The 72,089-nt window shown below is 33.8% G+C and overlaps 2 protein-coding genes across 2 annotated transcripts in view; both read left to right on the forward strand.

Moving 5' to 3' along the window:
- The first annotated feature begins 22,126 nt into the window (after positions 1–22,126).
- Positions 22,127–40,161, forward strand: LOC134844132 (uncharacterized). The gene is made up of 7 exons (XM_063860648.1): positions 22,127–22,276; positions 22,659–22,950; positions 29,867–30,128; positions 30,338–30,495; positions 30,867–30,997; positions 35,849–36,007; positions 39,583–40,161. Exons 1-7 carry the CDS (start codon positions 22,239–22,241, stop codon positions 39,890–39,892), a joined length of 1,350 nt encoding a protein of 449 aa, XP_063716718.1. The 5' UTR covers positions 22,127–22,238; the 3' UTR covers positions 39,893–40,161.
- A 31,312-nt stretch (positions 40,162–71,473) lies between these two features.
- The window catches only part of LOC134844423 (uncharacterized), a 4,927-nt gene continuing 4,311 nt past the window's right edge, over positions 71,474–72,089 (forward strand). The window contains exon 1 of the mRNA XM_063861093.1: positions 71,474–71,808. Coding sequence (XP_063717163.1) covers positions 71,637–71,808 — 172 coding nt within the window. The 5' untranslated portion in view covers positions 71,474–71,636. The remainder of the gene's footprint in view (positions 71,809–72,089) is intronic.

A 72,089-nucleotide genomic window follows, 5' to 3' on the forward strand; every position in this document is an offset into this window, starting at 1 on the left:
AGTGCTGAGATTACTTGTAATTTCAGCACCAGAGAGATTTGAATTTAACTTAGAAATTAGTTGCCTCTCCAAGAGAACTTCAGCAGCCGCAATAAACCAGTATACCCTAGATCTATTGAGCCTAGCAGAGACTAGTTAAACAACCTGAGACTAGATAGTATAAGAGTAAGATTAGGATCGGTATTAGACTAAGAAGTTGCACGAATCTATCCGGCCGAAAATAAGATAGCGTGACGAGCAGACGGTGTACCCTATCCGAAATTACTCTATGAGTTAACCACATCGGTTATAACTCATCTGGTGCGACCATAAGTCTCGAACAAGACCTTAATAGCTTAGAATTAACCAAAAATAGATTAGAATTTAGACAAAACATTTTAAAAATGTTATACGACGATAATTTAATCGAAATGTCTCTACGACTCAATAGATCAGAGCCAATATTCCGAACGATAATAGAACTACCCGGAATTGGAAGAAGACCTCGAACCAGAGACGACATACGACAAAGTAGAAACTTACCAAATAGTTATATGATAGTACGGCAAAAGCCAACACAAACTTTTATATTTAGAATTTTATTAGCAATCAATTTAGATTTTCATTTACAAACATAAAATCTTGAAGTCAATCTTCATAATCATTTCAGGCGCTAAACAGAACTATTAATAAACAATAACGATTGATAAAAAGATCTCAGATCGTTTTCCTAAAATTCTGCAGTATTATATAAAACATGTTTGAAAAATATTTATTGAAAATCAAAACAAAAATTAGTAGCATGACAATAAACTGTTAGTAATCATAAAATCATCAGTTGTCCCAGCTTCATCACCTAAAACATAACAGCAATCATAAGCTCACTAATATCATTAAAACACTAAATCTTTTTCTTAAACAAATTTAAACCATTTTAAACTTAAATTCACTTAATTTTAAAATCAGATCATCAAGGTTTATCCTTGGATCTTAATTAATTTTCTATTCAATTAAATTTAAAACTTGATCATCAAGGCCTATCCTTGGATCAAAAAGAACAATTTTGTTCTCCCCCACCCACTTAGCTAGTGTCTAACGACCTCAAACGTCGATTCACTATCCAACCCTTTCAAAAAACCCAAGACTAATAGAAATTTTTGAACAAAACTAATCATTCAAATTAGGATAAACAGTGAAGAACTTCGGTTATTCATCCTTCACTTGAACCCTCCTCTTATCAGACCCAGGATAAATCTTAGACTTAGTAAGTTTAAAATAGTATCTAACGAACTACTCGCGTTCTAATTATACCTGAACCTTGTGGATCGATTTACTATTCTCCAACCCTTGAACACAATCACTACCCCTAAGTAAGATTAAGTAAGTTAACACCTTAGCTTATACTAGCCACGAGAAAGTAAAAAATCATTCTTCGGAATCGATATACTTTTCTCTCCAACCCTGAACAAATAGACCCAGGTTAAGCTAACCAAAAAATCGTAAGGACTAACAGTTTAAGAAAATAGAAATCATCTAACAACTTTTTGCATCCGTCATCCTAAACCTTATGTCATTTAAAAATCTAGGAAACAAACAAACAATCGTTTTACACAACTGTGAAATAGATAACAAAAATACGACCTTGTAATCACACCTCATACACAAACAGTTGGATATATTAGAACAAAACGACAAACACTAAAAAAGAAAATAATAACCAAACAAAGACAAATAACACGAAAAAGATTTTCCAAAAATAGAAACGCATTTTCAGAATCAGAAGCCAGCAATTTAGACGAACTTTATAAATTAAAAGAATCCATTGATAAAAATTGCCCCATTCATGATCAATTATATTTTTCCGACTCAGAAACAACTTCAAATTCATCAAAAAGAGGAAAAAGAAGAATAAAAAAGCAATATAAACACAAACCAGTACACTTGTATAATTGGAATCAACCAATTAGACACATCGATAATTACCTATTAACAGTCATTAAACAAAAAAATGAGCCAAACACACACTCCAAGTGAAGATAGTCCAGATGATGACGATATCTACCCCTTCCTCGTAGATGCACCCGATAATAGAGGACAACACGATCTTTGCAAGAATTTCCTCCTAAATTTGTTTGAACCCGGAATCAGCCCATGTAAAGCAGAGTTCCCAGATGTAAAAATCAAAAGACAAATTATTGATCACTATCTGAAATATATATGTAATTTAACACAACAATACGGAATTTACACCATAGAATTCAGTACACCAAACCCGAATCACCGCAGATATGTAATTCAAACAGACGATCTTGACTTAGAATTTTCAAAAAAATTCTTAGAATATATAAAAAGCATACAATATCATAACTCACAAAGAGCAAACTCCATATTCACTAATGAAGTTTTTGCAATAATATATAGTTATATTTCAATATTAGAAAACGAAACCCCAATCTCAAATGTCTCACCGACAGAGACATCCAAACATATAAAGGTACGACATGAAATCACACTATTTTCAACTTTCCTACATATAATTAAAGAAAATTTCACTAAAGATGAAGTTTCACAACATACAAAACATGACTTACAAAAAATTTTGGCATGGTTTATGATAGATTATTTCACACATAATATAGATTTAATTTCACAAGCAAGAAAAAATTTTAGACCTCAAAATTCATACGATGATACCGCCATCACAGAACAATCAGACTACATTTGGGACCCCGAATGGTCTCATTATGCATTCATAAATATCCCACAATCAATCTCAAGTCAAGCAATAAGTACAATATCTTATGCAAGAGATTATGTAAGAATAGTACCATTAACCATTGATGCAACACCATTAAGTTACAATACATTTTTACCTGATACGCGAAATAACAGTTTAAATTCGACCGTCATACACAATGAAAACCTTAATGGAACTAGGAATCTCACTCAACAAGATATTCAGACACCATCACACTTCATAAATGAAGAAATCGTCCAAACAACAACAACTACACAACAAAGTAATTCACCGATACGTCCAAATTTAACAACACCAAGAAATACAAACACTTCACTAGCACAGGTAACCTTACAATCAACCGTTAAACCTTCTGTTGCTCCAAAATATTCACAAATGGATTATCAAACATATAGACCCATGACAATACCGTCAAAAACACGCAGAACATTCACAAGAAACACTTTTGCGGAACACAATTATAATTACACACATTCATCAAAAACAAACTATCCCCCACGAAAAAATAATAATAATCAGATAAGATCTCAATATTGGGATAATCCAATGGCAACAACCAACTCAGTAAATTATCAAACTAATTCACATCCTCCACAGGATCGTAGTGAAAATTACCCATTCTTTCAACAGAATAAAAATAAAAAACAAGCACCTCATCAAACGGATTATCTATCCTCTGATGATGATTATTTACAACCAGATATATTTGCACCATACACTCAAGAATATCGTGGACAAAGAGTGCAAAAACCACATACATATCATAGAATTTTTTCTCCACACCCAATAGATACACAAAATCAACAACCAATACAAATGCAAAACCCAATTAATACACAATCTTTTCAACCAATTCAGCCACAAAACCCAATGATTACACACTCGTATCAACCAACACAAATGCAAAATGAAATACCACTCCCATATTACCTTCAACAACACGAAATAACAAAAAATCAACTTTCAAATTTTTCACAAATGCCAAATGCCGCAGAATCATTACAAATGACAATGAATCCATACCTTATGGGTGGATCATCAATAACATCAAACAAACCATTAATGGTTTTCACAGGAACAGACCCTGAATATTCTGTAGAAGATTATTTAAATGCAGTAACAGCAAATTTAATTTTAAATATAGGACCTGAACCAATTAATACGCCACTACATCAAAATTGGATACATCGACGCACAGCGTTGATACAGACAACCTTAGACGGCGCAGCCCAAAAATGGTTTTCAGTATTGCTTATAGAAATAAAATCAAATTGGAAAAGATTTACACAAGAATTTTCAAAAATGTTTGACTCCGAAAGAAACAAACAACAACAAAGAGTTTTATGTAATGAAATTCGCAGATTACCAAATGAAACCATCAAACAATTAGCAGTACGTATCGAAACACTAGTTCGAAAAGCATATTCATTGAATACACACGACTATAAAAACACAAAAATGACAGAAATCTTGATGATGACCTTAACACCTCAATTAAGAAAAATAGCAATAAAAAAGAGAGCATCCCATCCCTCCTCAATTCGAGAGCCAGATTTAGATTTTCGAAAACTAGTAGACAAACTAGAGCAAGCGGAAATCACAATGAAACTTGAAGAAACAGAAAATCTGAAATTACAATATGTTAACCGAATTGAAACAAATACCACAAATATCAACAATATACAGGAATCAGATACAGACCTCGTTGAAAAAATCACTGAAATACTCAATATTTATGAAAAACACCCAAATTTTAAAGGCAAACCATCTTTCAAAAAATGGTGTAATTATTGCCGACGATACGGACATAGTATTTCTGAATGTAGACAAAAACAACAGGACAATCAAAACAAACCTCAAAAATATAAAGAACCAAATAAATCATTCTTTCAATACATGAAGAAAGATAAAAATCTACCAAACAAAAACGTATACAGCAACAACAGTTCAGGAAAACCACTTCCGAACAATACCAATTACATGAGAAATCAATCACCATATAACTCAAGTTATAGAGGAAGATCACCAGAACGAAGAAATACACAAAATTCGTCACAAAATCATTACAATAGACCAAATAGTCGAAATAACTACTCCAGATCAAATTCAAATACAACACAATTTGTTTCTAGATATAATTCCCAATCAAGGAATAAATACTATCCAAACAATCAGTCACGAAACTCATCATATAATAGAAATAGAAACTACTCCAATAATCGAAATAGAAGTTATTCAAACAACCGAAATCAGAATTACCCGAACAATCGATCAAGGAATAACTCATATAACAGATCAAACTATAACAGACCAAACGATAATTATCAAAACAGATCACAAAACAATTCACAAAATCGACATTCAAGTTATAATAATCGTTATAGAAATTATTCCCAATCACCACACAGAAATAATAACCATTATAATAATTCTAACAATCGCCACAGAAGTAGTACACCTAAACATCAAAGACATATTAATCACGTACAATCAAATCCAGAAACAACATCAGACCCCCCAGGTATTGATGACACAGTAAATGACAAACTACAACTAAATCAAATATACTGTGGATCATCAGATTCAGAAAGTGATACAGAAAACACTATCTCCATCAATATGATAGCAGTCGAAAATGACTACGAACCTATTATATATGAACAACCTTTTTCATCACATATATATGAAAATCAATTAGAACTCCTTCACAATTATTATATTGAACCCATCCATTCCACACAAACGGCACAAGAAACTAACGAAATCAACACTACAAATCAATCCAATGAAAATGACAAAACAAAATGCTTGAATACAAATCACATTTATCAAAATATACAAAAAGAACAACCCAAAGAAAAAATTTGGACAATACCATTTCTTTTAGAAAGTCCAAGAAACAAAGAATTTCAACCACCAGATCTTGAAATTTATTTTTTAATTGATTCAGGAGCAGAATCAAACATAATAAACATTCCCACATGGAATGAGATAAAAACATTACACCCAAAACTAACACCTCTTGAAACCTCCAGTAAACTAGCAACAGCACAAGGATCAACATTGGTAAACTATGGAAAAATTCAATTATTTCTTCTCCCCACAAGAACAATAGAGCAAAATAAAATTTTAAATAAACCATTTAAACAAATATTTCATATCACTGATATTAAACACAATATCATTGGAATACCATTTATCTCTAAATATATACCAACAATCAACATCTTGAATAGTAAAATACTAATCAAAGATAAATACACAAAAACAAAAGACACATCCCTAACATTTTTTCAAAGATTAAATAAACAACCACCATTCTTTTCAAAATTTTATCCAATATATAACCAACAAAGAAAACACCTGAAACCACTATCAGGAAACATATATAATTTTTTAATAAAACAAGTTCACCAATATGATAAAAAACAAAATAAACAACAACTCTATATGTCAGACTTTGAATTCAAACCTATCCATAAGTTTTTCAAAATCACAATTTCATCCATAAAATATTTGAAAAACTCGAATTCAGATATTATTTCGTTACATGTATACAACAATACACCCTATCATGTAACATTACCTTTAGGACTCTTAGGATATTGCGAAACCAACGCTACGATATCACCAATACACGAAAAAGCAAATCGCGTAAATAATATACTCCAATTATTAGATATTTGTCAATCCACAATTCTTAATGAAGAATTATCCATAAATAATACAATAAGTAATGAAAAAAGAAATACAGATTATTTCACAAAAACCCCATATTTCAAACCTACATTCAACATAAATAACTATACAGAAAATCAACAGAAATTTTTAACAATGTTTAACTTCCAACATTCACAAATAACACAAGACGAATTTGATAAGTTAGCCAAACAGCTAATAAAATATTCATCAGTCTATGCAACATCCAATATTGATGTTGGCAAAATCAGTTCATCACTACATCTCCCATTAAAACCTGACGCAGTTTTCAAAAAACAAAGAGCAAGTAAAGTACCAATTCATTTACACGATAAAGTGAACAGATTACTCGATATTTTAGAACAATACAAAATTATATCACCGGTAAACAAAGAAGAACAACCAAAAGGTAACACATTTATCAACACTGTTATCATCCTAGCAAAAGGAGAATCATTAAAAATAGTTCTAGACGCTAGATATCTTAATTCACTAATAGACGAATCAAAATGCAATTGGCCTATTGAACCAATACAAGTTATTTTAACAAAAATAAACGGAAAATACTTTACAACCGCAGATATGAATAGTGCATATAATCAAATGCCACTAGATGAACAATCGCGATGCTTAACACAATTTGTTATTGGAAATCAGCAATATGAATTCAACCGCCTATTCTATGGAATATCCATAGGACCAGCAGCATTTTCAGCTTTTATGAGCAAAATTTTTAGACCACTAATACTCAAGAAAAACGCAATCACCTATTTAGACGATGTTTTTATGCAATCACAGACAAAAGAAGAAATGTTCAATGTTTTAGAACACTATCACAAAATACTTCAGAACGAAAATCTGAAGGCCGCCCCCGATAAATCACACTTCTTTTTAACACGAGTTAAATTCTTAGGACACAATATAGAAAGAAAAACAATCACTCCATTAAAATCACGCATTGATGGTATTCAGAAGCTCCAACCACCAACAAACAAAAAGAAAATCCAAGAATTCCTTGGAATGTTAAATTTTTTAAGCAAATATGTCTATAAAATGCAATTATACCTAAAACCATTCTATAATATAATTAGACAACAAAATAAATTTGAATGGAACACAGAACATCAAGCACGATTTGAAGAATTAAAAAACTCTTAACTGAACAAATTTCGAATACAATTCCAGATCCAAATCAACCATTCTATGCAATGTGCGATGCTTCGAATTTTGGCATCGGCGCAGCATTATTACAATCACACAATGGTACAAACAAAATGAATCTTATATCAGCAAAATCTCGATTATTCACTCAAGCAGAGCTACGACTCTCAACTCTAATAAGAGAATGTACAGCCATAATATATACACTAACAGAATATGAATTTCTGATACTTGGATCAAAACATCCAACAGTTCTATTCACAGATCACAAACCAATCATTTTTCTCATTACACAAAAATCCAATCCAAATCACCGAGTTTATAGATTTCAATTAATTCTAATGAAATTCCCAAACTTACATATAGTTTGGACAGCAGGAAAGAATCTTGCATTACCAGACACTTTAAGTCGAAATACACCACCTGAATTACTTACACGTAAAACTACAGTTGAAATACCCAAAAATATAAAATTTTACCTTGCAGAAAACGAAACATCACCCCGACTAGAATGCAAATATGCAGTAAAAACTGACGTTGAACAATCACAGATAAATAATCTACAACACTTCCCACTTTATTTAGATTGCCAAAATAACCACTACGAAGTTGATCTACTTGGAACATCAACTTTTAAACCAATTCCATATTCACAATGGATAAAAAATAACACCCAACGAAAAAGAGTAAAACAGCACCCGCATAAAAAAGACCTTTTTCCGTTAATTGAAAAAGAAAATCTAACTGATAAAATAAATTTATCAGGACCACAAACAAACGATTCAAAATACACAATAAATCAAGTTTTTGACCTCCATGACCCACTTGATACAATTCCTTTATCTAAATTAGAAATTGAAAACATTTTTCTCCCCCCAACAGATAAAATTACAATTAATACTTTGAAACAATATCAAAATCTTGACCCAATAATTATAATTAGACAACTAAAATCATGTCACAAATATAAAACTAAACCCGTAAAGGCAGATACAACAATTTTAGGAAATAAAACACTCCTCCGATATTTTCGAAAATTTAATAATACAACAATTAATGAAAACACAGACCTTCTAGAATACCAATTAAATGAATCTACAGTTCCCTGTCTCCCTTTAAGTATGATTCTCATAGCTTTTAATATTTCACATACACAAAACATTAAAGGACACTCTGGATCAGAGAAAACATATTCAAATTTCATACAAAACTTTTATTTTCCAAATGCACCAATTTGGATAAAAGTACTATGCAATGATTGTATAGTATGTCAGCTAAATAAACCTTATCCGAATCAAAAACAAATAGCACAAAAACAAGATTTTAAAGGACAAAGTTTGTACTTTAACCACCGTATTTCATTTGATACAAAAGGACCAATTTCACCATCATCCGAAGGAAACTCCTACATTATGGTAATTGTTGACGCATTTAAACATTATGTAGCACTTAACCCAGTACCACATTGTAACGCTTATTACGCTTACACAACACTTTATGAACACTGGATAGCCAAATTCGGACTACCAGAAATTTTAGTTACAGACAACGGTACGGAATTCATAAATAATGAAATCATCACACTATGTCATTTATATAACATCAAACACAAACCACGTACATTTCACGCACCTTGGACAAACGGCTTAGTCGAAGGTATGAACCGTTCACTACAAGAATATCTTAGATGTATCATCAATGGAAATGATACAAGATACACCGAATGGTCAGCAGATGTAAAACTATTTCCCTTAGCATATAATTCACAAATCACGACAACTCTAGGAATGTCACCATTTGAAATGGTTTTTAATCAAAAGCCACGCAAACCAATTATGTTTACAGCAAACTCTCATAAAAATGCACAAAGTCATTGTCAACCGAATAAAGACTCAATTTGTTATAACCTACCTTTACACACACACACGATGAAGATCATTTTCATCACCCACAAATTCTTAAAATAGCCTCCGGTACACACACCGAATGGATTTTAAACAGAGATAAAAAACACAATGAAATTTACCAAAAAGTAACAAAAAAGTTGTTACAAAGGCAAAACATTAATGAACAAATAAATTCACGCTTTACACCAGCCACCGATTTAAAAATTGGAACATTTGTTTTAATACCCAATTTTAACACTCAAAAAGGAATTTCTAAAAAATTACAACCCCTTCGTAAAGGACCATACCAAATAATTGCCAAACCCACTGATGTCACATATAAAATCACCGACTCAGACCAAAAAGAAATTGTCCAACATCGAAACAACCTATTACCTTATTACCCAAAAGAATACGCACTACGCGAACTAACTCAATTATATTCTTTCACAGGTTTAAAAGTTATTCAAAATAACCCACATACGGAAAATAAAACAAAGGAACAACATGACATTCACCTCGAAAACCAAAATAAAAAATCAACTAAAACGAAAAACAATACAAAAAAGCTAGATCAAAATATACCTCAAAAAGAAAGAAAAAATAGAAAAATGACAGAAAAAATAATACCCCAAGAACAAATCGACAAATCAGAACATAGAGAGTCATCACGACTTAGAAATCAACCACGTAAAGGTTATAAAACATTCATCCCACAATCTAAAATATTAAAGAAAGTCGAATTTCAAAAACAGCTTTAATTTTATATTTCATAATCTTTGCACTTCTAAAATATTTTGAACTTTCATTTTTCAAAATAACATGCTGACAAACACACAGCGACTCTAGTTCATAATTAGCCAATAGGATTCATCCAATCCGTCACCTTCTCTAACTCTAGCACAAATCAACTAGACGAACGATATTAAACTCCAGGCATATCTATAACTATAACTTTGCGACCTCCAGGTCAAAAATAAGCAAACCACTCCAACTTGACAACTAAAATAAATATCACCATAATATCATAACCCTTCCTTATCTAATAACCCAAAGATCAACAATATTTCCCCAACTCAGACCTCAAATACCCCCCAAAACAAATATGTTAAATTAGCCTAAAGAAAAAGAACGACCATTTTAATTAGCCTAAAGTATAAAAATCTCAAAAATACCCCAGATCATTTGACAAATAAAAATAAAGAAAAAGAAGACCTCCCGATCACCATAAAATTTGCCCCCAACAATTTTTCACAAAACTCAACCCACTTGTCAAAAAACCAATAAATAATTCGACCACACTTGAAAATTGCCTCAAACAACAAAAAATATTCGATCGAGAAGCCATTTCTTAAATGCTCTTCTCTCGACCAGTCAACATAATTCTTAACATTCTCATAAACTTTTTAACGATATTTAAACTTTTAATCATATTTCTTTTTGATACCTTTGAATCTTTTGTAATAATCTTAATCATTTTTTGCAATATTTTTTTAATTTTCTATTCCATATTTGAACTATACCTCCAACTTTCAAAAGCTATTGACTATATCCACAGGTACGATTCACAAAACTTATCTAAATGATACGAACCATTTTTAGTAGAACAGATATTTTTTTACTATTTGTAATTTTTATAACATTTCTATCATCCCTCATCTTGACAATATGCAAGTGTATAAAGAAAGCAATCATCACATTCGCCCTAGCAACAATCCTCCTAATTCTTTTTCTAGAAGATTACTATAATAAACATAAATTTTTTCACTAAAAGAATAAATAAAAAACCATCAAAAATTGCTAACCAACAATCACACAGTCAGTCTTCACCGACATCATCCCAAGATAACCCAACACCACCTTCAACTACCCAAAACCCCCAAACATCTACACGAATTTCCTTTCAAGATAACCCATATACCTTTGAAGAACGACACGCTCGATTATCTGAACCACTAGAACCAGTTCAACGACAAGCACCTCTATGTGAACCAACATATAACTTATACCCAACACTACCACAAGAATTAAGTAGAATACGAAATCCTAGTCAAAACCAAAATACAGTCGAAATAAATAGACAAATTATACATCCTCGACAAAACAGAAATTTTCAAACTCCCCGAGTTCATTTTGATATACCTCAATCCCCATCACAAAGTACTCCAGAAAACCCCATTGGTATATTACCAGAAACCCCTACGCTTCTTTCACAACGTAGCACCTCAAGCCTACCCTCAGATTACTTAGGTTCAACACCAACATCTGAACAAATACGTGAAAATCCCTTTAACCCCACAAACCAAACATCACGACTACCATATTGGACAACACATTCATTCACACAAGGTGAACCAAATTTAATCAATGATCCAATAGATATTTCTACGGATACACAACATCCTCATCACTACCAGAAACGTTATCACTACCATCAACACCATCAATAAGCCAGATTTCACCAACGCCTTTTAACTTAAATTTCCCAAATAACCTCGACGCTAGATATCGAGAACAATCATCAACAAATATTCCTTTAAGACTAGACTGGAATACATTCACAGCACCTCCACCATTATTTGGACAACACCCAGAAAGTAACCGACTCCACAACTGGGCACTCAATAGACTACAATATAGACAAGACATCCACGAAGACATTCGTGATCATAACATCCAAATACTCCAACAAAATAGTCTACAATTAAATTTTGAAATCACGGTTAAACTAAACAACATTACTCAACATCCCTACCCATTAAACCCACCAAATATAACAGCTCAATCACTACCACCACCATTTATAACAACTGAAGTAATATACAAATACGACAGATATACCAAAAAGACAATTGGTTACATCACATTTTATAACCCATACTCAGGATTATCATACACATGTATATTCTAAAAATATTAATTTTTCTCAAACTCTTTTTTCTAGTAATCTCCAATCAGAACATAAACCCTTCCCCCCGCACAGGACCCCAAGATTTATTAGTAACACATTACGATTGTGAAGAAAATGAACAAAAAACGCTACACAAATATGCAATAAATCAGGTATCACAATGCGAAACAGAACCACAAGCTATAGAAACTATAAATGTAATAGCGACACTTTATTCAAAAGCCCGAGCAACAACAGTTATAGGATATAAATTCACAGCAACATTTTCTGAAAAGAAAGTACATTGTTCACAAGTCTCAAATGGAAATAAAAACCGACTTGACCACGAATCATTCTACCAGAGTAATATCGAACGACTTTTACATCTCAATCCCGAAGATTGTAAAAACGTGTTACTCCGACTAAATATCACAAGAAATAAAAACGCAGATAGAAAGTTAGTATATTTCCAAGTTTTTTCAGATTCTGTACATCAAGCAGAACTTGAAAGATATCAAGGACATATAAAATTAGATGAAAAATACCCATACAACTGCGCACACGGAAGATTATCTTATGACATACACGATAAACACTGGATACCACATATTGGTATAAATAACCCATCAAACTGCAAAGCAGACACAAAAAATAAAGGATATCAAGAAATAATGTTTTTCGATTGGAAAATACAACTCGAAAAAATACAACTCACACGCGATTTATCTGACAACACAATGATCTATCAAGGAATTAGATTACCTTGTAAAAACGATCAAGGCTATTGTGACCCTACAACACGAACACAAGCAACAATTGTTTGGTTCCCCGAAGACACATGTACAACATTTCAAGTAGCAAAAATACACGCTCGTATGATAAAATTTCACGAAAAATATTTTATACAATCAATTCCATATGAACAAGTAAATCCATCACGAAAACAAAGTTCTAATTTTAGAAACATACACAATATAGAAAATAAATTGACACGTTTTCAAATATATCAAGAAACAGAACTTGCATGTAAATACAGAAATCCACTTCACAAAACACAATACTCCGAAATATTAGTTGAATACGAAAAAGGATTCGACATGACCACTGGAAAAGTAAAAATCGACCCATACGCCACAAGTCATCCTATAAACGAAGGAACATCATATATACCAGTTAATTTTCAAAAAAGTAAAGGTCAACCTGGTGGACATCTAAAGCCCCATGACACTAAAAGCACACGTTTACAAGAACTATCACTAATGAATAGTACATATTTCGGTAATATCCACTATGATATTCACTTAGATATGAAATTAGACTACACAATTAGCCGAATTTTTCAAGAAATGTCACTCGCTGAATTAGAAACACTTCACCAACTATGCGAATTAGAAAGGACACAAATCCTACAATCACTTGCACTAGCAGTATTAAAAATACCCTACGCAGGATATTTACTATCAGGAAATAGATCAAATTTTTTAGACTATGAAGGAAACATTTTATGGTTTTATACCTGTACCAAAAAAGTATCACCACTATATGTTTTTGAAGATAAACGATGCTATAAAAGAATCCCTATCTTTTATAAGAATAAAGTACATTTCGTTGACACACTTTCAAGACGAACCTATTTCTGGGATACCGCAGTCCCATGTGGATCAGAAAATAGCCACAATGTAGTACAACTGAACCCTGATGAACATAAATATTACCTTCTTACCCCATATCCCACATTAATGCAATCACTCAAAAAATTTTCACCTGAAAGCATTAGAGCTATTGCTCGAAACCCAAATATTGACCTACAATCAATTGGAATATATTCAAAATCCGATATCCAACATCACATTAGAACACAACAATTCCAAGAATTATTAACACAAATGGACACTATACAAAGACAATCAATTGACCAAAACTTACGCAAACTTGCCGAAACCGCAGGATTTGCAGATATTTATACACAAGACTATAGCGGATATTTTAAAGACATTAAAGACTATATATATCTAAACGGTGAAAAATACCGACCACAAGATATCTCACCTATAAATTTTTTTAGCTTTGTTACACTCAAAAATGAAATTCTTGATTTTCTAGGATGGCCCTATTACATCTTAGAAAAATTAACTATTTTATACGCAATTTTTAACTTTATAGGATTTCTTTTTTCACTTTTAAAAGGAATCTATAATACATGCGCTATACACACACAAGTAAATAGACAAGCAAGATTTTTTGGAATTTTTTCATCATCAATAATTAAAATTCTTTTAGACGCACAAATAAAAGAATACAACACAAAAATAGCAACAAGACAGAACACATATGACGAAGAACATAACAATGTAGAAATAACGCCTACAGCACCACAGTTACCACCCCTACCACATAACCATCCATTATCCCTAGTCCCACGAAATTTTCGAAATTTAGCAATAACACATAATCCAAATTTTAGACCAACCATATCACAAAGTCCCATTCAACATATAATGACACATCATTCACTAGATGAAAATACATATGAACAAAATATTGAACAACCCCATACCACCGCTTTTCAGTCTCAAAATAATAATTTTTTTAGCCCACGATGAGCCGACAACTTGGATCCCTACACCGCTCAAATTCCCATCCAACCAACCTCAATACTCCAATTACAATAATTCCACTTTTTGCTTTCCCGCCACCCGATTTCCCAACCAATAATATAACATCAGGCATGAATTCAGACACTAATTCACATATCTCAGTTTTATACTCTATTTCACAACTCAATAACCCAAATATTGAAACCCCTGATGATTTTGCAGACTCTGAACCATCTCCATCCAATAATTTTCAAACCAACTCCTCAGTTTTTTCAAAACCCCCTTTTCAACCAATCCCACCAAATAACCCACTCCCACCCATTTCTACACCCTCTTATGCTTCACAAGTCACCCCAACCTACTCTTCATTTCATTCAGACCGATCGTCCAATTCTCCAGACACTCCCCAAATCTCCCAAGAACTAGATACTTTTATCACCCTACAACAACAACCCTTCCACCTTGACACCCCCACTATAAATCAGATTTCATCCACAATAGAATCATCAAACCCACCTACCCCTACACCCTCTTCAGCTTATACCGCATCATTAGCACCATCATCCACATCCACCGAATCATCAAATAGCACTAATAGAGCTTATCGCACTTTCAAAAGAAAATTCCCAAACCATCCATTTCCAACAAAACCAGGAACAGCCCGTGAATATATTAATCATCCAAATCACACTAACACGAAATATTTTTTAGCAATCACCTTACCTTCATTTCCACAGTATACTTTGAACACCCCTAACGACACTAACGACACACGTAGTTTTGTAGATGAACAAGTTTTAATGCCTACACTTCATTGGACATCATATTATCATTTTACTAACCCCCTTTGCCTCACATCGATATAGAAAGAAATCAAAATATGCTATATCGACTCACCACACCACTAACACATAGACAATTTACTTATATAGGATATAAAAAGTCACTAAAAACATACACTGCACCCCGAGCTAACGAATATACGCTAGAATATTACGATCACAAAATCATCCGAGCTAACCAAGACCAATTTTTAGATGATGATTGTTTCGCTAACCCACAAATCACAGAAAAATTCTTCATCAAAACACCATATGTATTTACACTCAATATATTTGATCGCAAATTCGACCACGTCATTTCTGAAGCACTAACCGACATGCAAGCTTACGAAAGTTTTAAAGAAAGATTTCAATTATTTTCACTAACCTTCAATTTCCTTGCACCACAAGAACGCGATTTGCACTGCTCACACGATATTATGTTACGCACTAAACAAACCCACACATATACATATTATCGCTTCATACAAAATCATTTTGATCTACACACTCCATCAAGACAACCACACCACCGTTTTCAATTTATTAACTCTAAATACACTTCACCATTTTTTCTTAACTTCACATATTGCATCAAAGATACTAACCTTCACGGTATTCTTCGCAATTATGATCCCATAACCCAAATGTATATTTTTTGTCCCATCACGAAGACCTTCAACGCAGAAGAATCCAGACCCTTCCTTATCCCACATGAATTTATTCAACCTATAGAAATCCCGATATTAGAATTCACCCACAACACTAAATACAATCACAAATTATATAATCTCATCCAAAACACACCTTATGAGTTTGCAGTTGGCACTGAAGAACTAAAAACTATTAAAGCACTTCAATTGCTTTGGCCACTGCTTCAAACTAAAAACATCATTCGCATACTAGCAAAATTACTAACAAATTCCGACATAATACACGACATCTTCCCCCACGGTTTTTCCCCGACGACTAACAGGTAAGTATAATTTATACATATTCTTCACTAATAAATTTGAAATAAATACTAACCTTTCTTTATCCATGTCTTATTTAGATTTTTAGTCTTCATCCCACGATCATCTGCAAATTACACAAAAGAAAAATAAAAAATAGAAAACTTCTTCAAATTCTTCAAAACTCTATTAATATTTTGCACTAGATAAATTCAATAAAAATCATACCAATGTAGTAAATTAATTTATAATTTATTTCCCCTAAAGCAGTAATTCTAATAATGATGAAAATTTGTAACTTAATTTTTCCCCAAAAAACTAGCAGTAAAATTGAAATTCTATGTAGTAAATTGATAAAACGAAAATGCAGTACTAACCTTTTGATATTTCCATTCAGTCGCACAAAAATTCTATCCAAACTCGCACAGCTCGCCCACGAAGAATTGTTTAAATAATGAATTTCAGTTTCAAGCTTTCACACTCAACAACTCTAACACACGATAACACGTTTCAAACTTTCCTTTAACCCGGTTGGAAAGGAATTATATACTAAACAAAACTAACCAATGCAGCTTACTAAACACCACAAATCATAGAATAACAGCATGACTAAGGAAAGGAAACCAACGGTACCCAAACCGGATTAACCCAGTTTAAAACTGGATAATTTATTCTTTTGAAGACTATTATAAAGTCTAAGAAAGAAATAATAAAACACAAAAAAGTCGAAAGACAAACCCATACCAAAAACAATTTGATTTTTGAAAAAAGGACACCACCAACGAAACATAAGAAAAACCACAATAAACCCAACATAAAACGTTATCACATAACAGGACCTCTCACAGAAACCGCACGAAATCGTACTCCCACTCCTGGCCTAACCCACCAGAGAGGACGTCCTGAGCATGCTCTATAGCCGGCCTAACCCACCGCGCTACATCCACGCTTTGTGACCACACTTCTATTTTTAATAAGAGGTACTCAAGGGTGAGTAACTCTTCAAAATAACCGAACTAAAACAAAAAGCTTTTGTGAAAACAACTAACCAAAATCATAATTAAAACACCGAAATAATAAAAATTTTATAAAATGTAAATTATACCTTGCAGTATATAGATCAGCATACAACACCAAAGACGAACATCCAAAGACAAAAATGACCCCACTACACTCGAAAAAGAATGGCCAACCACAACCGATATGCCGTCCACAATCACAACTCAAAGGATTTAGAGTACGACTTGACTTCGCAGAAAAGGACTTCATTGAACTAGACCAATGACCACCTCGATGTTCAAGTATACGTACAGATCCGAGTAACCAGGCATCCCCTCCACGCACAATCTCCACGCCATTCCCAGACGAGGTTGAACACAAAAGAAGTTCTCTACATGAAACAGAAAAACCTGTCATAGCAAACCATTCTGAAATCAGATTTGAGTTTGTTGAGAAAACCCAGTCGTTGTCATAAGAAGACACAACGATTGATCCTGGAACTTCTCTAACAGGAGAACCCAGAAGAAATATGATGTTCGCCAAATACCAACGTCCATCATCCATCCTTTGAATTGCAGAAAAACTATTCTAAAAAACTCTGTAAAACCCGGATGGGTGGAACCTGATCTAAACTACATTTTATGATTGGATAAATTAGATATTTTACCACTGTAAAGTATTTAATATTAACCAATCATGATCCATCTAACTAACAACCCACTTATTTGTAAGTGCTGAGATTACTTGTAATTTCAGCACCAGAGAGATTTGAATTTAACTTAGAAATTAGTTGCCTCTCCAAGAGAACTTCAGCAGCCGCAATAAACCAGTATACCCTAGATCTATTGAGCCTAGCAGAGACTAGTTAAACAACCTGAGACTAGATAGTATAAGAGTAAGATTAGGATCGGTATTAGACTAAGAAGTTGCACGAATCTATCCGGCCGAAAATAAGATAGCGTGACGAGCAGACGGTGTACCCTATCCGAAATTACTCTATGAGTTAACCACATCGGTTATAACTCATGATTTTCATAAAAAATTTCACATTTTAGAATTTTTTTTTTCATTTCATTGAGTTTTTTAATATTATTACTGCTCCATAAACCTCAAAAGGCAGTCGGAACATTCAGCGCTTCGCCCTGATGCGAGCAGTTTTGTTGTCTTAAGGTTGATTTCCACTTGTTGTGTTTTTTCCGGGTCTGGCTGAGAAATCTGTTTGAATTGTCACAGTGTTGCAACCTCTCTCGTAGGCTAGGTTTACCCAAACGTCTGCTCTCAACTCTAACGTTTTTTGCTTCTTTTACTCTTGTCAGTTTTTGTCCGGGTAGAAATAGAGTCTGGTTGTTTGATATAGTTTTTTTAAAGAAAATTCTGGGCAGACAAGCAATTTGTGCGTGCTATCAGTTCCTCGTTTTTGCTCCAACTTGACCACATCAATTTTCCGAAATCAACAACAGTATGGTTTTAGCCACAGTTTCAACGTTGCTCAATAATTAATGGGCTAAATGTTATTGGTTCAGGTACATTCCATTAACAGGTACAACCAATGACTCCAGGTCAAAATGTATTGCATCTCGTACAACTCAACGGGAATCATTATTTCGTAAAACTTGGCGAACGTTGTTAGGACATCGAAAAAGGAGGCAATAAGTTTACATCGGACAAAAGCACACAAAAAGTGAAGATTCGACAGAGAGTTGGATTTGCGAGTAGCCTTTTGAGAAAGCTAAAAAGAAACTTTGTCGAAAAGCAATTAAAAATTAGGAAGGACAAACAACAGATGTATCAACCATGCCATCCATGCTAAGTGACTTTGTTAGAAAAACAACTTGCTGTTGTTTTTTTAACAACCGAAGATTTAAAAATCAATTTTATAAGGAACAAAATTGTGAGGGCACTTAGCAAGGTGACTATAATTGGGAAAAATGTATTTCAGTTCCTCTACAAAGTAGCTGGGAAAGCAAAATAGTGTAGTAGTGCTGTCTGGAGTATACCTGATTAAAGCTTAAAACAACGTATCTAACTGATTCTCAAGCTTGTTTTCAGTTCAAGAATCATCACAGGAAAAAACTGAAAAGCAACATTATAAAATTTTGTCAATTTAATTTGTCTTTTGATAGCCAAGAAAGTCTAAAAAGTCGAAACATGTCCACTTTCTGTCGAGAAATTCGAAGAAAACGTACCAAAATTTGATCGAGATGGTCAAAACACATCGACTTGTCGTCGAAAAACCGAAACATAAACCAAGAACCTCGACAGTAGTCATCGTTTGAGGCTAACATTTGTGCCAAAAAAAAACTGATAAGCTTTTTTCCCCGGGTCGAGGTGCTCCATTAGGATTTCCGCCTTAAATTCCCACAAGTGCAGTTTTCCGACTGAAATTTCGCCATCTCGAATCAATTTTAGGTCAAGCACAATTTCAAAAAAACACCGGTTTTGGTCAAAAAAATTCAGAACATAGATCAGTGAAACCGAAACAAACCTGATTTTGGCCAGGAAAGTATAGAAAATACGTCAAGCATAAACTAATTTTCACAAACTTTGTTTTGTTTTCTTTAATGATTTTTAATAAATTTGAATTGTAATGTGAGCGAAAAAAATCTGCTCAGAAAAATCCGCGGTCAAAAAGTTGGAGTGCTCAAAAATCAATTGAGAAGATTTGCTTGCCACAAAACTAAAAGTTTTAGGGGGAACCCTTTAAATTTTGAAAATCTGAGCATACCTGCGACAAGAAAAAGTAAACCCAACTTGAAGTCCTCAAGCATCAGTTTTTACATCAACAACTTAGATTTGCGAAGAAAAAAAGCAAAGCTGAAAGATTCAATTTGGAAAGAATAAGTTTTTGATGCAGGAATTTCGATGTATAGAGTTTCTTATAGTTTCTTTTCATATCGCAAAAATCAATTGAGAAAAATCATCACAAAAAAATAATCGAGGAGCATACATTAAAACTTTTTGTTAAATTACTTATGATATTTGATAGTCCAGAAAGTCGAAAAAGTCAAAACATATGTCGAGCGTAGTCGAAACTTTTCCATTTTAGGCCTAGAAAGCCGATCCATACGTCTAGTACAGTCAAAACATAAGTCAAGCACAGTGGAGCTCAGTCGAAGCGTAGGTCGAGTACAATCGGAACATAGTTCGAGCACAGCCGAAAAATAGGTCGAGCATAGTCGAAACCTTTGTCGAGCACAATCTAAACAGCAGTTTCTCGACATCTGATTCGGGACCAGTCGATTCATAGTTCGAGCACAGTCAAGGCATAGGTCGAGTATAGGCAAAACAAAAGTGCAGCAGAATTTTTTGACAATTTTGGTACCGTTTCCACAAAACGTCTGTACCAATGAAACATTTACAAAAAAGGGAAAAACTTTATAAAGGCGTAAAACTTTCTCACTATCTGAAATATTTGATTGATATGTAAAACTACAAAATTTGAAATGAAAGGTTAAAGTAGATGTGAGAGACCAAAAAATCCTGTCAAACAGTTTTTTGGAGCAACTACAGTCGACATTAAAACGAGAATATTTTTTTGTTTGTCAAGAAAATTGAGACAATCGAAACATACCCAATTATGGTCGAGAAAGTCAAATCATATCTATCCAGAGTCTCAAAATAAACTTTTTCAAAATGTCGTGTAAAAGAAATTTGGTCGAAAAAGTAGAAACACATCTGAAGTGGGTCGAGCAAAAACACTTTTTTAAGTCGAGAAAGTCGAAACAAATCAAAATTTGGTCGAAAAAGTCGAAACATAGTGAAATTTGGTCGAGAAAGTTGAAACTACCAAAATTTGTTCGTGGCGGTCGATACATACCAATTTTTGATTAAAAAAGTCAAATTATAAACCGAGCACCTCGACCCGGGTTGTTTCAGATTTTTTTTATCGGTTAAAATGTTGTTACAGTTGAGACGAGGCAAATTTGAGTCCAGCTGGTCGAAACTTTTCTCAGCTGAAATGAACATGGTCGTGCTTGTTTTTTCTTTAGTCAAGGAAGTCAAACTAACTCAGTTTTAGTCGAGATGGTTCAAACATGGCTATGTTTGGCTGTAATGGTCAGAGTGTAAGCAATTCTCTTCGACAAAGTCGAAACTTATGACGAGCACTGCGACCCTGGTTTGTTATGCTTTCGTAGAACACTATTAGCAAAAAATGTTGAACAAAATATCCGAATCTGGATTGGCAGCTTTTACATGTTCGATTTGTATATACAAATTTACAAAGAATTTCTTACCCGAGACAATTGATATTTGATATCATTTATAGTATCTCATCTGAGATGGAAGAAAAACATTTGAATAACTTTATAAAACTTATAGCTACGTCTTGAATATGTGCTTGCTGCTTTTTGCACAGTCAAAACTGTGTGTTTATTCATGAGATTATACCATATTTTTTGTATCAATATTTTTTCTGTGTCTAATTATATCTCTGGCCAAATAATACAGCTAATCTTTTTTTTTACAAAGGTGCCATTTATTCACGCATTTACTCATGCAGGTGACTTCAGATGAAATCATCTTTCCTATCAGGTAGTGTTCATCAACCCACTGTTGCCGAAATATAGATTATCAGGAGAATGGCTGGGATTCCATCTGGCATCTGGATCCCATTGTTATATCTTCGGTGTGCTCATTCTTGGTCATCCAAAAAGTAGAAGCTATTCAATCGTTAAATTAGCGATGAGTAAATTAAAAGAGCAACGCACCAACACCCCTGGTATATAACGCACCACCATTTCAAATAACTTCCGAGCCAATTCAGTGCTAATTAATCGCAGCTTCTTTTTTTCCGTGGTTTTCAATATAGCGAAACAGGTTGATTGGCTTCGACACTCGCTCTATAACATCATATTAAATATATATCATAACACATATTGATCTAACGTCATCATTACAATGATAAACCTTGCAGGACTCAATCTACAATGATGGCAGGGCTTCGAGGGGGGAAGGAAGACTTTGCAAGCGCCAGTCCCCTCCCCTTCTCCTCCTCCTCCCTCCCGGACCCTGGCAGGTACAGGCGCTCTTCTCTGGCTCCCTCTGCAGCCACTGAGGGTGTGAGCAGCAGAGGCAACCAGACCTTCAATGGCGCCCTGCGCAGGTCATCAATGAATATGTCATTCAACAACCCTTATCGCAAATCATCGCTGGTCAAAGCAAGCTTCATGGGAAACAGGAGCAACCTTAACGTGTCCTTCCAATTGGTAAGGAAGGCCATTTCATTATGAACATATGCGAACCCACATTGGTGCGAATTAATGATCTCAGCGCGGGGGGGGGGGGTGTTTCAGTTCCGGTGATTGACTCATGTACATCGATTGTTGTACTGAGCTTAATTTCGAAACGATATTTCACTTGTGATCATTTTTCTCAAAGTTATGAGGGTTCAAAGATTGCTATTTTGGTCATTTTAGCCAATTTGGGACAATTAACGGGCGATATAATTCGCGCTATTAACGCGTAAGCGAGATTTAATCCGTCTTAGAAATTGTTCCAAATTGGTACAAGGAAGATTATATGCCATAATTGATTTGTTAATAGGAGCAAACTCTATCACTTTGTACTTAATATGGCGTGTGGGGGGATGTTTTCACAAAAAAAACCTCAAACTTTTTGAAAAAAGTTTAATTTTGTTTTATTACATTTAAGTCTTCCATGTTATTACTGCTCCCAAGACCTTAAAAGGCAGTCGGCCTCATACATTCAAGGCTTCGCCCTCATACGAGCAGTCTTGTTTTATTTCATTTTTTTTTCATGTTAATACTGCTCCATAGGCCTTAAAATGCACTCTTTCTATTCTTTTATCGTACCAGCACTCAGTAAAAAGAAAAAATAATTGATTATACTATAATTAAAATCGTACTTTTAACAAAATTATAATTAATCATAAGCGCCAATTTTAGATGTTTAAGCGATTTAAAATACATTATAATGATAACATATTTGGTGACACTTTGATAAATTATAATCAATTATAATTTATTATGATTTTTCCGAAAATCTCTTATAATGTCTTATAATCTCTTATCATCTATATGAATCTATTATGAAAGATTATAATCCTTTTTTCTATCACAATATTATTTTACAAGAAAAATGAAACATTACGAATTATAATTTAGCTATTTTACATGAAAACTCGGTAAATACCAGTAAGAAGTAAGAAACAAGACTGCTCGTATCAAGGCGAAATCCTGAATGTTCCGACTGCCTTTTAAGGTCTATGAAGCAGTAATAATATGAAAAAATTAAACCTAATCAAATAAAATTAAAACAATTTTAAATAGATTTTGCTCCTATTAACAAATCAAATATGGCATATAAGCTTCCTTGAACCAATTTAAAACGATTTCTAAGACGGATTAAATCTCGCCTACGCGTTTATAGCAAAATGGAAATCTTTAAACCCCCATAAGTTTACAAAAATGATCACAGTTAAAATATCTTTTCAAACTGAAGCTCAGGTTAAAACAATAGCTTTCGAATGATATTTAAAAAAGTTCCGTCAAAATGGCAAATTAAAACGTCGAACTTTGTCTGAAGAAAATAAACCCACCCCGAGCACAAATATTTCGTTACTTTCGTTACGAAAGTCGGAACAATAATTAAACCAGGGGTGAATATGAGACTTTCTCGAAGGGTGGAGGCTGATTTTCAAAAAACTTCCAAAAATTTATCGACGTTTTTTAGGTCGACCGAATTGATTTTCCGAGCTCTCCCAGAGCATTTAAAAGACCCTGTTTTGGCCAAGTTTTGTGCACCGCAGGCAAACTTTTGAAGAAACAAGCCAAAAACGGTTTTTCTAAGCATTTTTTGGATTTTTTTTTCAAAAACCGCGTTTTTTGGCGCATGCTTACCTCAAAATTAGTTTTTACTGGCGCCAAAGGCCACAAATTTTGTCACCAAACATGAATATCTCAAAGCAGTACAAAAGGAGAACCGTTTGGGCAGGCAGGAGGTCGAATTCCTGAAAAAAGCCCCCCCCCCCCTCCCCCCTAAATCCGTCCTTCTTGCAGTAAACAGTAAGAAAGTAAACAGTAAACAGCAAACAGTAAGAAGAGAAACCAACTGAACAGCACAAAAAACAAAACAAAAAAAAACGAAATGAAGCGATGACGTTTTTTTTTTTCGAATAAAAATGAATTATAATCGATTAAAATGGATTATAATTCAATAAAACTTCAGATATCATTTTTTCAAAAAATAATCGATTATAATCGATTATATTCGATTATAATGGGCTTCTTTGTTTCAAAAAATAGTAACATTATAATCCATTTTCAGTCGATTATAATCTCTTCTTTTGAAATTCATGGAAACTGACAATAAAAATCCATTATAATCTATTATTTTCTCTTTTTACTGAGTGCGGGTAACCATAGAGTTTATTAACCACGATAAAAATCCACATCATCCTTGATAAAAGTCGGGGTGAGATAAATTGGTTGGAAGTGTTGACTTTTTTTAAAAAAAAAACAGTGCTCGTTTCAAGGCAAAGCCCTGAAATTTTCGAATGTCCCTGAACTTCTACGGAAATGTATTCGCCAATAAAAATCGATAAAAAATCTAACAAAGTTGATAAATTCTATAAAAGTATCTGGTTTGTTTTTGAGTTATCAATTTTTAAAGTACAAAAAGATAAATTTTGACATATAAAAGCGCATTATGTAAAACAACTAGCAGTACTCAATTCAATTTGGAACAACTTTTGAGCCGAATGAATTGCCGCTTAAGCGTTAATAGCTTAAAATATATTGTGCTTTAATTATCATAAATTTGTGGAAAATAATAACAGGTATTTTTTTTTAAATTGAACTCTGATTAACAATATCTTTTAGATGGTATAAAATAGTTATGTCGAAACTGCTGTGTTTCTCAGTCTCACTTTATCCATGAATGGGCATTGCTGAGATGCTAGCTAGCTAACCAGCAACTTGATTTTAAAGGGCAGCAAGCTGTATAGCTACCCACCTTACAATCCATAGTTTTACCTTCGGTAACGGAACACTATAGAACAACGGCCCCCTTTTTCTGGTCTCGCCAACTTAGTACAGGCGGTCAGCTGATCAGAAAGAGCTGAGCGAGCGCTTGAGATTCGACCATCATAAGTGCTTAATTCTTCAAACATTGCGCAGATTTGCAAACACAGTCGTTAGCCGCATGCAGACTTCGGTCCCAGAACTCAGCCGTTCAGTGGCGTAAACATTGCCCGGTTCCGACTAGATTTTGTGAAATAGAACCTTGCTAAACAACAATATTTAGACCACCAATGAAAAATTTGAAGTGCTCAAATTTGAGACGAAATAATATGATAACTTTACTTGCCTCAATTCAATTTGGAAAAACTATGAGTGAAGGATAATTTACGGCATATCAAAAAATTGCAAAAAAAACAATAAAGTGATAATCGCTCAATTCCAATTGCATGAGAATAGTTGCCAGCTCTTTTGCTTGGCAGTCCACAATTCTGAGATCAGCCTATTCGATCGCCAAATTTGCTTCGAAAAATTGGTCTGGTTTTCATTGAAACCAACCCAAGCTTATGTTTTCCTCACTTTCTCTGAAAGACAGAACGAAGTTACACCGTTCTTAAATAATCGATTTTCTTCACTAATTGGATATGATTTCGAGTTAACGTGCAGTTTTGTAAGTTTATGAGCAGTCAGCTAGACCAAAGCAATTGCTGATCATATAAGAGCCGCCACGAGGATACGTACACCAAAAAGCGTCATACGTCAAAAAACTGTCAAAAGATACCGAGGCCAACTTCACACGGTACCTCAGTCTCTGATGCCCCCAGGGGCTACCATCATCATCATCATTCGCCTCATCAAGAGCCTAACACAAAGGATAAATACTAGTCTAAGAGGTCCCCCCTCCAAAAGGAAACATCAAAGTCTACATCAAGGACACTCTCAGGAGTCCCCCCAGTCTCAGAGATAACCCAGCTGTCCCCCTCAGCGTCAGGATCACAGCAAATCAGGGTAGATAGACTTTTAGGAAATGTTTATGGAACTTTCATTCTGGTACAAGCTTTCATAGACAACACTGTATTGTGTCGTTTTTTCGTTTACCGTAACTATCGCCTTCAATCAGGCCAGTCCTTTTTTGTTAAAAAACAACTATTTCCAAAACAAAATTGGCTACATTTTCAATATTCATGAGAGTGCTAATAATTCGAAAATCGTATTCGAACTGTTCAAACCCATAATTGTGCTATAGTTGCAAATAGAAAAATTAATCTATAGCAGTATTTTAAAACTTATAGCTTTCATTGTAATTTACTTTACTAGTCGTTAATCCTCGGTGTGCAAAAGTAGATCACTTCCGGTTAAAAAAACTGTTAGCCCAAGCCCAATATCCAAAGTTTTCTTAACCAAAAAAAGTGAAATCATTGTACCGTACCATACCAAAAGATTTCTGGAAACTTGTGAAAAAACATAAGAAGACTCTAGCATAAGTTTTCCATTAAAAACTTGAACCAGTGAGGTCTAAGAAAAATTCTCAACTTATTCAAAAAGTTAAACTGTATTCTCAGCTAAGTTACACCGCTAAAAAACTATCAAATGTACTTGGTACTTAATACTTGAGGTACGTGATATTTCATATTTCTCAAAAGCTTTTAAAATCTTTATACGAGTTACGCACGCTCGTAGTTCCAACAGGATTGTTCGTATCTTTTGTCTACAAAAAAATTGATACCTAAATCGATTTTTATCCATTTCATAACATATCTGGTAACCTTATGATACCACTCCAACAACATTTTGACTACTTTAGGATGGCTTCAAAAATCTCACAACAAGCGCTCATAAGCAAATGAACGTTTCGCTACACTTCTCTTGAGAGTCTTGAACGACAACTAAGCAGCGAAATTGCGCAACATACCTAATTAGAGGATGTTAAAATAACGGCTAACGAGCTTTTGCAAGAGTTGGAAGAATTGCAGACGATATAGCGTCATGCCCTCTAGCGATGCCTTTTTACTGCGAAGCCGCAAATTTTTGCAAATGAAACAAGTGCGATTATACAAAAAAACACTAAAACGCGATACAGATAGATGACTCCCCCAGTCTCTCTACTCTGCAACTATCTTCACATACGATCCCCACCAACAGTAGTCTTCCCGTGCGAACTTCCACTACAGCTTGTTACAACACGTACAACGTTTCTACCGCAGCCATTAGTTTTGATACTACTACAACAACGGTACCATCTAACCCGTTTGCGTTTTGCCAGCCAACCCGCTACGACTACAATTCTCAAGGAGTATACACCACTTCAGATATCTCGAGATCTTTGCAACAGTTTCCATGGCCATCACATTGACGACAATGTGATGATATATACGATCGAATTGGTTCTATGAGAACCCAAAGTTCCCTGGATATGATCACTACAACAGCCATAGACTGGTGCTAATGGTCTCAACGTGCACCCTACGGATGGACCGTGTTCAAGATTCGTGACTCCAGTCAATCACGGCCTCCGTTCATCTGATCAGAACAAGATCAACAACACTTTTGATTGCAGTCTATACGGTTTCAATTTTCCTGATATTAAGCTCCCAAACTTAGACGGTAAAACATTAGAATGGAATTATAGGTTTGAGGTGTTAAGGTAAAGCAGTCCCTGTGTTAAGGTAAAGCAAAAAACGTTGTGGAGAGCTACGGCACGAATTCTTCTCAGTTTGTTCAAACAATAGAGGAGCTAACTCGCAGATGTGGCAACCCTAATTTCGTTGTTGCAGCTTATACTAGGGACTTGGAAAATTTTGAGCAACTGCATGTTAATCACCTTAAACCTTCGTTAGGTTCGCTGCTTTTCTACGTAAGCTGGTGCACAATTCCGAACTAAATAACTACTCTTCCGACTTGAACTCGAGTAATCTTACTCGACTTGCTCGCTCTAAGTTTCCTCCAGCAGCCTTTTTCAAGTGGGAAGAATACTGCGTACATAATGGGATGGACTATGCTACATTCAAAAACCTCACGGACAGGCTTACTAACTACTGTACAGCTTGCGAGAACATAGACATTTTACCGATGCACTACGCCCTTTTACGGTAAACAAAGATTGGAAAAACAACCAACAAAAAAAATCTTTCGTAACCATGCGTAACAGCCAGCATACCAAAAAAAACGATAACTTCAAGAATGACCAAGGTAAATTGAAATGATTATGTCCACTGGACAGTTAAGACCATGTCAATGGACACTGTTCAGCTTTTGTAAAGCTGACTACGCAACAAAAACTCAATAAGTGAAGGACAAACAATTGTGCTTCAACTGCCTGGGTAACCATGGGTCAACTGACTGTACGTCTTCAAGACGTTGTATCATAGACAACTGCGGGGGAAAACACCACTCTAATATACATAGGAATCAGATTAAAACATCGCAGCGGTATACTCAGACAAACAACATTATCAATTTGGAAAACCAAGTGAATACAAAGTCCGGTTTCAAAAACCAACTCCAGTTTGTGCCCATAACTTTATTCAACAACAACCAAGCGGTTCCTTGCTACGCAATTTTTGACAATTGCAGTTGCTGTTCTTCTGTCCTGATACGTTTTAATGTAAGCCCAGTCGAACAGTTGAATTAAGCATTCGTGGTGCTTTCAGTGAGTGACTATACTGCTGATCACTTATTTTATGAAATACAGGAAAACCCTTTTGTCCATAATCACTATCCAGAAACTCATTTTGGCCTTGAAGCTCACTGGGCCAGTTTAACCGTTCCATTATCCTTTCTTGTACCTGTTTACGTCATGAGTGATGACTCTAGTGATTGTGGCATGTGCTCAGAGAGTATGTAACACCTGTGGATCATGATGGATACTTTTTAGACCAAAGAAACTCAAATGAACCCATGCAGCAGTTACCAGTGAACAAGTTCAAGAAGGGTTTCAGTTTGTTGAATGCAAATTGAAACTTAAAACCAGGAATCTTTTTTCAAAAAAATATCCAAAAAGAATGTTTTTCAGTTTCTAAAGTTAAACTCATCTGATTTTTTTGATAGCAGTACAAAGCATTTTAGAACCATTGAGCAATTGAATGTTTATAAATTAAGTTGAATCAATTGAGTTGTTTATAAATGAAAGGCTGTTGAACTAAAGGCGGACGACATAGCACAGCGAAAGATCAATACCATCGTGAGCAAGTTCGAACAACAACAACAACAGCAGCCGAAGTCCTACTCAGACACCACGACAACAGCCACCATTAGCACAATGAGAAGCAAAAGTGCTTTTTCCTCTGCTCCAATCCCAACTTCACACCCCCACAGTCAACGCAATGAGTCGAAGGCTCCGATCACTGTCGGAGGAGGATCAGAAGCAGTGGACGGGACTCATCTTGATAATGTCAGCGAGAAAAAAGGTAAAATCAATTGTACTCTTTAAATTTAGTGAGATCAATTCGGTGCTGGTTTTAACCATCCGGACAAAACAAAAAAAACTCGAAATAATTGGAAAAATTCTCCTATAGTTGCAAGAAAAGTCGTGTACACTCCTTTCCTCCCCCTCTTCCGTCACTCGGTATGCGTTGATTCTTAGTAGCAGGGAAATATAACAGCTTTGCTGTTGCAGACATGACGACAACAGCTATTGATATGGACAACATTGAGTACGAGGTGCGAAAAACGACAGAGCTGATCAGAGAGATGACTGTCAAGTTGGCCGAAAGAGACAAGATGCAGGAGCAGGCAGAGGAGCAGAAGAAAGCAGTGAAACAGTTCACAGACCAGGTAAACAAAAACATGCGAGGGATTTGGAGGGGAGGCAAGCGAATGATTCACATTTCCAATTTCTGATACTTTTGACAGCCTATAGCACAAAAACAAGAGAGCACTTTAAAATTCTAGTTTTATATTTTTTTGTTTGAAAGACAATTAACTATTTTTTGTTTCAAAGATGATTTGCTAACAACTGCGGTTGTTTTTTTTTGAAGATAATCTGCGTTGTTTTAGAAAGATCACTCGTAATTTTAAGTTTCGTCGGGCTGCTACGATTATTTTTCAGACTATGACACGATTGATTTTCAGAGTACCACGACCGAAGTAGGATATTTTTTTACTAGTTCACTCTTTGTAAAAATGACCCCTTATTTTGATACTAGAAACGAGACAGATACTTTGAAGCTGCCAATGACAACGTGCAATTGGTTGAATGCCTCAAGTCAAAAAACGAAAAGTGTTCTAAGCTGGCGCATAAGATTGAACAAACTACGCAGGAGTTGGAGGAAACCAGGTTTGTTTTTATAGTTTAATCATGTTCAAATTATACAAACACCGGTACTTTTTAGATTTTTTGAATGAGAAAATTTTGGAAGTTTTAAAAGTTTTCAAGGAAGTTTTTTATCAGAGGAGGAATAAAAGTTTGACTAAGAGTTAAACACTTAAGTTGTGTGAAATAGTTTTGATCGCTTAAATTACCCCAAGCACCTATATTTTGGTATCTTTGAGCTTTGACTCGCGATAGAGAATTAACTGCACGCAAAAAATCATTCATATCAATTTTTCTTGACATGATTCGAATTTGTTTTGAAATATTTACTGCTCCTATCACGACTGAAGGCAGTGTGGAATGATATATCAATCTCGTTAGATCAAGCACGCTATTTACCAAATCAGAAGCTCTCTCTTTAATGAGGCTCTTGAATGACATTGATAGTGTGTGAGGAAGGGCTCTCACTTGACCTATTGCTCCAGGTCAACCACAACCTGACAAAATTCAGCTGCAATAGTGGTACCACGTGAAAATTCAAAACACAAAAAAAGACATTGAGTCGCAAAAAAGCAAAAAAGCTTCGCTTGACATAATAACTATCTGGAATATGGGGGAAAACGGAAACTAAGCAAAAACAGGCGGGATAGCTTTTCATAGATTTTCTGCAAATCGCATGAGCACAAAAAAGTTTGTTATGACCAACTGTAAGCATAAAACACCTTTTGAAAGCCAAAAAAAATCAAAAAAAAAAACGTTCACAGCGGAACAGCAGAGAAAATAAGAACAGAAAACCGCTGTTGTTCAAGTACCTCAAAAAATACAACGACATTGTTGTGTGAAGAATTTTGTTTGACATGTTGTGCGAAGAAAGCTAAAAAGCAAAAAGTTGAAAACGGTTTTTTTCCACGACACTGAGATTTTTTTTGAAAATTGTATATAACCGTTTCAATCACGACTGAGACAGTTTTATTAGGAAAAACGACTGAAATAAATCGGATAATAATTTGTGGTCCCTCATTGTGGGTAGAAAAATTTAAAAAAAAAACATTTGTAAAGTATTTTAGGATTAAATGTTATCACCAAAGTTGATTATATTAATTAAGCAGAGCGACTTGTAATTGTTAAATTTTCCAAATACCGCATAGTATGATTGGGTCAAATCTCTATTTTCCCCTTTTGGATAAAAATTTATGATACCTCATTTTAGGCGAAAAAAACTGAACAAATCATTTTGTAAATCATTTTAGGATATTAATTTTTCACTAAACCTGATTACATTTTCTAAGCAAAACTGTACATATTTGTTTGAGTACCTCAATTTTCGAGTGCCATATCATAGAGTATGTTTGATACGGCATTTGATTAGGGCAATTCCTCCTCTTTTCCGATTGCCATGCAAGGTGATTGATGTAGCTTTTGACAAAAACGACATATTTCAATTTGTGTTTTATAATATAAATGTTTCTCTGTTTTGCAAAAAGTTTAGCCAATTTAAATTACAAACAAAGATAGCCGGTTTGATAACCTGTGTGGTGTCATAAAAGAATCTGAACAAAAACTATAATTTAGGCGTGTTTGACAGTCCTACTAAAACGAGCAAACTGGACAACAATGTTTGAAGGAAGAAGATTTTAAAAAAATCATTAAAAAAATTCAAATTTTTGAAGACTTTGATTCTCAAATTAGCGTTATTAAAACTCAAAAATAAAAATACTTGCGTAAAATTAAGTTTTCACGGCTTAAATAAGCTTTTGTTAGCCTGAAATTTGATCGTATTAGCTCGAAATTCAACCAACAATCAAAAAATCCACCCAATTTTTCGCGACTTGGGTTTTTAAATGCCTTTTGGATCACGACTGAAAGGGCTCTAATATGATATTGAACCACTCTGATGATTTTTGTTGGTACCTAATTTTGCGTGGAAAACCAAAAAAAAGAAAGGAAAAAAACTGAATCACAGACGAATACAAAGTTCTATCACGTTTTCAATCGGTCGGAACAATTATAAATGCTGAAATGCTGTCGTTTTAATTTCCAGGAAATATCAAAGCAATTGAAATGAGTTGAGCTGATTTTGATGAGATAACTTCGAAAAATGTTGACATTTTAAATTGTATCATTTCATAACTAATTCTGCTTCTGAAGGGCAATCCACTTTTTAACATCATTTTCAAATCATTGTATTTTTTGAATGAAAACTCAGGGTTATTTTTTTGAAAACTTTGAATATTGATTTTAAAACTCTCCCTTAGAGCGCAATAAATGCGTAAAGTGACTAAGCCTCGAACCTATACCTGTTAGGCGGGGACACCCACTTGCATATCTAACCCTTAGCTTGATATACATAGTTGGTATAGTTGATACATAGCTTGATATAACAAACTGGTCGAACTACATTATGAAAGTTCGTTTAGCTATATCAAAAAAAACAGTATCAAATGAGAAAATGACATGTTCTTTTTAACTTTGAGCTCAAAGTATCAATATTCTTTAAATAGTATAACAATTTGTTAAAATCTATTTTAAAAACGATGAGCCTGATAATTTTTTTCTATCAAGAACAGATGATCTGTGTTGTTTTTTTTAAAAGTGGGAGCAGCGAAACAACTTATGTTTTGAAAACCAATGTTATCAGTTATTAATTGAAAGCTGTCTCTTTGCGATTTGCAAAAAAAAATGACATTTTTTTTTGGTATGCATGCTTCAGAATATAAACACATAGTTATGGATTTTTAGTTAAAATGAACAGGGGTGGATCTATGATTTTTTCGAGGGGGCGGATTGTCAAGTAAATTTTCAAAAATTTTCTCAACCTTTTTTAGGCCCTCCAAATTGATTTCGAGCTTTCGCAATTCACTAAAAAATACCCTGCAAAATTTTGAAAAAAAAATGACCAAAAAGGGCGTTTTTAGGCACGTTTTCTAAAATTTTGACAAAAAAAATTGCACTTTAGAAAAAATTTAGGGTCCGTCAGCCTAAAATGGAGATTTCAAAAAATACAGAGGGGGGAACCTTTGGGTCGTCAGTGGGTCGAATATTTAAGAAAGAGGGCGTCCCACCCAGTCTCCTTCTCCTAACTCTGCCCCTGAAAATTAACACAATTTACTGCCATCAAAGTCAAGTTAGGTATAATAACTGACAAGAAACTAAATTGATCACCCAAAATCAAATTAGGTATAATAACTGACAAGAAACTAAATTGATTGAGGTAAAACTCCTCCATACAGAAGCCTTACCGCTCATTTTAGGGTGTATTCAAACTGCGAGGGCTAGGGCTCAGTTCCAAAATCTACAAAAGATCTTTTGAATATTGTTTTGTTCCGACCATTTGAAAAATCTGGAAGAATTTTGTATTCGGGTGTTTTTCACCATTAATCAGGTGCCACAAACAACCATCGGAAGGGGTCGAGATATATATAGTTTTAGCTCCCTTTCAATTGTGAATCGAACGACATAAAAAGTTACAAAAATTTTTTTTCAGTGTCGAAAGAAAAGGTTTGAAATTTTTGATTTTTTGTCCAATTGAATAATTTCGAGTGAATAAAGCGAGCGAATAAAGCGAGCGAGCACGCTTAATTATGCTTAAATTAGCTCATATACAATAGTTTATTTTTCCCAAATGTTATTTCTAACCAAGCAAAATCGTCTTTTGAGAGTTTGATGCAATTTTACGATTCAAAATCGTCAAAAATGCCAGAAATTTCAGCAAATTAATTTTTGAGAATAATTTTTATTTTTTTTGTAAGCTTTTAAAGTTTTTTTTGTTTTTCCCGTCATTTTTTATCGAAAAATGTTTTTCAATTTGCATATTTTATTATGACTGTATAATATGTGCCTAATATCTAGATTTTGGTTAGATCCTTTTGTCACAAAATCAAGAAAATATTACACAAATTTGAAAAACATTTTTTTGTTTGTTTTTTAAAGACTATCGTGGGAACACTCTCTGCTTATTGCAGAAAAACCGGCTATCCTTGTTTATTTGTGAGGAAAATTGCATTCAATTCCTTTTTTCTCAAAAATGAAGTACTTACCTTCAAAAATATTGATTTTGCATGCGGTCGTGCTAGTTTCTCATGTTTCCTTCGTCTTAGGGGAAACATAATCAAGCATTCTCCGCTGTGAGATTTTGCTGAGTGTCTCCTAGAGACCAGCAGAAACTTCAAAAAGCACTGAACATACAAAAAACAGCAAAAAAATTTTTCCTAATAACTTCGTAATCCAAAATCTTGCTTATTTCTTGCAAATGGAATGCAAACCATGCAAGAATCTGGCAAAGTGAATCCTTGGAAGATTGTATTCCGAGAACACCCGGGAAGACTTGTGTGTTCAGGAAACCAAATTTATTTTAGAAAATAGCGTTCGTTAAAGTTTTATTAAAAAGACCACTGTAAGAACTGATGACACACCAATTTTCATTAGTCTTTATATAAATCTCCGCTCTGTTTTTTTTTCTATTTAACCATTTTAAATAATTTTAACAATGACATAAACTCAGCAAAACTTATCTTAATTTTTGAAGGTAACTCCAATTTAAATTCGATTTAACCATTTAAATAGGTTTTGATTCAAAATTGGGTTTTATTCGTTCGAATTAGTTGAATAGCAGAAATCACTTAGGGGGAATGGGATTTTCTGCACGCGTGTTCGTTTGTGACCGAGTCTGTTCAAGGGATCAGTTTTGGAAACAACGAACAAAATTGTGAACGTCAAACAGTGTAAATATCATATCATTACTGCAGTGTCCTGGACCACTTTTTTCTGGAGGAGCATATTGTGTTTGGGTCTGCATGCTCCAGTCTAACTCTCCCAAAAGTGATGTTGGGGGCATTGTTCCCTTCTCTCTTCCTGTTATGTTCTGTTCAACTCTAGATACTCCATCAGTAGGCTGAGTGTGGCGGACAATGACCTCTGTGCCCTGAAGAACACACACGTGAGACTGCACAACACTCTCAACAGACAGAGGAGACTGATGGATGACGTCACTGCAGACTCCAGTCGCCAGATGAACAAACCAGTGCATGGTGGAGCGTGAGTCATTCACATAAACAATTCACTACAACTAAAAAAGTTAAGGAAAATTCAACATAAGAAATACCTTAAAGCACCTTAACAACCTTACCGGACAAAACGAAAAATTTTAAAATTTCAAACGCATTTTTCTCAAATTGTGTTAAGATCAGACAAAAAGCGAAGAGCTTGAAAGTTGCTTAGAATTTCACCAGAATTAATAGGGTGCAATTTTTTTCCAAAATTCTCAGCCTAAAATTTACCCCAAAAATGGATCAGTTTTGCTTTTTTTAATTAATCAAGAATTACGCTGAAATTACATTGTTAATAGTTGAGAAAACTGTATCACACGAAGCCTTTTACACATCCCAACAAACTTCTAGAACGGCTGAATCTCCAAAAGCTCGCCCAAAATGTTTTTAAGCAAAAATTTTGGGTTTTATGCAGTAAAAACCACATTTCTTGACTATCAAACAAAAATATGGATTTTTCATAACCTTATTTAGAAGATAGCCTAGATTTGTTCTAAATTAACCCGTATTACAAAAAATAATTAAATTAAAACGTTCTTCTGTGTAATTAACAACATCAAAATGTAATCCCGCATAAAAAATGTATATATTTTTTTTCGCGTTTGAATGAAATGCGTTTTTTGTACATTATTATTTTCGAGAATTAATACATGCTTGGGGAGAGCATTCTCCGGTAGATCAAATAGGGTGGGGGTTGCACGAATGATCCTTTTTGTCAATCGCGTTGAGGAATCAAGTAACACGTAGTTACTTTTTTGTATCGTTTGAACATTAAACTTTGTTAACAGGTGTGTTATTCATGTTATTCAAGCAGTTAAGATGAAAATCACAATAAGCAATTAGATAAAAAGTCACCATATCAGCCATTAGGATAAACATCGCCCCAGCAATTAAGGTTTAAATCCATAAGATACAGTCGTATCTCGATTTCTTTTGGAATATTGAAATAACTAGCTAATTGTCTGCATCCCCAATTTAAATACAAAACAAGCAAAACACGCCTGGAATTCGAGTTTGTTCATTGCAAATGCTAACAAAATATGGAGAATTATAGTAGTTCAGTGATTTGAAGAATTAGATAGATTTGAGACAAACAAAGTTTCAGGATCTATCGTTGGGTTTCACAAACAAAAGTTTTACCCGTTCCCAATAGAGGCTGTTTTTCTAGAGCCAAGTTTCCTCGTATTTTCTGCGCAGAAATGATCTATTTGTTTTTTAGTTTAGAAATAATCAGTTTCTGGATTAAAAAAACCATAGAAAGCATTTCACTGCACAGCCGCAACGAGATAAAATGCTTCAAGTAATCAAGTATACACATAAACAGTAGCAATACAATGCAAATTAGCACTTGTTATAACATGTATTACTTTGCATTAGTTAGCTGAAACTATTAATCTTCATCTTCACAACCGCCAGGCAAAGTCAAGGTCGGGGGTTCGAGCCCCACTAGGAGTTTTTTCAAGCTAGAAATAGCCTAGATTTAGCTAATTTCTGATGAAAAATGAGTTGAGCTATGAAAATTTTTCATAAAATCACTGCTTTATAATCATTTCATAAAAAATTTCTGACCAGAATTTTAGATTAGATATAAAGTATTTCAGGTAAGAAATAAAGTATTTTCTCGGAGGGGTATGATTATAACTTCCCATTTCGTTTTTCATGATATCCGTAACGCTTATTTGTTTACGCTTGAGGTGGCTCTATGTTTTAAGCTTTACATGCAAATCGCTTGTATGCTTGCGGAATTCAATAGCAAGAAGAGGAATCCGCTGACAAGAGCGAAAAGAATTCTCAACACTTTACATTTGCAAAAATTGCTCGGTCCAACGAAAAAACAAAAAATACTGCTCGTATCAGGGCGAAGCCCTGAATGTTCCGACTGCCTTTTAAAGTTTTATGGAGAAGTAATAACATTAAAAAATAAAATGTGAAAAAAAAATAAAACTAAATATTTTTTTTTCTGAAATTTGAAATTTTTTATGAAAATCATCTCACCACACGCCATATAAAGTACAAAAGGATAGATTTCACTCCTTGTAACAAATAAATTATGGCAAATAAGCTTCTTTCAACCAATTTGGAACGATTTTAAGACGGATTAATTCTCCGCTCACGCATTAATAGCGCGAAATATATCGCGCGTTAATTGTCCCATTTTGGCCAAAATGGCAATCTATAACCCCCATAACTTTACGAAAAATGATCACAGGTGAAATATCTTTTCAAATTTGAGCTCAGGAGAACAATACCTTTTGAATGATATAAAAAAAATTCCGTCAAAAATGGCTAGTTAAAAAGTCGAAATTTGTCTAAAGAAAAAAAAACCACCCCGAGCACAAATATTCCGTTACTTTCGTATCGAAAGTCGGAACAATAAATGAGCCGACAGAAATTACATTATAACCATTTGTCTGTGGACTCCGGGAGAAAAACCGGTTTGAAATTTTCGATTTTTCGTCTCAATTCGAGCGATTAAAGCAAGCGAGCAGGCTTATTACAAAAGCTGAAATGCCCAATTTAAGCCTAATTTAATTCCTTAAAACTTGGTTTTAAGCGAGGAAAACTAGTTTCGAAGTAAAAACATTAAAAAATAAAATGTGAAAAAAAATAAAACTAAAAATTTTTTTTCTAAAATTTGAAATTTTTTATGAAAATCATCTCACCACACGCCATATAAAGTACAAAAGGATAGATTTCACTCCTTGTAACAAATCAATTATGGCAAATAAGCTTCTTTCAACCAATTTGGAACGATTTTAAGACGAATTAATTCTCCGCTCACGCATTAATAGCGCGAAATATATCGCGCGTTAATTGTCCCAATTTGGCCAAAATGGCAATCTTTAAACCGCCATAACTTTACGAAAAATGATCACAGGTGAAATATCTTTTCAAATTTGAGCTCAGGAGAACAATACCTTTTGAATGATATAAAAAAAAAATTCCGTCAAAAATGGCTAGTTAAAAAGTCGAAATTTGTCTAAAGAAAAAAAAACCACCCCGAGCACACATATTCCGTTACTTTCGTATCGAAAGTCGGAACAATAAATAAGCCGACAGAAATTACATTATAACCATTTGTCTGTGGACTCCGGGATAACTTGACTCGTGGTTTTTTTACTTTGAAATTTTCATGTTTCAAGGGATGAACGCAGAGACCAGAGAGAAAAACGCACCAAAGAGTGCCCATTTTGAGAGCACAGCTTAGTGACCCCGTGATGACTTTTTGTTGCAAAATTTTGGTTGAAAATTCTTCAGCACTGCACGCTTTTCTGTTATCAAGCTTTTCTGCCAGTCGAATTTTGTGCTATTCGAGCTGTTCCTTTTTTCTTTACTTTCATGCGCTGTTAATTCTAAATAAATTGTAGATACTTAGGCAGCAGTTATTATATTGAATATCCATGGAACAAATTAACATCACATGTTTCCATTGTGATGTTAATTATACAGAGTTCTATTGTTTTCATTTACCCGCAGAATCGCACTAATATTTTAACCCCATTTTCAGAATTTCGAACTTCTGTCAACTGCTCGAGTTAGAAACTCTAAGATTTATCTTTTTAGAGACTTTGCCAGTCAGATGCAGTTGAGAGCTGAGCGGGATTCGAACTCCCATCTCGACGCAGTTTTGTACAAACTGGAAAGGGAAAACATGTTTCTTCAAAGACAAATTGGCCAATTGAAAAGTATTCCGAAAGCAAAAAGAGTTTCTAATAGGTCGTCTGCGACATTTGGCAGCAATACTAGGCCCAGGAAGACATCGGCTGCCGCTTCTCCGAGTGCCACTAGTTCGAGAAAGTCCAGCCAGAGGGCATCGGAAGTATCGACATCAAGCAGAATCAGCAGCGCCACCTTGAGATCTGTACCCTTGTAGAACATTTTAGTTAACAGTTATGGGAAAAACTTGCCTAGTCAAACACAAATTCATCTTGCTCGGAAGCATAACCGCATTCTACTGCTACGCGAAAAACTGAAATTTCCCTATTGGAACTTCAAAGCTTGATTTGATTAAGAGTTGCATCTTTCTCTTACTCGCTCGTTTGTTTTTTTGTTCCGACCATTGAAAATGGGGAGGAACTTTGTATTCGGGTGCGTTTTAGTTTTTTTTCTTTTTGTTTTCTATGCAAAACTAGGTACCACAAATAATCATCGGACTGGGTTGAGTGATCTATCATATTACAGCTCTTTCAGTCGTGATTCGAACCACATTAGAAAAATCTCAATTTTTTTTAGTGTTGAGAAAAACCAGTTTGAAATTTTTGATTTTTCGTCTCAATTAGTCGAGCGAATAAAGCAAGCGAGCAGGCTTATTACAACAGCTGAAATGCCCAATTTAAGCCTAATTTAAGTCCTTAAAACATAGTTTTAAGCAAAAAAAACTAGTTTCAGAGTTTTCTAGCTTCACTTTGGGAACCAAAAACTTCAAAAATTAAAAAAAAAATTATGATTTTTTAAGTTTTTCTAGTCAATTTTCTACAAAATTTTTTGCCCAATTTGCCTATATTTTTTGACAGTCTAATATGTCTAAATTATATTTTTACGTCAAATCACACCAAGCAGAAAGATCTACTTTAATTTGGAAAAAAACTTTCTGAACCCTAATTTTCTAAAGACTATGGTCGGAACATTCTCTGCTACTTGCACAGTAACCGGTTACCCTTGTTTACTTTTGAATTTAATTTCTTAAGTGCGTAAGCTTTAGTTTTTTTAGTTAATGAAACAAGTCATTTCATGGATGCAATTGTTCACAAACGAGTTTCATGGATGCAATTGTTTCTGAATGTATCAATTTTTCAGACCCTTAGTTTGGAGGCATGGTCTTTTTGGTTATATCCACCCTCATGATGAAAACTGGGTGAACAGTTCCCAATTAATATTAAATTGGGCCAAGCAAAATGATGGAATTTTTTTTTCAATTTCAATAACAACCTCACCCAGGAGAAGCTACAAAAACGGGCAATTCACATATATTGCTGCCCATACATTTTATTCATTTTAAACGCATGAAAACTATACGACTATCTCCGATAATGGGAAATTAACGACTAACTTTTCACGATCCACGATGATATAGCTTTCTTCCGTAAACTTTCAAATCTCCAAAGATTTTAAGTGTTGTACTTTTATTATTCCGACTTTCGAAGCAGGCGATGAATATTTATGCTCGGGGTGGTTTCTGTTCGAAAAAAAAGGACTATTTATGCCGGTGTGATTTTTTTTTCAGTCAATTTTCGCCAACTTTTAACATAATGAAGATATCGACTGCATGAATTCAAATTTGAAATAATATTTTGCCTGCAAATATTTTTTGTAAAGTTCTGGGGGTCCAGAACTTGGCCAAAACTGGCAAATTGGCCATGTTCTGGACTAAATAACGCGCGCTTTGAAGAAATTATTAGAAAAATGTCGAGAGCGTAACGCGAATTATTTGTGCGTGACGAATTATTCAGCCCACCAAATTTGCTCCATATTGAAATGAGGCTAGCTAATAGTGGTGTTCATTTTGATGGACTCAGAATTTCACATTTTGCACTTGATTTTCTCCAAAACTTATAGGTTTTCATTATTTTTTTTTTCGAAAAACTTTTTGATATGATTTTAGAGGCAGTCGGAACATTCAGCGCTTTTCCTTGATATGCGAGCAATCTTGTTTTTATTCAGACCAATTTTGGAAAAGTTGACTGCATATGGGCATCGATCGGAAAATCTTGGGATTGCCAAGCGAGTATGCCTTCTGTAGACTAAAAGGTGGCTTTGCTGGCCGGAATAATAGTTTGATAGATTGATTCAATACGCAAAGCATTTATGCATGACAATTTTACGGACTTTCAATCGTTCCGTTGAATTGAACCAAGCTAATTGATCTTATTGATTCCAAAAAACGACTCAAGAAATAACACTTTGATCAGGTAAATTTTGCAGTTTGTCAATATTTGTGAAACAAAAACGATTCAAGACCAATTAATGGGCAGTTGGAAAAATCATGGAAGCGGCCTGATACGAGCAGCCTTGTTGTTTCGAATTTCGTAACGAAAGTAACCGAATATTTGTGCTCGGGTTGGTTGTTTCTTCAGATAAAATTTGATTTTGTAGCAAGCCATTTTTGAAAGAATTTAAAAAAAATCATTCAAAAGATGTTATTGTCTTGAGCTTAACTTTGAAATTTTTTTTCACCTGTAATGTTTTTTCATTAAACTATGGGGGTTTAAAGAGTGCCATTCCGGCCAATTTGGGACAATTAACACGCGGTATACTTTGCGCTATTAAAGTGTAAGCGGAGATTTAATTCGTTTTAGCAATCGTTCCAATTTGGCTGAAAGAAATTCCTTCCCATAATTATTTTTTACAAGAATTTTTTTTTCTAGTACCATGGCTCTTTTTGCTTATATCCATCGTCATGATGAAAACAGGGTGAAACACTTACAAATATGAAATAATAAAATGCGCCAAGCAAAATTCAAGCTATTTTTTTTTCAATTTCAATAACAACTTCATCCAGGAAAAAAGGCTAGGAAAAAGGCAGTCCTCATATAATGCCCATAAAGTTTATAAATTTAAAAATTGCATAAAAACTATACGACTATCTCCGATAAAGGCAGTTGCACGACTAACTTTTCAGGTCCACGATTTTTGTATGATAGAGCTTTCTTCCGTAAACTTTCAAATCTCCACAGATTTTATGTGATGTACTTTTATTATTCTGACTTTCGAAGCAGGCGATGAATATTTATGCCCGCGTGGTTTCTGTTCCTATCTTTGAAAAAAACGGATTATTTATGCTCGGTGTAGCTTTTTTATTCAGTCAATTTTTGCCGATCGAAACATTTGTTTTCAACAAATGTTTTATTTTTATAACTCAATGAAGATATCGAATGCATGAATTAAAATTTGAAAAGATATTTTTCATAGTTATTTTGTAAAGTTCTGGGGGCTTGAAAATTGCCAAATTGACCATTATCTGGATTAAATAATGCGCGCTTTGATAATTTTATTGAAAATAATGAAAGCATAACGCTTATTATTTATGCGCGGCAAACTATCCCACACAACCAACTCGTTCAAACTCGAACTGAGGCTAGCTAATTGTTCGTATTAGTTTCGTCCGACTCACAATTTCACACTTTGATATTGTACAAAAATTATAGGCTTTCAATAGTTTGTTTTTCCAAAAATTTTTCGATATGAATTATGGGGCAGCGGAACATTCAGGGCTTTTCCCTGATATTCTAGCAGTCCCGTTTTTTTCCCAGAAGAATTGTAGAAAAAATGACTGCATAAGGGCACCGGTCGAGAAGTCTTGGGACTGCCAGTCTGCCCCTTAATTCATATCGAAAAGTGTTTGGAAAAAGAAACTATTGAAGGCCTTCAGTAGACTAAAAAGTTGGGCTTTTCTCAACTAAAGTAGTCTTCATAATTTTGTGTTGTGAAACCATGGTTGCTTGGCTGGGCGTTAATATTTGTCTCCAAAATTATTCACATTAAAAAAACATTAAAAAAAAATTCAAATCATTACAAAAAGAAAACTTTTTTTACATCGGTGTTTGCTTTAAAAATTATATGATTACTTTAAATGCAGTCAAAAATTTCTCATACTGCTCCTGACTGCTCTTTTGCTAGGCTTACCTCAGATAGGGGCAGTTCACGTAATTTTCAAGTTGGGAAACCTCAGTTGCTTTGCTGGACATTATTTTTTGTCTCCAAAGTCATTCACCTGAAAAACACATTTTTTATAAAGCATTTTCAAATCATTACAAATGAAAACTGTTTTTAAACCGGTATTGGATCAAAAACTATATGATATACATTAGACGCAGTCAAAGTTTTTTCATAATGCTCCTCACTGATATTCTTGCTGGGCTGTTTCAGCTAGGTGTAGCCTTCATAATTTTTGTGTTGTGAAACCATGGTTGCTTGGCTGGTTTTTAATCTTTGTCTCCAAATTTTTTCACCTAAAAGCTACTTTTTTATTAAAACATTTTTAAATCATCACAAAATGAAAACCGTTTTTAAATCGGCTATTGCTTCAAAAACTATATAATATACATTAAACGAAGTCAAAGTTTTCTCATATTGCTCCTGACTGTTCTTTTTGGCTTTTCTCAGATAGGGGTAGTCTTCATAACTTTTTTGTTGTAAAAACATAGTTGCTTGGCTGGGCGTTAATGTTGTCTCCGAGTTTATTCACTTAAAAACTTATATTCATGTCGTTTTTTCAATGCTTTTGCGCTAAATTAAAAAAAAACGACCAAGTTTTCGTGTTTTGGCTGGTTTGTTTCACCATAAAAATTGCGTATACTCAATGCAAATGTTTATCAAAACGAATAAAATTTATATTGTCTGAAAAATGTGATTCCCTGAGCCTGAAATTAAATCAAAGTTTTTACTCGAGGTCAATTTTTGTCCAATAATTCTTTTCTGAAAACAGGTCGTTTGTCCAGTTTCGATTAATTAGTGCATATTTTAAACAGTTCTTAATACAGCCATTTTATCCAAGATTTTTGTTTATAACTAAGCGGAGGAAACCTATTTGGGGTTATATGATGCATTAAAATAATAACTGTCTGAGTTTTTTCTAAAATCGTTTGCTGAGTCACAGACTTTGTGGCTTGACAGACATTCAGAGCTTCACCCTAATGCGAGCAAGTTTGTTACTCAAGCAACGAAATTTTTGAGCACGCAAGATTTTTTGTACAAGTATATATGTTGAGGTAGTTGGTCCGGATTACGCAAAGTAAGTGGAATCCGCTTACAATTTGCAGATTCCGCTGATATTATGCGGATTCCACTTACAGTTGCGGATTGCACTACTGCTTAAGTAACTAAACACATGGGTTTTTGTTTATTCCTGGATTCCACAAAACGTTCCAGATTCAACCAATTTTGTTGCAGATTCTGCGAAGTTGCTGACTTTTGGAGCGATTTTGAGCAGTACAGTGTTTTACCTGTTTGTCCGTGGAATCCAAAACAGCAGCGAAGATCAAAGAAAAGTAAAAATGTTGTGGACTCCGCGAGAAATCTGATTTTGGCCTGCTGCGGAGTCTGCCTACAGTTTAGAAAACGCACAGTTTGGTCTGTATTTCGATATTTTGTGTGCCGAACATATGAAAAAAAATTCAAAAAACTTGAGCACTAATTGAGCGCTAAACTGGTTGAGCGCTAATTTATTTTTTTTGATGCGAGCAAATTCTGACAAAAAGACTTCAAAACTTATTGGACAAAATTAGACTTACAAAACTGCAATTCAATTTTTATAAAAAAGTGTAAAACAATTTTTAGGCAATTTCTGGAAAGTTTAGACCTAAAAAAAGCTTTTTTTTTGGTATACTGCAACTTCAAAATTGGTGTAACTTAACATCCAGAATTGAATCTTACATTTAGCGAGGATTGGGGTTTGTTTGCAAACTATTTGGTGGTTACAAAAAAGACTGATAGATTTAAAGTGAATCTGCCCCAACTCCTATGTGAGACCATATTATATTCATTCTTTTGATACGTCATTTTTGATCCAAATTTTTAGACATCGTCAGTTTTGTACACTTCTCTCATCAATTTTGTGTCATAAGAAAAGTTAACGATTTTTTTTCAGAAAACTTTTGATTTTTTCAATTTTTATTCAAATTTTCCTTACTTAATGTGAGATATGGCTTTTATATTGACGTCACAAAGGTTCTGCAATTTTTCCCGATAAGCTGCCAAGTTTGTGCTTCAACAACTTCTTTATAAATTGACTTTTTACTGAGTTTAGATCCGGGTGGCCTTTTCATAGAGTAACTTCGGATAGGGTACACCGTCTGTTTGTCACGGCCCGATATTATCAACTCCTTATTCTAATACCAATCTTAATCTTAGTCTTTTATCTTTTATTTCCTAGTCTCAATTGAACTAGGGGTATACTTCTTTTATCGCGAATTTAGAGGAGAGAAGAAAGTAACTGATTTCAACCATTTTTACTAATTCTCTGAAACACTAGGGTTTCAGGTTTTTACAAATCAGGAGTGAGCGCTAAACAAGTTGATTGCTATTTTTTTTGATACGAGCAGGTTTTGAAAAAGACACCTCAAAACTTATTAGATAAAATTAGGCTAACCGAATTGCATTTCGGATTTTTAAAAAAACTATAAAACAATTTAACGAATTTTTTTTTCAAACAATTACTAATGTTTTCAATTTTCATTCAAATTTTTCTTAGTTTGAGATAAGGCTTTTGTTTTGATGAATTGCCTGAAGGAGTGTGTTTAAGACCCATTGCACTCAGTTTATTTTCAGTTTTAATTGTTCATATGTATGTCTAAGACGCTACTGGGGCCCAATGAGTGAGGGTTCTGGGAAAATTTTTAAAATCTGAGTTTTTTCTTATGCGAGTGTTTTCTGAGTTTGTGAGAGCGTCGCTTTTAGAGTCTGCGACATAGATATGATGATGAGAGGTTATCGTGAAACCAGAGAGATAGAAGTGCTGTGCAGAAAGATGATTGTAAGGAGCCAATTTCATTGTTCAGATCGAGACTAAGTGCAAAACGAAATAATGACTTTTCTGTGAAAAATTATAAGTTTGTTGATATTGAGTTTGACATCGTACTGGCCATTGTTCTGTTTCAATGGATTTCTTTTCCTCGTTTTTCAACTCCATACTTTATATCAAGAGAAGGATGAGACTGCAGCAAGCAAAACCAATAGATTTGCCTTTCCAATTTGGGAATATCATTGAGTGATCATTTTCCTTTTGCTGCTTCCAAAACATAGTCTTTAAAATTTTTACAAACTCATATCTGCAATTTAATGTTTTCAGTTTTTATTATGAATTGGTTAGTTTTTTGTAGAAGTTTTGTCTTAGATTGGATGTTTTAAGAAGTTGTTCAAACTGGAGCCACTCTTAGGAGAAATAGAGTGCAATGGGTCTTAAGCGTGATATAGCTCGGTGGGTTAAGCCGGCTATACAGAATGCCCAAGACGTCCTACTGGTTGGTGAGGCGAGTTGCTGGAGTATACCGTAGAGTGATTGATAAATAAGGGGTTCTTTTGATTGTAAACTTTGTTTTATATATACCTGGTGTTTTGCTTGTAAAATTTGTGGTTGTGTCCACTTAAATAAATTGGCTTGTGTGAGATTAGTGTTACTCTGTGGCATAACTAAAGTACAAGTGGCTCAATTGAAATTGCTTTTTGGTTTCAAAAAAATAATTTACCAGTTTGATCTGGTTTCAGAATAGTCAAATTTTCCTGTAAATGTAGGTAGTGCAGTGGTTCTGAATAAGTTCCGTTGGTAATTTAAGCTTTATTCTAACAGGGTTTAACAAAAATTTGAAAATTGTAGAAGCTCTTTACAAGGAATTTGTGAAAATCAATTTTGTTTAGCTTTTATTAATTGTCAAGCGAGTTGTAAAAAGTTTTGAGCCGTTGCTACAAAAATAAAAGATTTGACGGGAAAATGGAGAGAATTATAAAAATCACATAAAAGAGGTTTGTTGTTTTGTAATTTTTGTGCATATTTAAGAACTTGTTGCGTTGTATGACAATTTGGAACTGACTTGGAACCATTCATTTATTGCTTGATAATGATTTTGGAACATAAGAAGAATACTGCATTAGGTAAGCGCCATTTCATTGAATTGATAAAAAATTAATTGTTTTGTTTCGTTTTCTTAATTTCAGAAATGAAAAAGAAGATGGTGGAACATTGCAGTGTAAAATTGTGAGAAAATAATCATAGCTCTATAGTGATTAATTCATACTAAGGATGGCACTGTGAAGAAACCATCAGGGAAAAACTATCAATGTATGGTATTTTTTTCAGTTCCTGTGCTAGTAAGCGAACTAATTCGCGTGTGCTTAGATGTGGCCGAAGAAGCTTGAGCGCCTGAAATGGTTCTAACTTGATCTTGGGGAGTTGAAAAATCTTCAGTTGTATATTCCATTGAAGTTTGTGAATTATTTTCTTGCCATTGTCAAACTCTAACAGATTGAGTTCTACAGCTTGAATGAAATTGTGTAGGATGATCATGGGTAGAGTTTTTTTCAGTGTTTTTGGGAAGTGGCAAAAAAACTTTCTTTTGGAGCACGGGATTGTATTTGCGGAGAGCCATGCCGGTTAGTAGTTTTAATGCAATAGGTCAATCTTAAAAAAACAGGGGAGGGTTTACTTGGAAATAAAAAGAGTTTATTGGTGTTGCTGCTTGCTTGATGGTGTATGTTGTTTGAAGTGCCTTCGAATGAAACTGTATTAAGAGTGGTTGTTGGGTAGTTTTGTTGTTAGCACCAATTCGTGTATAAAGCTGACATCTTTTTCTTTGGCTGCTGAGAAAATAAGGGTTGCAAAAGTTGTCGAAGCGGCTAAAATATGATTTGTAAGCTTTTACGTTTTCAGTGCGCCATCAATGACGTGATCTAGCTGCTCCTCTGTGTTTAGCATAACAAAATATATTATCTGTTCTGATGAAAAATTTCTCTATTAGCTGTGGGTAGGCTTCGGGATCAGTGTTGTTATGTGAGTCTTCCATATATTTGTTAACGTTGTGATTGTAATAACCGATGAGGAATTGGGGAATTAATTAGTTTTGCGTGCAATTCGTCTAGTGAGCTTTTGTGATAGGACGACATGAGTAAGATTACTAAAATGAGTGCTGCAAGTTAAACGAATGATAATTATGGCTTCTAAAATCTCGTCGTCAGGTTTTCTTGTGGAGATTTTACTGGGGTTATTGAGATCATAATAGCAAAAATGAAAAAGTATGGATGAGGGTTTTTTCATTAAGATAGGATCACGTTGGGGTTGGTTTTCTTTCTAATAAAATTTTTGATAAAAGGACTTAGTGGGGAAACATGTTAAAAAATCAAAAAATTTTGTGCTTGTTAGTATGCTGGTGATGGTTGCTGTGATGTAGTCTTGAAGCGGATGTGCGGCTTAGGAAGTAACTAGGGACAATTAAGTGATTTCTCAATTTATGTTGTACGAAAGCTGCTCTGTGTAGAGTGCCAGTGCTAGAAAATTCATTTGATGGAGAAGCCGAATGAGTTATTCTGTGAATTGATCGTGGTAGGTTAGTATTGTAAATTTGCTCCTGTTGCTGCATAACTTTATCTTAATCGTGTTCTAGTCAATCGTCATGGATAGGGCTGGAAGAATCGTCAAGGAGTCAGAAAAGGGTGAGAGAGTTGGGGTAGCATCAATAATGTGATGTAATTGGAAGTGAGGGTAATAAGAGGGGCTTGGTAAGTGATAGAACAGGGGCTTGGCAAGTGATAGAAAAGCGGTGCAAAAAATAGTGTTGGGACCGGGTTCGGAATCTAAGGAACCCTCTTTGGTGTCCACTTCTGAGGTTTTTAAAATTTCACGGCGGTTAAATGCGGTTTATACGGAGTCATCAGAAGGCATGTGAGATGAATTAGACATGGAAGTGGCAGAAGTTGAAAATGGTTATTAATGTGGAGATAGTAGAAGGTCCTGCATAGAGGCACAAGAAGATCAGCAATTGAACACAGAGGGCTCAGAAACAGATTGATGGAGGGGTCAGAAAAATATTGAGAAAGATCCATTTTTCTGCTTGTATCTAACATTTGTAATTCAAGGTTGATATCTAGTTTGAGCGCTTTGGTTCCAATTTTCATCATAACTGTTTCGTGGGGTGTTTTCCTAATGAGAGATTTTTCCTTTAGTTTTCAGGTTTAATTATTTATATTTAAGTAGGTTTGCGTAAACTTTGAATTTAACTTTGCTGCTGGGGTGTATATTATGTTTTTTTAATCGTTTGAAATTGCTTTTGTGCTTAATTGTTTTTTTTTACTGATTTGTGCGTCCAATGAAATGTTTTTGAAAAAACCTTATAAAATGCCAATCAAACATGCGAATAATTTTCGAGCTCAATTTGCTTCTCTGTTAATTTTTGTATGAAATGCACAAGCATTAGAAACCCCGTTGAAAAGTAAGAATAAAAATCCTGCAAAAATAAACATTGCGTATGAGAAATTCAATCTTTCTAGATTGTAAAAATGCTATCCTGGATTGATTTAATGTTCCTCTCTTAAGCGTAAGAAACTAATGTGTTGATTGTAGTAAAATCTTGAGGTCTGTATTCATCTTCGTTGAGTTAAATACATGCCTCAATTTCTTTCAAAATTCCCCTGTAATTTTGTCTGAGAGGCCTTCTGTCTCATCTGGCTACGTTTTTCAAAATTTCATCAACTGATTGACGTTGGATTGTATCCATTTTTGTGAGTAAATCTAGAAATTTTTGTTTTCGATTGTGATATTAGCTATCTGGTTTTGAGTACAATTCAATTGATTGTAAATCAAGGTTCGGTTTTCGCGCTTTTGCGCAAATGCTTAAGGGTGAAAACTTCTTAAAGGACATTCTTAGTTTGGGTTAAGCAGTTAATAATTTTTTTAATCTTCAGCGGGATTAGGTTACACTACATTGTGGCTGTATTCCGACCCACATGGAACGATAGTCTCCCAAAAGTGTGTTCGTCGTGTAAGGGTGTCTTCGAAATGAATTATATTTTCATAAAAACTTGGTATGCGTTGATATCATTGTTCATCTGCAAAAAAATATAGTTGATTTTTTTGGGGCTTGGGTAGTACCAAAGAGTGTTTACTTCAAAATCAAAAAAATTGATCGTTTTCCGGAAACAACATATCCTGTATAAAGTTTTTAATCACTGCTAATTCTTGTGATTGAAGTCTTTGTGTTCGTTCTAAGTTTTGAACTGTTCGGAAAGAAAATATCTTGCATAGATTTTTTTGTTAGTGCTAATGCTAGTGACAGAAATTTTTGTGTTCGTTGTAATTGGCATGAGTGCTGAAATGATCGGATAGAAAGAATCCTGCATAGGAAGTTTTTTTTACTGTTAAAGCTTACGACTGAAGTCCTTGTGTTCGTTCTAACTCACATAAGTGACAAACTGTTCGAAAAGAAGCTACTCTGCTTAGAGTTTTTTTCTACTTCTAGGGCTAGTGACTGAAATATTTGTGTTCAATCTAATTCACATTAGTGATGAAGTGTTCTGAGTTAGGAGAGTGATATTTCTTAAAAAATTCTGCTGAATGCAAAGTAAAATTTCATATCTAGATATTTATCTTACCAAACTGCTCCAAAATGTGTATGATTCATGAATGATACTTATTAGAAGTGGTTGCTCTTACAATTTTCAGGGATTTTATTTTCACGTATGTTTTCAGTATCTTGCTCAGTGAAGCGTGTATACATGATTGATCATCATCACGGTTTTATTGGTTGCTGCTGTAAGTTTAACCTAAATTTGCTTCCCTTATAAAGTAGTTTATGGATAACTCCTCACTTGGTATTATAGATTGACAGGAATGTAAGAGTTTTAACAAATATTTATTTTTTATGCTTCTTCAGGTTGTAGTGTGATATTTATTTCTTAGTATCATAATAGTCCTAATGGAAGTGTAAGTTTGTATGGCGAGTATTTATATAGATGTTGTTCAATCTCATGTGTAATTTTATCGTCCGAGTTTCTTATCAATGATATTAGTACTTTATTTGTTTTTTCGTATATACTTATGTTTTTTCTAATTGTTGGTGTATTCTTTCGTTATTATTTGAAACTCGTATGAAGTTATGTTTTTTTTCGTAAAGTGAAATACATCTGTAAAGTTTCAAAATATAATTGTTGGTTGTAATTGAAGTCTGATTTTTCGTAACTTCTAGTTTGTTTGCTGTATTTTGTATTAAGACAAATGGGTTTCATAAATGAGTTTTCTTCCAAGTATCTATGAGTATAATGTTTGATACTGCGCCTCAGTCAGTTGAAAAGTATTTTCTAAAGATCTGGATGTTGAAAATTATTAAAGCTTTTTTTTTGATTTTCTAAGAGAAGTGGTAGAAGCAAAATAGTTTCTCTCAGTTGATCTTTTGAGTAATTTTGCAGGGTGTGCTGATCGACTAATTAAGTTTTCGAGATTTGAATTGTTTTTTCGGTGTTCAGAGTTTATGAGGTATTCTACTTTTTTTTTATTTCTAAAAATAATAGATAGTTTTTGCGGTTTATGGTTACCATTCCTGCCATTACAAGTATTTTCTGCATGCTTTCTATAGCAGTGATTTGAATAAAGTCTGTTAGGGTTATATGAATAACTTCCTGAACGTTCTTTTTAGTAGTTTCTGTTAAGATCACCTGAGTACGAAAAACAAATTAAGAATGATCACTTCTTTTTGATTTTGATGTAGAGCAATTATTTTTAATTTGTCTTTCAAGGTTATTCGAACGGCTATAATTAGTTTGTTGGTTTGCACTATGAATTTTGTCTTTTAAAGTTCTTCTTTCGAAGTTATTATTATTTGACAATGGTGATTTATAACAACTAGAGTTTGATGGCACTAGTTTTTGGTTTACCTGAACTAAAACTATTTTTACTTTGAATTTTTTGATATGGTGTTTTTTGTTCTTTTTTATTATTTTGGTAGTAACATATGTTTGATTCTTTATTTTGATGGTCGGTTTATTTTGTCATGTTGTTTTACCGACATTTGGCAACACTGTGCTTGTATCTTCTTCAATAAATAAATCAATTTTTTAAAGGAATTTTTTCTTTCAAACTAGGGTTTCTGTCGTATAAACTATGTAATTGTGTAATCTTTCTGCACAGTCATCTTCAGTAACTTTCATATCGTTTTTATCTGATGAGACTGTTGTTTGAGTTTGTGATCCATGCTGTAATTATAATTTTTTAATTTTATTTTGTTTCATTGTGCTATCTGCTTTTTCCAAGTTATCTTTATGTTTAAATAAATTTAATTGTCTTGAAATTGTTAAAACGGGGGATGATAAATGTAGAAAAGATAAACATTCAACGATGTTGCGGATCGCAAGATGGTGTATGTTGTTTGAAGTGCCTTTGAAAGAAACTCTTTTAAGTGTGGGTGTGGGTTAGTCTTGTCTTTTGCAGTAATTCAAGTATAAAGCTGACATCTTTTTCTCTGGGTGTTAGGACAAGGAACATTAGTTGAACGTTGTCGAAGCGGCTAAATTTGTTAATACGTATCATTCGTAAGCTTTTAGTTTTTCAGCGCGTGATCAATGACGTGATCAAGCTGCTCATCTGTGGTTTGCATATAAAATATGTAATCTGGGATCGTAGTTGCGGGGAGTGCTATGCCGGTTAGTAGTTTTAATGCACTAGTGTAATTTTAAAAACAAGGGATGGTTTTTTTTAAAAAAATAATAAACATTTTGACGTGTTGCGGATTGTATGATGGTGATTTTTGTTTGAAGTGCCTTTGATTGCACTTCATATGGTGGTTAATTTTGTTTTTGGCATTGATTGATTCATAAAGCTGACATCTTTTTCTTTGGATATTCAGAAAATGAACGTTAATTGAAAGTTGTCGAAGCGGCTAAAAACTGATTTGCAAGCTTTTAGGTGTTCAGTGCGTGATCATTGAAGTGATCTAGCTGCTCATCTGTGGTTTGCTTATCAAATATTTAATCTGTTCTGATGAAAATTTTCTCTATTAATTGTGGGATGACTTCGGGGCCAGTGATGTTATGAGAGTCTTTCAGATATCTGTTAACGTTGTGATCGTAATAAGCGTTGGGAGTTTTGTAATAGGACAAAATGAGTAAGATTGCCAAGATGAGTGGCGCAAGTTAATTGAATGATAATGGTGGCCTGTAAACTCTTGTCGTCAAGTTTCCTTGTGGGGATTTCACTGGGTTTATTGAGAATATATTAGCAAAAATGAGAAGGTATGGATGAAAGTTTTTCATTAGCACAGAGGTCACGTTGTGTTTGATTCTCTCAGTATAAAAATTATTTGCTTGGAAAAATTGTATCGAATCAAAATATATAATGCATGTTAGTATGCTGCGGATGATTGCTGTGATGTAGTATCTAGGGACAGTTAATTGGTTTCTCATTTTTTGTAGGACGCGTGCTGCTCTGTGTGGAGTGTCAGTGCTAGAAACTTCATTTGATGGAGAAGCAGAATGAGTTAATCTGTGAACTGATCGTGTTGAAGTAGTATTGTGAATTTGCTCCTGTTGCTGTATAAGTTTATCTAAATTGTGTTCTAATCGATCGTCACAGATATGGCTGGGAGAGTCGTCAAGGAACCAGAAAAGGGTGAGAGAGTTGGGGTAGCGTCAAAGTACAACAAAATGTAATTTGATGGGAGGGTAATAACAGGGGTTTGGCAAGTGATAGGAGGAAAGGGTGGTGCAGAAGAATTAGTGGTTGGATCGGGTTCGGAGTTCAAAAAGCCATCTGTGGTCTCTACTCCGAAAGTTCCTTGAAAACTACAGAGGTTAAATGCGGTTTATAGGGAGTCGTCGGAAGGTATGTGAAATGAATTGGATAAAGTAGTGGGAGAAGTTGAAAACGGTATTTGTTGTGAAGAGGTTAGAAAATCATAGAGGCACAAGTAGGCGAGCAAGCAACTGAACACAGAGGGCTCAGAAAAAGGTTGATGCAAGGGTCAGAAAGAGATTGGAAAAGATCCACTTTTTTGTCAGTGTAAAACACTAGTAATTTGTGGTTGATATATAATTTGAGCACTTCGATTCCAATTTTCATCATAACTGTTAGTAGAGTGTGTTCCTAATGAGAGATTTGTCCTTAACTTTTCAGGTGTAAATAATTGTAATTATTTAGGCTTGCGTAAACTTTGCATTATAATGGTGTCGCAGGTGTGTATGTTGTGTTTTGTGTTTAGTCAATTGAGCTTGGTTTTCTGCGTAAATGTTTTTTTTTGCACTCACCGATTTTTTGCGTCCAACAAAACGTTTTCGATAATGGTTTAAAAAATTCCAAAGATGCTTGCGACAAATATTCGAGCTCAAATTGCTTTTCTGTTATCTTTTGTTTGAATTGCTCAAGTGTTAAATACTCTGTTAAAAAGAGAGAATAAAAATTCCAAAAAATAAAAATAGTATATGAAATATTCAACCTTTCTAGATTGTAAAAAGGCTACCCCAGAAAGACTTAAAGTTCGTCTTTTAAGCGTAATAAACTAAAATGTTGATTTTAGTAATATCTTGAGATCTTTTTTTTTCTCCGTTGAGGTATATATAATCCTCAATTTCTAAACAAAATCCCCTGTAGTCTTGTGAGTAGATGTCCGAGAGGCATGCCGTTTCAGCTGGCTAGTTTTCTTGACATTTGTCCAACTGAATAACGTTGGATTATATTCATTTTTGAGGATATTCTAGAAAATGTTGTTTTCGACTGTGATGTTAGCTGTCCGATTTTGAATATATTTCATTTGTTTGCGAATCAATGTTTAATTTTCGTGCTATTTTCGTGCTACGGGTGAAAACTTCTTAATTGATATCCTTAATGTGGGTTATGGTGCAAAAAATTTGTAATTATCTTCTTCGGGGTTAAATTACAGTTGCTGTATAAGTTTATCTAAATTGTGTTCTAGTCGATCGTCACAGATATGGCTGGGAGAGTCGTCAAGGAACCAGAAAAGGGTGAGAGAGTTGGGGTAGCGTCAAAGTACAACAAAATGTAATTTGATGGGAGGGTAATAACAGGGGTTTGGCAAGTGATAGGAGGAAAGGGTGGTGCAGAAGAATTAGTGGTTGGATCGGGTTCGGAGTTCAAAAAGTCATCTGTGGTCTCTACTCCGAAAGTTCCTTGAAAACTACAGAGGTTAAATGCGGTTTATAGGGAGTCGTCGGAAGGTATGTGAAATGAATTGGATAAAGTAGTGGGAGAAGTTGAAAACGGTATTTGTTGTGAAGAGGTTAGAAAATCATAGAGGCACAAGTAGGCGAGCAAGCAACTGAACACAGAGGGCTCAGAAAAAGGTTGATGCAAGGGTCAGAAAGAGATTGGAAAAGATCCACTTTTTTGTCAGTGTAAAACACTAGTAATTTGTGGTTGATATATAATTTGAGCACTTCGATTCCAATTTTCATCATAACTGTTAGTAGAGTGTGTTCCTAATGAGAGATTTGTCCTTAACTTTTCAAGTGTAAATAATTGTAATTATTTAGGCTTGCGTAAACTTTGCATTATAATGGTGTCGCAGGTGTGTATGTTGTGTTTTGTGTTTAGTCAATTGAGCTTGGTTTTGTGCGTAAATGTTTTTTTTGCACTCACCGATTTTTTGCGTCCAACAAAACGTTTTCGATAATGGTTTAAAAAATTCCAAAGATGCTTGCGACAAATATTCGAGCTCAAATTGCTTTTCTGTTATCTTTTGTTTGAATTGCTCAAGTGTTAAATACTCTGTTAAAAAGAGGGAAAAAAAATTCCAAAAAATAAAAATAGTATATGAAATATTCAACCTTTCTAGATTGTAAAAAGGCTACCCCAGAAAGACTTAAAGTTCGTCTTTTAAGCGTAATAAACTAAAATGTTGATTTTAGTAATATCTTGAGATCTTTTTTTTTCTCCGTTGAGGTATATATAATCCTCAATTTCTAAACAAAATCCCCTGTAGTCTTGTGAGTAGATGTCCGAGAGGCATGCCGTTTCAGCTGGGTAGTTTGCTTGACATTTGTCCAACTGAATAACGTTGGATTATATTCATTTTTGAGGATATTCTAGAAAATGTTGTTTTCGACTGTGATGTTAGCTGTCCGATTATGAATATATTTCATTTGTTTGCGAATCAATGTTTAATTTTTGTGCTATTGTCGTGCTACGGGTGAAAACTTCTTAATTGATATCCCTAATGTGGGTTATGGTGCAAAAAATTTGTAATTATCTTCTTCGGGGTTAAATTACAGTACATTTTCTGACCAACATGGAACGGCAGTCTCCTAAAAGTATGTTCCTCGGGTAAAGGTGTCTACGAAGTGAACTATTGATTTTTTATAAAAAATTGTTATGCGTTGATAAGTTCGTTTATCTGCAAAAAGTATCAAGGTGATGCTTTTTTAGTGCATGGGTATTAAGAAAGAATGTTTCTTTCGTAATCTAAAATTTAAATCGATTTCCGGAAACAAAATATTCTGTATAAAGTTTTTTTACGACTGGTAACGCTAGTGACTGAAGTATTTGTGTTCGTTCTAATTGACATAAGTGATGGAGTGTTTCGAAATCGGAAAGTGACGTTTCTTGAAAATTTCTGCTAATTGTAAATTCAAGTAAAATGTCGGAAGTTTTTCTTTCACCTATGTTTTCAGTATCTTTTTTATTGAAGCGTGTACACATGATTGTTCACCATCACGGTTTTATTGGTTGCTTTTTTCAGTATACTCTATATTTTCTTCACTAATAAAATCGTTTATTCATAACTGCTCACCTGGTTTTATAGATAGACAAGTATGTAAAAATTTCAAAAAAAAGTTACTTTTTATGCTTTTTCAAGGTGTAGTTTGATAATTTTTTCACAGTATCCTAGTAGTCCTAAGGGATGTGTAATTGTTTGGGTTTAATGTTTGTATAGATGTACTTCGATCTTGTCTGTAATTTTATTTCCTGCGTTTTTTATCGATGATATTAGTACTCTATTTTTGTATAATTTCATGTTTTATTTGTAAATTTATATCTAATATATTCTCTGTCGCTAGATATTTCTGAAAAAATTGAACCTTATCAAGTGTTTTTGTTTGTGTAAGTGAATTATATCTGTGAAAGACTTCTATAAAAGGTTTACAAATTTAAATTGTGCTTGTTGGTTTTGATTGAAGTCTGATTTTCCGTAACTTTGTAATTTTGTGCCCTTCGCTGCTGCAAATTTAATTGTGTTGTTTTAAAATGAGACAAATGGATTTATTAGTTAAGTTTCCCTCATATGTTTATCAGTATTATGTTTGATTTTGCGCCTGAGTCAATTTAAAATTTTTTTACATAGATCTGGAAGTTAAAAAAATTATTAATGTTTTCTTTTGGTTTTTCTTATAGAAGTGGTAGAACCCAATTAGTTTCTCGCAGTTGATCTTTTGAGTAATTTTGCAATGTGCGTTGATTTCCTTTAGTATTCAAAATTTTGTGTCAGTTAGTATTTATTTTGTTAGACGTGGTCGTACATGGAATATATGTTTTCTCGACTATCTGAAATTTTTCGAGATTTCGGCGTTTTTGTCTGGTTGATAATTGTCTCAATGGTTAACTTGAATGGTTAACTCAAATTTTAATCATAAATGTATTTCCTGTATTTCTATTGTCATCTAAGTTATTGCAATTCATGTGATTTAATTGTAGATTTTTGTTTCGTTTTTATCAATCCCTGAGTGATCAAAATTGTTTTGTTTTAGGTTATTTTGTCTTTCATATTTGGGGGTTGTGGTACTTCTGGGATTTTTTATTGTCGATTTGAAATTAATGAATTGTTCTTTCGGTGTGCAAAAATTGCGCGATATTATACTATTTTTTAAATCAAAGTTTTTTAGATTTTTTTCTTGGTCTATGATTATCATTCATGCCATCACAAGTTTTATTTGCATGATTTCTATAGCGGTGGTTTGATTTGAGGCTGTTACGATTTTATGATTAAATTCCTGAGCGGTCCTTTGAGTAGTTACTACTAAGATTTTTTGAGTAAGATCGATTCCTAGTGTAGTTAGAAAAGTTATTTCTTTTTGAGTTTGATGTAGAATATTTATTCTTGTTTTGACTTTTTTGGCTATTCAAAAGGCTACAATAAATTTGTGTTTTGCGACATGAGTTTGGTCTGTTTAACGATCTTCTTCCAAGTTTACTATTATAGGGCGATGGTAATTTATACTAGTTAAAATTTGATGGTTGTGGTTTTTGGTTTTCTTGAACTGTTTCTACTTTGAAAATTCTGATTTGGTAAGTTTTGATAAAAAAGTAAGTTTGATTCTTTTTTTGATGTTCTATTTAACTTGTCCTGTTATGTTTGTCGACATTTGGCAATACTGTGCCCTTATCGTCTTCAATAATTGAACAAATTTTTGAAAAAAAAATGTTTCTTTCAAACTTGGGTTTAAGTCGTATATATTATGTAATTGTGTAATCATTCTGCAAATTCGTCTTCAGTAATTTGTATGTTATTTTTTATATGTTGTGATTGTTTGAATATTTGATACGTGCTGTAATCATATATTTAAAAAATTATATTCAGTTTTATTGTGTTATCTGCTCTTTCCAACTTGTCTTTAAGTTTATTTATGTTTAATTGTCTTCAAGTTAGCAAAATTTTCTTATTTGCGCGTGCTTAGAAGTGGCCGAAGAAACTCAAGCGACTGAAATGGCTGTTAATTGATATTCGGGATATGAAAAGTCTTGAGTTGTTTTTTCCATTAACTTTCGTGATTAATTTCTAACAGCGTGATTTCTAGATGTTGAAAGAAATTGTGTGGGATGATCATTGATCGAGTTTTTTTCGATTTTTCGTGAAGTGGCAAAGAATATACATTTGGCGTATGGGATCGTAATTGCGGAGAGTGCTATGCAGGTTAGTAGTTTTTTTGCAATGGGTCAAATTTAAAAAACAGGAATTTTAAAAAAACCTTTAAGTATGCGGATTGTATGATAGTGAATGTTGTTTAAAGTCCTTTTGAATGAAACTGTTTTAAGTGTGGGTGTAGTTTAAATTTGTTTTGGGCATTGATTCATGTAGAAAGCTGACATATTTTTCTTTGGATGTTAAGAAATTGAACGTTAAATGAAACTAAATTGTGGGATGACTTCGGGGCCAGTGATGTTATGAGAGTCTTTCAGATATCTGTTAACGTTGTGATCGTAATAAGCGTTGGGAGTTTTGTAATAGGACGAAATGAGTAAGATTGCCAAGATGAGTGGTGCAAGTTAATTGAATGATAATGGTGGCCTGTAAACTCTTGTCGTCAGGTTTTCTTCTGGGGTTTTTACTGGGGTTATTGGGATTATAACAGCAAAAATGAGAATGTATGGATGAGGGTTTATTCGTTAACATAGAGGTCACGTTGGGTATGGTTCTCTTTCTTACAAAAAATATATAGTGGGAAAAAATGTATAGAATCGAAAAGTTTCATGCCTGTTAGTATGCTCCGGATGAATGCTGTGACTTAGTCTTGAGGCAGATGTAAGGCTTTGTAAGTATCTAGGGACAATTAAGTAATTTCTCATTTTATAAAGGTTGCATGCTGCTCTGTTCGGAGTTTCAGTGCCAGAAAATTCATTTGATGGAAATGCAGAATGAGTTAATCTGTGAACTAATTGTGGTGAAGTAGTATTGTGAGTTTTCTCCTGTTGTTGTATAAGTTTATCTAAATTGTGTTCTAGTCGATCGTCATAGATAGGGCTGGGAGAGTCGTCAAGGAGCCAGAAAAGGGTGAGAGGGTTGGGGTAGCGTCAAGGTACAACGAAATGTAATTGAATGGGAGGTTAATAACAGGGACTTGGAAAGTGATAGGTTGGAAGGGTGGTGCAGAAAAATTAGAGGCGGGACCGGGTGAGGAGTCTAAAAAGTCGTCTGTCGTTTCTACATCAGAGGTTTCTAAAAATCTATGGAGATTAAATGCGGTTTATAGGGAGCCGTCAGAAGGCAAGTGAGATGAATTGGACAAAGTAGTGGGAGAAGTTGAAAATGGTATTTGTTGTAGAGAGCGTCGAAGGTCTTGTTAGAGGCACAAGAATGTGAGCATTTGAACACAGAGGGCTCAGAAAATTATGGACCGAAGGGTCAGAAAAAGATTGAAAAGATCCGTTTTTTGATCGTACATAACATTTGTATTTTGTGGTTGATACATAATTTGTTAGCGGAGTGTGTTTCTAAAGAGAGATGTGTCCTTCAGTTTTCAGGACACTTCTGAAAAAAACATTTGTAAGTACTTAGGTTTGCGTAAACTTTGCACTGTAATGGTGCCATCGGTGTGTATATTGTGTTTTGTGTTTAGTCATATGAATTTGGTTTTGTGCTTAAATCTTTATTTTCTGTATTCACTGATTTGTGCGTCCAATAAATTTTTTGATAGTTTTAAAAAACTCCAAAGAAGCTCGAAAATAATAATCGAGCTCAAGTTGCTTCCCTGTTAACTTCTGTATGAGTTGCTCAGGTGTTAAACACTTCGTTTAAAACTGAGAACAAAAATCCTGAAAATTAAACATTACATTTAAGATATTTAACCTTTCTAGATTGTAAAAAGGCTATCCTAGAAAGACTGGAGGTCCTAAATTTTTCTAAAAGAATCCCCTGTATCTTGTGAGTAGTTGTCTGAGACGCCTGCTGTTTCAGCTTCCTAGTTTTCTCAATATTTGATCAACTGATTGACGTTGAATTGTATGCATTTTTGTGAGATTTCTAGAAATTACTGTTTTCGAATATGATGTTGGCTGTCTGAGTATATTTCAACTGATTGTAAATCAATGTTTCTTTTTCGTGCTATTGCGCACATGCTTTTGGGTGAAAACTTCTTAAGTGATATCCTCAATGTGGATTATGGTGTTAATAATTTCTATTTACCTTCTTTGGCATTAGGTTACACAAAACTGTGGCTCTATTCCGACTCACATGGAATGGCAGTCTCCCAAAAGGGTGTCCGTCGTGTGAGGGTGTCTACGAAGTGATCTGTATGTTTATTTTAAAAATTGGTATGCGTTGATACCATCGTTCATATGCAAAAAAACATAAGGGGGATGCTTTTTTGCATGGCGAATACCAAAGAATGTTTCCTTCGTAATCAAAAGTTTGACGGAGTTCCGGAAACAATATATCCTTTATAAAGTTTTTGTTCCACTGCTAACGCTATTGACTGAACTGTTTGTGTTCATTCTATTTCACATAAGTGTTGAACTGTTTGGAAAGAAGTTATCCTGATTCTGCGCCTGAGTCAGTTAAAAAAACTTTTTCTAACGATTTGGATGTTGAAAAAGTTAACATTATTTTCGGGATTTTTTCGAAAAGAAGTATTAGAATCCACATAGTTTCTCGCAGTTGATTTTTTGAGCCTTTTTGCAAATTGTGTTGATCTCTTTGAGTTTTTTAAGTCTCGTGTAAGTTAGTAGTTATTTTTTTAGATGTGGTCGGAGATGAAGCATATGTTTTATCGAGTATTTATTTTTTTTCGAGGTTTTTTGGGACTCCTAACTGGTGATGATTTTGTTAATGATTAGCTTGAATAGAGGGTGCCTTTTTTTTATCAGAAGTGCGTTTCCCGTTTTGCTACCCTCATCTGAATTATTGCAATTATTGTGATTTAGTTGTAGCTTTGTTGTTTCGTTTTTATTGATCCTTGAGGGACCCTAACTGTTTTGTGTTTGGTTATTTTGTCTTTCATGTTTTAAGGTGTTGCTTTTGTGATTTTTGTAGGGTCGATTTGAGTTTTATGAATTGTTCTTTCGGTGTGCAGAAAATTCGAGATACTTACTTTTATCTCTAAAAATAATAAATTTTTCCGTGGTCTATGTTTATCTTTGCGGCCATGACAGTATTATTTGCATGATTTCTATAGCGATGATTCGAATGAAGTATGTTACGCTTGTGTGATTAAATTCCTGAACGATCGTTTAAGTAGTTTCTGTGAAGATTATTTGAGTAAGGTTGATTCCCAGTGTAGTCAGAATAATTACTTCTTTTTGAGTTTCATGTAGAGTAATTATTCTTATTTGGACTTTAGTGGCTATTCCAACGGCTATAATTAGTTTAAATTTTGCAATATGAGTTTCGTCTTTTTTAAAGATAATCTTCTAAAGTTTTTAATATATGGCGATGGTGATTCATAATAGTTAGAACTTGATGGTAATTGTTTTTGGTTTTCCTGAATTTTTTCTGGATATCCTTAACGTGGGAACTATCTCTAGATATCCTTAATCTGAGTTATGGTTTTAATAATATGTTTTTTTCCTGTATATGGTGTTAACAAATTGTGACTTTATTCCGACTGACATGGAACGGCATGTTTGTCGTGTGAGAGAGTTTACAATGTGAACTATATTTTTATTTTAAAAATTGGTATGCGTTGATACCATCGTTCATTTGGAAAAAAAAACATAAAGGTGATGCTTTTAGTGCATGGGTAAAACCAAAGAATGTTCTTTCGTAATCAAAAAATTTGATCGAGTTTCGGAAACAAGATATCCTCTATAAAGTTTTTGTTTTACTGCCAACTCCAGTGACTGAAATATTTGTGTTCGTTCTATTTCACATAAGAGTTGAAATGTTTGGAAAAAAGGTTTCCTGATTCTGCACCTGAGTCAGTTTAAAAAATTTTTTTAAGGATTTGGTTTTTGAAAAAAATTAACATTATTTCTTGGACTTTCTAAAAGAAGTAGTAGAACCCAAGTAGTTTCTCGCAGTTGATTTTTGAGCCTTTTTGCAAATTTCGTTGATCTCGTTGAGTATTTAAAGTTTCGTGAAGGTAGTAGTAATTTTGTTGGATATGTTTGGACATGGAGTATGTGTTTTATCGAGTATTAATTTTTTTTCGGGATTTTTGGCACTTCTACCTGGTTGATGATTTTTATTAATGATTAGCTTGCATAGAGGGTGCCTATTTTAATCATGAGTGTGTTTCCCGTATTGCTGTCGTCATCTGATTTATTGCAGTTAATGTGACTTAATTGTAGCTTTGTTGTTTCATTTTTTATTGATACTTGAGGGATCGAAAGTGTTTTATAGTTGATTATTTTGTCTTTCATGTTTTAAGTTGTTGCTTTTGTGATTTTTTTACTGTCGATTTGAATTTTATCTTTTAATCTTTTGGTATGCAGAAATTTCGAGATAATTATTTTTATCTCTAAAATTAATAGGTTTTTTACGTCGTCTATGATTATCATTGCTGCCATAACAAGTATTATTTGCATGATTTCAATAGTGGTGATTTGAATAAAGTCTGTTACGCTTGTATGATAAGCTTCGTGAACGGTCGTTTGGGTAGTTTCTGTTAATATTATTTGAGTAGGATCGATCTGTAATTAGAATAATTACTTCTATTTGAGTTTGATATAGAGTAATTATTCTTATTTGGACTTTTGTGGCTATTCGAACGGCTATAATTAGTTTGTGTTTTGCAATGTGTGTTTCGTTTTTTAAAAGATATTCTTCCAATGTTATTTTTATATGGCGATGCTGATTTATAGTAGTTAGATTTTGATGGGATCGGTTTTGGGTTTTCCTGAAATTTTTGGGATATCCTCAACGTGGGAACTAACACTAGATTTCCTTAATCTGGGTTATGGTGTTAATAATTTATATTTGTTTTCTTGTATATGGTGTTAACAAAATGTGGCTGTATTGCGACTCACATGAAACGGCAGTCTCCAAAAAGTGTGTTCGTCGTGTAAGGGCGTCTACGAAGTGAACTGTGTTTTTATTGAATAAAAAAATGGTATGCGTTGATACCATCATTATTCTGCAAAAAAAACAAATAGGTGATGCTTTTAGTGCATGGGTAGTACCAAAGAATGTTCCCTTTGTAATAAAAAATTTGATTGAGTTCCGGAAAAAAAAGATATCTGTACAAATTTTTTTTTACTGCCAACGCTTGTGACTGAATTATTTCTGTTCCTTCTATTTCACATAACTGTTGAACTGTTCGGAAAGAAAATATCCTGATTCTGCGCCTGAGCCAATTAAAAAATATATTTTTTTAAGATTTGGATGTTGAAAAATATAAATATTATTTCTTGGATTTTCTAAAACAAGTGGTAGAAGCCAAATAGTTTCTCGGAATAGATCTTTTGACCAATTTTGCAGTGTGTGTTGACCTTCTGAGTATTTAAAGTTTCGTGTAAGTGATTACTAATTTTTTAGATGTGGTCGGGCTTGGAATAAATGTTTTATCGAAAATTTATTTCTTTTCGAGATTTTTGTCGTTTTTTTCTGGTTGATAATTTTGTGTGTTTCATTAGTGTGTTTCCCGTTAGTGTGTTTCCGGAATTGCTATCGTCATCTAAATTATTGCAATTATTGTGATTTAATTGTAGCTTTGTTGCTTAGTTTTCATCAACCCCTGAGGGATCAAAATTGTTTTGTGTTTGGTTATTTTGTCTTTCATGTTTTGGGATGTTACTTTTGTGAATTTTGTATGATCGATTTGAGTTATTTGAATGGTTGTTTCGGTGTGAAGAAGTTTTGAGCTTTTCTACTATTTTTTATCTAAAATTAATAGTTTTTTTCACCGGTCAATGATTATCATTGCTGCCATAACAAGGGTTATTTGCAAGATTTCTAAAGCGTTAATTTAAACAAAGTCTGTTACAATTATAGTATTAAATTCCCGAAACATCTATTGAGTAGTTACTGTTAGGACTATTTAAGTAAGATCAATTCCTAGTGTTGTTAGAAAAATTACTTCTTTTTGAGTTTAATATAGGGTATTTATTCTTGTTTTGTTTTTTGAACGGCTATTAGAACGGCTATAATTAGTTTGTGTTTTGCAATGTTAGTTTCGTCTTTTTAAAGATAATCTTGCAATGTTAGTTCCGTTTTTTTTTTAAATGGCGATGGTGATTAATAATAGTTTGAATTTGATTGTAGTGGTTTTGGGGTTTTTTTGAACTATTTCTACTTTGAATAATCTGATTTGACAAGTTTTGTTCTTTTTTCATATTTTGGTAATAAGATATGTTTGATTCTTTATTTTGATGGTCGGTTTATTTTGTCTTGTTGTTTTACCGACATTTGACATTTGGCAATGCTGTGCCCGTATCGTCTTCAACATATAAATCAGTTTTTGAAAGAAAGTTTTTCGTTCGGGTTTTTGTCGTATAAATTATGTAATTGTGAAACTTTTTTTGCAAATTCGACTTCAGTAATTTGTATATTGTTTTTATATGATGTGATTGTTTGAATATTTGCTACATACTGTAACCATAAATTTTTCAAATTTTTTTAGTTTCATTGTGATATATGCTTTTTCCAAGTTGTATTTAAGTTTTATAAAATCGAAATCAGGTTCTTGATTTGATAAAGACGTGATGGTTTTTTTTATTCGTTTTTTTTTGAATGGTTGTGTTATCTCCAACGTCTTTGTGTTTTTGTGCTTGTGTGTGTTCAGAGCGTTTAATTTTCGTTTGAATTTTTTTATTGTCACAGCTAGTTGCTCAATTTGTTTGCCGGTATTCTGCGTATTTAATTACAGAAAACTCTTTGATGTTGTTTGTTTTTCTCGGAATCATCGAACATTTACCAATGTTCGGGTGTAACTTATTTACATTGTAGAATGTAGAATGTGGAAATTTGTTTTACTGAATATTTAGTTTCTCATTGTTAAAGGTTTTGTTTGTCTACATATGGTTCAATAAAGTCTGGTTGTTCCGTGTTGGTGCAGTTTGCTAGTTTTTACAAAAGTGACTTTCATCTTTTGAAGTGGTTTCTGTTTTCTTTTTTTTATTCACATCTTGTTTTTCGATAAAAAATGAATAACATTCAAAATGAGCCATTTGGATGTTCTTTTGGGATTGTTGAAAATGATTTGATTGATGTAGCTGCGTATTTTAAATTGATGGTGTTGTATTTGTGGGGTATGTTGATAAAATACTTTGTTTTGTTATTACTGGCATTGTTGTAGCAACTTCTTCATTTTTTTACGTGATGGGGTTTGAAAATATGTTGATATAGCGTTGTTGCTCCGCTTGAACTATTTGTTGCATGATCAAATGTTGAGTTCAGACTAATTTTTTCTGTTCTGTTTCGAAAAACTTCGTTACAATTAAATGGTGTTTCATCTGTTGTTAATGAGATGATTCTTAAATAATCTCCAGGAATTGATATTTTTTAATGGCAGAACATGCGATTTCAATTGGTACATCAAATAACATATCGTGGTAACCTTTAGGGTTTCAAAAATACTCTGATTAACCTGCTAAATTAATTTCAACGCCATTTGAACAAACTTGAAAATAAGTGTAACTCTTTTCATACGTTTTTATGTCGTTTTGTGTTTGCTGGTAATGTGACAAATTTTTCGTTGTTGGATTGAATCTATCATGGAGACATAAGTATAATCAAGTGAAAAAGTCATTTGCAAATACTGAGTTTGCTCATTGTGAGTTTTCATGCTGTATGTTTTGGTTTACTCCATAAAAACTTGCGAAAAACTTATATCTCTTTTTCATCGGTTTGTACGTTATTTGATGAAGTACTATTATTTGGACTTCGTTGTAAAAATTTAAAAGAAAAAATTCCATTTTGTGAGGTTATTTTGCATAGGTTGGGTCAGTAGTGATCAAGTATTTGTCTTTTGATCTTTTCTTCTGGAAATTAATTTTTGCATGGACTATCGATTTTGTGAAGAAAATTTGTTTTGAGATTCTGACAAAATGTACTTGTCCTCGTGGTGGATCATTATCTAGGTGTATGGCAATTGGCAGGATAGAGTCATCCTAAAAACATTCGTCGTGTTTTTGAATCGTTTTTTATCAAGTGTTTTTACTGTTAATGTATATTAATGTCTTATGGGCTGATTCCAGTTTTATGTTCGAACTGATTTATCTCTGTATGTTTTTTATTCTTTCTTGATTTTTAATGATGACGGTGAAGTCAATAGAATTAGGAAAGTGTCTGTCGTCTGAATATTTTGTCTGATGAAATGTTAATGGATTTCTGAGTTGTTGTAATTTAGGTATTGTTCATTTGATTCTGAAACTGCAATTGTTTTAGAAGTTGCTTTCACTTTTAATCAAAACTTTTCTGTTTTGAACGTTTTCTTGTTCTTAAAATAACCAGTTGTTTGTGTATGTGATGTTTTTACAAAATAACATCGAAATATTTTAGTTTGATCATATGGGATATTTTTTATTTGTTTGTTTGCTGTATTTGGCATTGACGTAAGTGTTAGGTTGAATAATTGATGCAAAACCCAATGGTTAAATGCTCATTTTTCTTAAAGTGTTAGTCCTTACTTAGTCCTTAAATGTTTTGTAATTGTTATCCTAAATCCTCTGGTCGTATATTTATTGTGGCAACACGGGTTGGGGAGAGATTAGATCGAGTAATTTGAATGACCTGTATTGTTCTCAAACGTGTGGAGTTCTCTGTATTTATGCAGTCTTGATCTTACTTAAATGGTGAACAATATCAGATCGACGATTGGAGAATCTACAACGCTTCATATCTGGTTAGAAGACAAGTAGATCTTTAGATACTATTATGGAACTTACTTAACCTAATAATTGTTTTAAGCATTAAAGGGTTGGATTCTGTTTGAAAGTTTCAAATTCAATAGATTCAAGGAAAATAGGGTTTGAAAAGAAAATAGTTTATGAAAATTAAATTAAATATCTTAAATAATTTCTTGTTGATCTTCTTACTTAAATGTTTTTAGGGATTTTAAAGGTGAAGGTGCAAGGGGATGCCTTGATTATCTTACAAATTAGATTAAGTTAGTTTTTGAAGTATAAAACTCAATAAAGTTAAAAGTTTTTTTTGTTATTCAATAGTTCTCTAATGTATGTTTTGGATATAGGACAAGTTGACAAAAAGTCAAAAATTTCTGGTGTTCAATATCAAAAAAATTTAAGACTATTTGTACTTCTGTTTTTTAGTTTGTTTTTTGCTTAACGTATACTGTGAAACAAACAATTTTTCAGAAAATTTTACTTCAGACTCAAAGTTTTGAGGTAAACGAGTTTCAATAGACGTTTTGATGGTTGTAAAAATTTTAGTTGATTGAGATATTGGTATACTTATGGCCCAATTTATGTTTTCACATTTACGGCTCAATTCGATGCAGTTCACCATAATAAAATTGGATTTCACTGCGCAAATAAATTATTGGCCACTACTGTCGTTTCTGCTTTATTTTCTTGTTGCGATGCAATTTTACTTTTTTCGTTTTGTGATGGAGGTTCATTATAATATTGGCTTGGCTTGATTAGACATACTGCTACGGGGAAAAATATAATTTTTGTTTTTTTTTGTTTGGTTGAAAATCGCAAAAACTAAGTTGGTTGTGGGTCTACTCGAGACTTGTTGGTCGCACATGATGACATTAGGTCCAAGGTGGCCTTCTCAAAGGCTAATTTTGGATAGGCCACACCATATGTTTCTCATGCTATCTGTTTTTGGCCGGATAGGTTCGTGCAACTCAATAGTCTAATACCTGTCCTAATCTTACTTTCAAATCTTACGTTTCCTAGTCTCGATATTTCTAGTGATATACTAGTTTTATCGCAAAATTAGAGGGAAAAAGAAATTAAACGATTTCAATCTTTCTTCATTAACTATCTGAACCACTAAGGTTTCAGGTTTACAAATCAAAAATGGGTTTCATCTATAGATCATGATTGGTTGGCATTAAATTTTTCTATTTTTAAGAAACAAATTTTATATATTTTTTTAAAGTAAATGTAAAAGAGTTAGTTTCAAACTGAATCAAGTACAAACTTTGATTGTTTAATAACAATTTGAAAGTATCAGAAATTCAGATTTCTTCGAGTTAGTGTAGCGTGAATAGATAAAGAGGAGGGTCTTCTTTTCTACGCAAAAACTTTGTTCTTTTCAATAAATTATTAGTTACTTGGTGTTTTTCACGAATTTAAGATGGTAGAAACTGTGGTTGGCTAATAGGCTGCAAGTTTGATTTTTTGATGTGAAAACTGAAAATGTCTTTCAATAGACAGGCGTTCTTTTTGTTTTTATTTTTGATCTGTTTTTTTTGCAATGATAGCTCTAAAATCTAAAGATAGCTCTATAAACTTTTATTTATTAAATCTTATTAAATTTTTTAATTCTACCAAATTGTGTTTCACTATTTCCAATTTCCAAAACAGTAATAAGACTTTCTAATCAGGCAAAAAAAATAACATTACGAGGCCAAATTGTGCATTTTGTGCAATTTAAGCGGGTTTCGCAATAGGCCAAATTCAGATTTGACGCGGAACCCGCAACTTTGGTACTTTTCGTTGATCTTCTTCGCAGTTTGGGATTCCACGAACAATTATCTAAGACACTGTACTTTTCAAAATTGCTTCAAAATGGGCAATTTTGCGGTATCCGCAACCGTAATTGCGAATCCAGAACAGTTTGTGGAATCCACAAACAAATAAAAAGACATTGGAATAGTTAAATTGAGTTGTTGCGGATTCAGCAACAGAAAGCGAAATCCGCAAATTGTAAGTGGAATCCGCATTTTGTTTGCGGATACCGTGTGTAGTATAGCGTTTGAAATTTCATCTTGTATTTACCAGATGGTCACCAGAAAAATCAATCTCAAGTACTACATTGATCAACTACCAGTCGAAATAACAAACATTTGGTCTCAATTCCTGCCGACCCAACTTCAATCTCAAATTCTGTCAAATTTGACCTGAACTTCAATCTCAACTCACAAGAAATCGGAACCGATTAGATCATCAGCATTTGGTGTTGATGGATTCCCAAAAACCGACCAGAATTTGAGATTTAAGGAATCCCAAATACTGACTTAGTTCGGCGATATGCTGTGCATTGTGTTTCCAAACACTCTCAAGCCAATGACTACAAATAATGAATTTATTCGGTGTTTCCAAAATACTAAAAGGTGACATCCACCTGTTTGAATAACAAATGTTTTGAGATTCGTTTGTAGAGTCCGCTTACAATGGTTAGGTCCTTGCCTTTAAATTCCGCATTGCTATAGATAAAATTTTCAGCACTAGCTTTGAATTGTTTATATGCAATTCACTAAAAAACAAACTTCTGAATCCTCTTACAGTTTGCGGAATCCGCTTACATTTGCGGATTCCATTTATATTTTGTGGAATCCACTCACAGTTGCGGAATCCAGAACAGCTAGCTATATTCGCTTGCTGCGGAATCCGCGGTACAACTAATGTGCCGACAAAATTTATGTTACAGGTTTTCAACTTCAAAATGGGTAAAATTTAGCCTCATTGTCGAATAAACAAGCATGAACTTTTCGAAATGCAGATTCAGTTTAAATTAGCGAAGTGTTTAAAAATTAAAAGAAGGTACGTTTTTTACGGCAAGCAGTTTATTACTTTTAGCAAATCGGTAATTAAATAATATGTTTTAAATGCGTAAGATTTTACTGGTTTATCGGATGTAAGTTTGATACTTTGATTTAAGCAATCGCAAATATTCTGTAGATAGTTAGGCGTTTGTTTGCGTTTTTATTTTTGCTTTTTGTACAATGATAGTTGTCTCAGGGTACTTGTTTTTCTTAACAATGAAAATGGGGAGAATTTTGTCCTCGGCTTTTTTGCTGCTCTGCAAAATCAGCTTCCACAATTTATAATCAGAATGGGAGTCTGGCGTATCATATTCAAACCTTTCAAGCCTTTATTTGGTCGGCAAACAATTTTAAAAAAGTTTTTCAGTGTCGAGAAAAACTGGTTTGAAACGCACAAAAAACAGAAATCACAATTTTGAAAGAAAAGGAAAAGATTGGTCTTTTTTAGTTTTTTATATTAATTTGGTCGGCACTTTCAGTGCTATCTGCATAAGAACCGTCGACTTTTTTAATATTGCTCATGCTAACTTGGTTAGATCAGATACGGCCAAAGGTAACGTCATTGGACTAGCTAATGACACAATTTACATCAAACTGCAAGATTATTTTTAATGATTATTTTTAATAGTTTGAAAGCAGCATGATTGATATTCTGTTTTTGGACAACAGTGACACAACGCGGCATTGTGATGTGGCCACTAATGAGCATGCTGCTCAACTCTTACCACTGCGCGTCTTCATGTCTTTTGATGCTCTTCTAATTTTGGACAACTATCTAACATACCTCGCTCTTCAGTCAATTTTTTTCTCAGCGAATATAATATCGAACTTAACTCAACTATTATTCAAAAAGTAAGCACTCATCAATGGTTTCTAAGAGAGTAGCTCTCTGTACGGCTTCAGTGCTGTTACTGGTTCTCAGTTTTGTCTGCTCCTGTTTCGCCCACTCAAATTATGGGTTTGAAGAGGGCAGTGAGCACGGGGGACTGTGGAAGCGTTGTCACCGCACTCATGACGTCACCGGATGCAGCAATCACGGTAACTTATCTCATCTCAACTTTTATATCCTGTAATCCAAAGTTTTTTCTAAGAAAACAGGTTCCGGTTTTCAGTTTCCAATCCCTTTAGAATGACTAGCAACTTGTACAGCCACAGTTTCTATTTGAAGTCAAAAGACTAGTAGTACCATACTTAAGGCTGCAAGAATTGACAGCAGCTCCACAAATAGCGAAGAAGATTCAAACCTCACTTGATTTTGTAGCATTGATTGACTTTTCCGTTTTTTTTTCTACAATATACTGAAAGAAGAAGGGGGAGGT

The sequence above is a fragment of the Symsagittifera roscoffensis genome, chromosome 4, assembly GCF_963678635.1.
Source record: "Symsagittifera roscoffensis chromosome 4, txSymRosc1.1, whole genome shotgun sequence".
In the NCBI taxonomy this organism is placed as follows: domain Eukaryota; kingdom Metazoa; phylum Xenacoelomorpha; order Acoela; family Convolutidae; genus Symsagittifera; species Symsagittifera roscoffensis.

Bases quoted from the DNA above. Each gene is read 5' to 3' on its own strand.
- LOC134844132 (XM_063860648.1), top strand. From the start codon at position 22,239: ATGCAGGTGACTTCAGATGAAATCATCTTTCCTATCAG. The intron at 30,129-30,337 runs GTAAAATCAATT...TTGCTGTTGCAG, and splicing joins TAATGTCAGCGAGAAAAAAG to ACATGACGACAACAGCTATT. The intron at 36,008-39,582 runs GTGAGTCATTCA...TTATCTTTTTAG, and splicing joins AAACCAGTGCATGGTGGAGC to AGACTTTGCCAGTCAGATGC.